We start from the raw sequence: 71,573 nt of genomic DNA, 5'->3' as shown, positions 1-71,573 counted from the left end.
TCAGCAATGCTTAGAATGGTAGGTCTAATCAACAGGTCACAGATTGCTCTGTCCAAACTTGATGTGTTTTTATTTTTATTTTTCAAGGAATCAGCAGTCTTCTGTTAAGAAAGGTTTTGCTAGGACAGAAAATGAGGATGTCTGCAAACTTAAGCTGAGCTACTAACCGCAAGTAGAATAAGTATATTTTGGGGATCTGAAAAGGAGAAGAAGGTGATTTATTATTAATTTTCCATATTTTTAGGGGAGACAAACTTCATAATAACCCCAAATTATCAGTAGCTTTTCTCTTCATAGCTTAATTTACAATATAGAATCAGTAAATATGAAAGATGAGTCAAATGATTTTTCCCACCTAACCATTCCATAGCATCAGGATTATTTCAAGTCTCAAAACAGCATATAATTCTCAAAAATTCTTTCGTTTATACTGAGGAAGATATTGGGACCGAGTAAAATTTGGAAATAAGGGTGGACAGTATCTTCTCTCTTAATATTAGTTAATGAAAATGTGTACTGCTGCCTCTTATTTTAGAACTATGAAATAATAAAGTAATAAAGGAAAAATTTACAGTATATGTTGATTGCATGAGAAGGTACATAATTCAAAGTAATGTTCAGTTGGCTTGTTCACTTATCTTTGCATGAAATAGCAAAAGCTTTATTTGTTCACAGTGCAGTAGTGAGTGACATTATCTATGAAGATACATCATCCTTTCTCAAATTCTGCAGTGTCTCATGCGACCATTTCCTCATTCTCAGTAGCTTTACACTGTGATAATTTATTCTTACAGAGCTATGTTTGTTTATTTATGTATAGTCAAAGTCATGCATATACATATTTATAAGCCCAGGGATATGCATCAAGAATTATTTGTGTCAATAACCATTGTAGTGAATAGTAATTTTCCTTTTTTAAATTTATAAAATAATTTCATCAAAATAGTTTTTTTACTTGTCTGCTAGTCCTTTGTATGTACATATTAAATATATTTTCTGTGGCTCTCACATGCATATGAATGTGGGGAATGAACTCAAACCCATCTGCGCATAACGATGGTGCCTATCCCCTGATCTATAGTGGGCTGGAGATAGCTCAATATCCTTTGTTTATGGCTAGAGTCCACTAATGAGTGAGTACATACCATATTCCTCTTTTTGTGTCTGGGTTATCTCACTCAGTAAAGTGTTTTCTATTTCCATCCATTTGCATGAAAAATTCAAGATGTCATTGTTTTTTACCACTGAGCAGAACTCTAATGTGAATATGTGCCACATTTTCTTTATCCATTCCTCCACTGAGGGGCACCTAGGTTGTTTTTAGGTTCTGACTATTACAAATAGTGCTGCTATGAACATAGTTGAACAAATGCTTTTGTAGTATGATTAGGCATCTCTTTTGTATATTGCCAAGAGTGGTATTGCTGGATCCTGAGGTAGGTTGCCTCCCAATTTCCTGAGAAACTGCCACACTGATTTCCACAGTGGCTGCACAAGTTTGCATTCCCACCAACAATGGATGAGTGTTCCCCTTACTCTACATTCTCTCCAGCATGTGTTATCATTGGTGTTTTTGATTTTAGCCATTCTAACAAGTGTAAGATGGTATCTCAAAGTTGTTTTGATTTGCATTTCCCTGATTGCTAAGGAAGTTGAACATAACCTTAAGTATCTTTTTGCCATTTGAACTTCTTCTGCTGAGAATTCTCTGTTTAGATTAGTACCCCATTTTTATTTGGGTTATTCAGAATTTTAATGTCTAGTTTCTTGTGTTCTTTATGTATTTTCGAGATCAGGCCTTTGTCTGATGTGGGGTTAGTGAAGATCTTCCCCCAGTCAGTCGGTTGCCTTTTTGTCATAATGACAGTGTCCTTTGCTTTACAGAAACTTCTCAGTTTTAGGAGGTCCCATTTATTCATTGTTGCTCTTACTGTCTGTGTTGCTGGGGTTATACCTAGAACTCCTACAGCTGATAAATAACTTCAGTGATGTGGCAGGATACAAGATCAATTCAAAAAAATCAGTAGTCTTCTATACACAAAGGATAAAGAAGCAGAGAAGGAAATCAGAGAAGCATCACCTTTCACGATAGCCATAAATAGCATAAAGTATCTTGGGTTAACACTAACCAAGGAAGTGAAAGATCTATTTGACAAGAACTTTAAGTCTTTTAGGAAAGAAATTGAAGAGGGTACCAGAAAATGAAAGGATCTCTCATGATCTTGGATTGGGAGGATCAACTTATTAAAAATGGTAATGCTACCAAAGGCAATCTATAGATTCAATGCAATCCCCATCAAAATCCCAACAAAATTCTTCACAGATCTTGAGAGAACAATAATCAACTTTATATGGAAAAACAAAAAACCCAGTATAGCCAAAACAATACTATACAATAAAAGTACTTCCGGAGGCATTGCCATCCCTGACTGCAAACTCTATTACAGAGCTACAATAATGAAAACAGCTTGGTATTGGCACAAAACAGATATGTTGACCAATGGAATTAAATCGAAGACCGAGACATTAATCCACAAACTTATGAGCACCTGATTTTTGACAAAGGAGCTAAAATTATAGAATGGAAGAAAGAAAGCATCTTTACCAAATGGTGTTGGCATAACTGGATGTCAATTTGTAGAAGAATCAAAATAGATCCATATCTATCACCATGCACAAAAGTCAAGTTCAAATGGGTTAAAGACCTCAGTATTAATCTGTCCACATTGAACCTGATAGAAGAGAAAGTGGGAAGTAGTCTATAACACATGGGCACAGGAGAGCACTTCCTAGGTAGAACTCCAGTAGGAATTGTCATTTTGATTTCTATAGCAGTTGTACAATTTTTGACTCCTACCAGTAATGTAAGAGTGTTCCCCTTGCCCCGCATCCTCTCCAGCATGAACAATTATGTACATTATTGATCTTAGTCATTCTAATAGGTGGAAGATGCAATTGCAAAGTAGTTTTGATTTGCATTTCTCTGTTGGCTAAGAGTGTTGAAAATTTCTTTAAGTAGTTCACAGTCATTTGAGATTCCTCTATCGGTAATTCTGTTTAGATCTGTACCCATTTTTAAATTGGAGTATTTTATTTGTTGATGTCTAGTTTCTTGAGTTCTTTATATATTTAGGGTATTAGCCCCTTTTCAGATGTAGAGATGATGAAAATCTTTTTCAATTCTGTAGGCTGCCATTTTGTCATATTGACAGTGATCTTTGTTTTACAAAAGCTTTCCAGTTTCACAAGGTCCCATTTATTAGTTGTCGATTTTAGTTTCGTCAGTATTTGTGTACTGTTTAGAAAATTGTTTCCTGTGACAATGCATTCAATAGTTTTTCACACTTTCTCCTCCATCAGGTTCAATATTTTTGGTTTAATGTTGAGGTCTTTAATCCACTTGGACATGAGTTTTGTGCAGAGTGATGAATATGAATTTATTTGCATAGATCGATATCACTCTTTTTTTATTAAATTATAAAAGTTTCCATTTCAGCCCCTCCTCCCAACATCCTCCCACTCCCCCCACTCCTTCTCCTCCTCCCTCTCCATCCACTAGAGCAGTCAGGGTTTCCTGCCCTGTGGGAAGTTCAAGTTCCTCCCTCCTCCCTCCAGGTCCAGGGAAGGTGAGAGTCCAAACAGACTGGAGCGCCAAAATCCAGTATATGCAGAGGAAGCAAGTCCCAGTGTCATTGTCAATGGCTTTTCAAAAAGGCTCCGGGCCAGCCACATTCAGAGAATCTGGTTGGATCACGTCCTCGTTCAGTCCCAGTCCAACAGGCCTTGGTGAACTCCCATTATATCAGTCCCCTTGTATCAGTGGGTGCTCGCATCCCTCGCAGTCCTGATTACTTTTTTTATTTTCTTCATCCTTCTGCTCCTCATTTGGACCGTGGAGTGCTCAGTTCGGTGGTCCAATATGGGTCTCCATCTGTATCGCCGTCCAACGTCGGATGAAGGTTTCCTCTGCCCTTGCCTTCTTTGCTCACGTTCTCTTTCCTTCTGCCTCTCATTTGGACCTAGGGAGCTAGGTCCAGTGTTCCAACGTGGTTCTCCGCCTCCATCTCCATCCATCGCCAGATGAGGGTTCTATGGTGACATGCAAAATATTCATCAGTATGGTTGTGGGCCAAGGCCGGTTCAGGCACCCTCTTCTCTGTCCAGAGAACCATCTGGGGATCTCTCCTTGGACCGGGGATTCCCTTTATAATCAAGTCTCTTGTAAACCCTAAAATGATTCCCTTAGTTGAGGTATATACTTGCCTGATCCCATATCCATCCTTCCTCCCTCCCCCCATCCCAGTCCCCCGATCTTTCCCCAATCCTCCCCTACTCCCTTCTCTCTAACCCTCTCCCTTTCCGACAACCCTCCCACCCCCCCATGCACCCGAGGTTACCTGGGACTCTTGTCTATTTCCTACCTCCTGGCGGATAGCTAAATAATCTTCATCAGGTTCATCTTCTTATTTAGCTTCTCTAGGATCACGAATAATAGGCTCAAAGATCTTTAATTATGGTTAGAATCCACTTATGAGTGAATACATACCGTGTTCCTCTTTTTGGGTCTGGCTTACCTCACTCAGTAAAGCGTTTTCTATTTCCATCCATTTGCATGCAAAATTCAAGATGTCATTGTTTTTTACTGCTGAGTAAAACTCTAATGTGTATATGTTCCACACCTTTTTTAACCATTCTTCTATTGAGGGGCACCTAGGCTGTTTCCAGGTTCTGGCTATTACAAATAGTGCTGCTATGAACATAGTAGAACAAATGCTTTTGATATCAGTCTTAAATGAACTCAAAGTATGTTATTAATTCTGGCTGTGTGAGGTCAAGCAGAAGTTCTAGTCCCTTAGGATTTAAGAGATATTTTCATAATGTTGCATTATCACTACCAAACTAATAAAATTGCAAGATTTTCATACTGACAACCTGAGCACAAACAGTGATTCTAAGTTTTACATTATGAAATATTTACTCTAGCACCCATCACCTCCTTTAAGGTAATTTAATTTGTTTTCAGGTATCTATTTCCTTCCAAACTATGTAAACTAGGTGCTTATTTATTAACCTTAGCACTCAAAATGTGAGAAAATCAATGATGAGAAAGATTAATGTATTGAAGGTGACTCAACTAACAAACATCAGAATGTTATTTGGAACTGTATTCATAACACTAAACAGAATACTGTTCCCATAACTGGTGGTTTATTTCTAGAGTGTTTCTGTGCAACTGAATCATAAAATAATTGCTACTTCTATCCCCAAACACTATTGATACCTGAAAAAATATTTTTGCATCATCTTTCCTCTCCTATTATATTATTTTGTTAGGAAAGCCAAAACAAAGCAAAACAAAACAAAGCAAACACTACTAACTGAGATCAGTCCAAGATCAAGTTTTAGCAAAACTGGGTTATTTGAAGGACATAGCGAAGTAACAAACTTTCTACATTATTGAGATACACTTAAAATTGTGGAAAACTTATAAGTGCTTTCATACTTATCACAAATATTCACATAAAATAGTAAAATTAATGTAGAATCTATTGTGACATTAAAAACATATAGTGTAATTTTTGTGGTGATAAATTAATGTGACGAAGAACAGAGATAGGGTAAGAAGGTAAATACATGAGAACCAAAGTTAAATACATAAGAAGAAGGAGTGGAGAAAAGTGTTATGTGGGGGGATATAAAAGATCAATTGATTCTAAAAAATAAAAAATAAAGCAAGGATCCACTTCACAACAACACAAAAGCTTTAGATAAATGGATGAATAAAATGGAAAGAAATATAAAATACATGAATATTTTGAAAGAAAATAAAATTTTAAAAAGTAACTAAATAAAACCCATCAAAATAAAGTCTAAATAAATCAGAGTAAAACTACATGGGAAATAAAAGTATAATAAAATAAAGTATAAAGAATACCCAACTATAGGACAAAATGATAAAAGAGTAGAAAATTATATGAAGGTGAAAAGTAAATGATGAAGTTTTTAAAAATATGTACTAGTAGATGTGTCAGAGTAAGAAGAAGAAAGATGTAGAAGCACTAAGGGCAAAAGAGAGAGAGAGAGAGAGAGAGAGAGAGAGATTTTTAAAAATGAAGTGTTGACTTTGGAAATAGGACTTGGAGGATTTGAGATGGGTCTGACCCAAAAATCTCCTCCATGAGGATTCACCTTCATAGTATCAGAAGATGATTGATGTAGGAGGGTCATATACAAACTTTTATGGAAGAAAAAACAATTAATAGTTCTCTCCAGCTGTGATGAGGATGAACTATAACAATGACCAGCACATTAATATATCTGCAATAATGTTGTAGTGACACTCATTTCTTGGACAAACAGCTGTCTTGTTCACCTCAAGCCCTCCTTAACAGGCGAAAATCAGGCCTGGTAGTGGTAGCCAACTATATACATAGCTAGTGAGTTCATAGATTCTATAGAAGAATTTATTGCTTTCACTTTCCTAAACTAGTAAAACTATTAATTAAGTACTAAACATTCATCTTTATGCCCACATATAAGTGTAACTCTTACTCCTCACCAAAAAAGTGTCTTTTGTAGCAGACGAGAAGCATTAATGAAATCTACAACTAGATAAATTGCAGTGAACAACTCATTATGAAGTACCCAACTCCGGCTGATGCAACTGCAGCATAATACCTGTACCCAAGGCTCAGGGAACTGCAAGGAAAAGGGGGCAGAAAGATTTTAAGAGGGAGAGGTGGCTGGAGGGGTGGGTGGGAGGAGGGAGAGACCTGTGGCTGGAATGTAAAGTGAAATTAAAATAAATACATAAAAAATTTAAAAAAGAGCCAGATGATCAGGAAGTCTGCTCTGAGACTGTGCTTTCTAGCTTCCACAAGGAAGTTTTACCCTTGAAATTAAAGAAACAAAAAACAAAAAGCATGGCTTTCTGAACAATACTTAAATAGTTCCAATAGTTGACTTCCCAATGTCAATGGATGGGGAAATTTCACAGGGTCCCACCTCTTGTGAAAAGCTATCCATAATAAATTACTGATGATAAAAGGAGGATTAGTCTTCCCTTAATTGGTTATCCAACAGGAGTTTTCTACCTAAAAACACACAGCTAAGTAACTCTGAACGGACTCAGCAGATTCCTATTCTATGTTAACTTATTTATTTGCATATTCAATGACACAGACTACAGAAGAGGAGGCTGTGAATTTTGAAGTGGAAGTTTGAATATGGGAGTAAGTAGGGAGGTAAGTGAGGCAGAAATTTATATAATTATATTTTAATTAAACCATTGACAAGTGGCCAAAAGGAACTGTTTAGTTGAGAATTTGTTCTAGGGCATGCTAGCGTCACGGTTAAAGCATAGCCCTTATGGAAATTATGGAAAGTTCTGGATGTTCTTTAAAACTCTACAGTTGAAGACTACTAGAAAGGACAAAAAGAGTGTTGGATCAGATTTTTCTTAATCCTCAAATATTATGAATTCTAAAACTTAAGATCTAACACCCACATATAAAAGAAAACATTCAATGTATGTCTGTTTGGGTCTGTTTTACCTCATTCAAGATGATTTTTTCTAACTCTTATGAGTATAATAATTTCATTTTTCTTAACAGCTGAAATATTCTATTATGAAAATGTACCACATTTGCATTATTTAGTCATAGGCTGTTTCCAATATCTGACTATAATAAATAATGCAGCAATGAGCATGAATGAGCAAGCATCTCTGGTAGTAAGATGTAGTCTTGGTTGTATTCCCAAGTGACAGTACCAGTTCGCACTATCACTAACAATGACTCCATCCTGACCAGGATCTGTTATCATTTGTTCTTTTGACCTTAGGCATTTTGACTGTGATAAGACAAAAAAATCTCAAAGTAGTTTTTATTTGTATTTCCTTGATGGCCAAGTACGGTATATATACACTGTGTTTTGAAAGGATGGCCACTTTTAAAATCCTACTAATTCATGAGGATGGGATGCCTTCACAAATCTGGAGTCTTTAATTTCTTGTTTCAGTATTATAAAGTTTAATTTCAAGCCTTTTTCATTTGCCTAACTATAGTTTACCTGAGATTTTATTTTTTAAGCTATTGTGGAAGGTACTGTTTCCTCAATTTCTTTCTCAGTATATTTGTCCTTTGTATACTTAAATTCTCTGCAGAGGTTAGGTAGCATGTAAGGGATCAGGGGGAGAAGGGACCCTTTTATGGAAAAGGAAATAGAATATAATGTTATAAAGTATTGAAGAAGAAAGTATAATAGAATGGCTAAATGGGGACAGGGATGGCGGGGCCGGCTAAAGGGGTATGGGGAGGGACAACTAGCACCAAAGGCCTTTTGATAACTATGAAAATCTACTACTTTAGAAGATTCTTAAAATATATAAAATTAATTTAAATGAAATGGAGGAGTTAAATCTCCAGCTGGGTAAAATTCAAATACCTTGAATTGTATACATTTTGTTGAATTGTTGGCTAACAGGGTACGATAGACTACCTGAAAACATCACAGGCTAGTGCCACAACTATTAGTTACTCTCCATAACCAAATGTAAGATCCTGGTGCTGAAGATACCACTTATTTATGTTATTGAACATAGAAAAGTTGAATTGGTGCCTAACTTGAAACTTTAACTCTACCAACTATCATTCATAGCGCTAGAAGGTTCTATACTTGCTAATGGAGGAGAAAAGTAATCTCCACTGTCATCTAGCTACAAATCCTGCATCTTAAAACAGTAGCCTGCCTGTAAGATATTGAATTACAATTGTAGTGCAAGTATCATGGGAGTAATTAGCCATTTTTGGCTTGGATTTGAGGCCCACCTGATGAGTTAGATCCCACACCTGACCCTGTTGATGAGGCTAAGAACCTGAGAATAGATAGAATATGAACCCTAAGGGAAAATCTACTACTATTATTTTGCCAAATGATCATAGCAAAGGAAGGAATCCAAAGGACACATTGCTATACCCTTAGATCAATGCATCACTCAGCCCTCATCAGAGAAGCTTCTTTTTGCAATAGACTGCAATTGACATAGAGACCTACAACTCTAATGTGCAGAAAATGAGAGGTCATAGAACATTCAGTTCTAAATGAGATGTCTTTATCAAACTTTTGTTTTCAGGGCTCAGAGATCAATTCAGAAGAGGAGTCAGAAAGATTGTTAGAGCTAGCAGTCATCCATAATACCAAAGAACTAGCATTTCCCTGACGTAACAGAATTGATGCACTTGTGTACTCACAGAGACTGTGACTGTTTCAACAATCTCAAGCTAGACAACTCCCAGCAGGAAGAAGGGAAAGTGGTCAAAAGTTTCATCCTTAACAAAGAAGCAACTTGCAATTGATACCTGCTAGGTGAGGGGAAAATCTTTTTTTCCCCCCAATGGAGTGACACCAGGTATATCAACCACACTCCAGGACAGGCTTCAAGCTCAGGAGTAGCTGACCAACACAAATCAGAATCCATGATTTTAGTGTGCTTTCTTTGTTATAGTAATATTTTTGTCCATTTTTTGTAGTGTGTGTGTGTGTGTGTGTGTGTGTGTGTGTGTATGAGAGAGAGAGAGAGAGAGAGAGAGAGAGAGAGAGAAAGAGAGAGAGAGAGAGAGAGAGAGACAAAAACATGAAATTTGGTAGGTGGAAAGGTTGAGAGGTTCTTGGAGGACTTGGAGGGAAGGGAAAGAATATAATAAAAATACATTGTCTAAAATATTTTTAAATACGATGAAAATTGAGATTTTCAGTTATTTGCACAGGAAGAGTGTCAGTTGAATTTGTAGACTCTTACTTTTCCTATGACTTAAGCTTGTATTGAGTGCTTTTGTACAAGTATCTGATGCCCAACCGAGATACTCATTTTACAAGTTTCCTATATTGTACACCTATGGCCTCTTGCTGCCCCACTCAGCTTTGATGTCTTCAGGCTTAACAGATTTTCCTAACCTCTTCAGTCTCTCCAATTTGTGCACCCTGTAGTTTGTCGTCATTTCATTGAGGAATGACTTCAAGTTCTGTTCAGAGTTGGAGAAGCAACCACAACAATGAGATCTGCACTCATTGCTCAGAGTGGATTCAGAGGAAGAGTGGATCTGTGAATGTAAAATATTCCACTGGAACGTAGGTGTTCTGTACAGCAGTGAACTGTAGGTGGATGTATCCAGAGACTTACTCACTCTGTCTCTTCATGTTCAGGGCTAAAAAAAATACCAAAGCAATTTCAAGCAGGGTTATATTTCCCTGGGAACTTAATTGTATGATCTGAGGCTCCTGCAATACAAATGGCAATTTTTGGCATGTAAGTGTCTGACTCTGGCAGTCTCTGAAACTGTGTCCCTGGGCCATCTCTCACTATAGCAAGTTATATTCAAGCCCCCCAACTTGTAGTTATTCCCTATTCTTAGATCTCCAGTGTATCTCAGGTTTAAACATTCATCTCTTGTGATGGTACCTGGGCACTGCTCTGCATGTCACATAGAATGACAAAATTGATTCTTTGCTTCTGCTGACCCATCTGTTGGAAGAATTACTATGTGATTAAATATCTAGCCAGATTTGAGACTTGTGGATTCTGTGGACTTGTTCTGGGGGAAAGACTTTCAGGTTCTTTTCACAAGGGCCATCTCTCTTACCTTTTAGAAGAGGTTTAGGTGTCTCAGTACTGGCAGGAAGCTACATGTTTATGGTTATCTAGGTTTGGTATATCTTACATCTTTTGTCATCTTTACCCATCTTTTATCTAGAAATTTTAACTGTTCTAACATATTCTTTGTGAACATCAAAATCTCTTTCTATTTTTCCCATTGGGATAGCTTCCATTTTTTCTTAATTTAATTCTTCTCTTTAATGGAGTCACATAAAGTCAGATTCTAGTTCACTTTCTTACTGAAAGACTGTGAAGTTACTCATACAAGTAAGGTTTATGCACTTTGATGTTTTATTCTTTCTCAGTGGTGTCTAGTTTGAGAGATCATTTCAGCATTTCTTTTAAAACAGTTTTTTTAAATAAATGGCTGATGTGTAAAATGTATAAAAATCGTATATAAAAATATGATGTGGGATGTCCTTTTGTATATGTGTTGCTTTTATTGGTTGGTGAATAAAGCTGTTTTGGTCAATGACTTAGCAGAGTAAAACCAGACTGGAAATCCAAAGATGTATATACAGAGAAAGAAGGCAGAGACAGCTAGATACCACATAGCTGCAAAACATCTTTATTTATCCACCAATGAAAGCAACACATATACAGAAGGACATTTCATATCATTTTCCTTTGCATGAGAATATTTTTCACCTTCTTTTTATTCATAAAATATAGATTTGCCAGGTGCAGTATCATTGGTTGGAATGTTTTATTTTAGTCATGATAGATCTGCCATTGAGTTTCAACTCAAGTGTCTTAATTACTTTTCCCTATCTTTTGTTTATAATGTCTCTCCTTCATACTATATTTTTGGTATTAAAGGAGGATGAAGTAGCAGGAACTCTCTCATTTTTATCTTTTTTCCATATGCTTTTCCTCCATATACTAAAACCTGTTTTATACACACACACACACACACACACACACACACACACACACACACACACACGGATGCATACATATATATTGACATATATAACCTCGCTCTTCTGGAAAGCAGATGGGTGCCAGGATATCTTCTCGTGTTTTCTACATGTAAGACAAATACTGCTAAGAGATCTAGCACTATCTTGCTTGACAATATTAGTGATAATTTTGATTTTGTTATTTAATTTTATAACTTTACCTTCTTTTGTTTTAAGCCAGATTTCTATTGGTAATTGATGTTTTTCTTATTTTACACATTTGTTTTGCTTATTAGAACAAAGGCAAAACTCAGATCCAGAGACATGTGTTTTACCATTTAACTGAAATAAGTATTACTTTTTTATTTATCACTGTGAACACTGTGAAAAACTAGGTAATAGTACTGTATATTTTGACATATTTTACAATAAAATTATCAAATGTTAATGCTTTATGAACCCGGAAAAATGTACTATTTTATTAATTCTGAGAATTTTATATGGATAGAATTTATTTAGATCATATCTGCCACCACTCTTCCTCTTTTTTTTTCTTTGCTGGCTGCTGTCTCTTTTTTACTTACTTACTTACTTACTTACTTACTTATTTATTAGAAATTTCCACCTTCTCCCCACCTCCCATTTTCCTCCCACACTCCCTACTCCCCCTCCCCCTCCCTCTCCAGTCAGGGTTCCCTACCCCATGGGAAGTCCAAGGTCCTTCCTCCTCCATCCAGGTCTAGGAAGGTGAGCATCCAAACAAACCAGGCTTCCACAAAGCTAGTCCATGCAGTAGAATAAAAACCCAACCACTCTTCCTCTTAACTCTTCCAAGATCCCTATCCCTTTCAAACTTTGTCTTTTTTTTTTTCAAAATAACCCACATATTCCAATTTGTGCTCCCTATACACCTCTTGGTGTGTGTCATCCACTGTTGAGTGATAAACTTATCAGGGGCCAGATCCTTAAAGAAAACTGACTCTCCCTTCCCCAGAAGCCATCATCTGTCAATGACTACTCCCCATGTCTATATTTAAATATTGCCTGGTTTGATCTTATGCAAGTCTTGTGAAGCAACCACAGCTGCTCTGAATTCAGGAGTACAATGGTTCTGTCATGTTCAAAAGACATGGCTTTGATCTGGCCCTTCTCCTTTGATCTGGCCCTTCTCATCCTCTGGTTCTTACATTTTTACAATTATCCCTTAGGCTGGGGATGTATGATATGAATATCTCATTGGTGACTTATCATTTCACCTCTGTCACCACAAAAACAACTTCTCTGATGAGATCCAAGAAAGACCTGCACTAACGTATGGGTATGGAGATACAGACTTTGAGGGCATTTTGATATTAAGCCCATTTAGAAATATGATTGTAGTTCATTTTGCTAGGTAGTTTCTATATATTATTAAAATAAAATATCCTAATTTATGTGCCCTATGAGATATCTGTCTCCCCAATAACTACCCTATTTCAGGAACTGCATACTAGAAACAAGTGGTAGAATCTCATTTATCCATAATTCTAATAACTCACCTCTTTAAAGCATGTTTACAATAGGATGCTCTAAAGTTTATCGTAAGGAACATAAGGTAAGTATCTTTGACTAATCCCTGGAAATTTGAATGAACAGTTTAGAAATTTCTGTTTCTGGCTGAAGGATGTAGAATTTTATTTTCTTACACTTGCTGTGGTTTTCTAAGGCTTTACACTATATCTATCTTCACCCCTATTCAATCTACTATATTCCACATCAAGTTTTATTCATCAACAAACAAGAAGAGATTGAGGCAACACATTTCATTTTTGAGCTATAGCACTTAATCTTGCCCCATTTTGAAAAAAAACTTTGTTTTTATATGTAGTGTAACAGATATCTCTATACTCATAGATTAGTATAATTCTCAAATCCTATCAAAGAAGGTAGTTTTTTTCCTTCTTTTACTTTCGTGCGGTGGACTGAGGTCAGTTCAGGTTTCCTTGAAAAAATTAAATTTATAGGTATTTAACTCCAAATGCAAAAATTACTAATGTGTCTTTTCATGGAAATGTGTATAATATCTAGTGATTTTGTGTTTGAGGCTATAATATATGATAAAAAGATTTGAAGATTTTAGTTTTGAACTTTTTTTCAAAATCAATATCCACATTTTCTGCATTATGTACAGGAATTTCTAATGCATTTTTACAGTTTTTATTTTGAATCTTCTAATTTTAAATTGAGTGATATGGGGTAAAACATGTGTGATAAACACAGAAAAAAATCGCAGGAGTAATTAGAGTAGATTCCACTATACAAAGAATGGGAATTTGGGACACATGGATTGGTTACTTTTCTTTAAAGAAGATTGTCTTCCACTTTGGGGATAACAATTCAGCAATTATATGACCAAAACATGTATTTTAGTTTTTTCTATTCTATTCTTGGTGAAGGATTTAAAAATGTTGACCAGTGTTGCATGGCTATTGTCTTATAGAAAGAGTAAGTGAACTCCCCAGTTATACCCAGTTATACCCAGTTATACCCAGGGGAGGGCTCCTGAGATTTCTAACATGATACACCACTGCCTCAAAAGCACAGGAAACCTGATTCTGTGACATGGATCTTACTTATATTTAAAGGTTTTATTTAAGTGTTTTCAAATGATATCTCAGAATTATACTTATACTGTATTGGCACTTCAAATAATAATTCTTTTCTATGGATTCTCTTTAGATAATATTTTTTTCTTTTAATTATTTATTGAATGTAGAGATGAGCATTTGTGGCCAAATAAAATAGATGCATATTATATAGGAACAAGAAAGTTACTATGTACAATCAATTGTCTCTCAGTCTTACCTTAAAATAAATGGAACACATAAAATATTAGTTCCAATGTCAAATAGATCCCAGAACACAGAACAAGTAGTCTAGAATTGAACAGGTTTTCATAACTGATATGGTGCTACTAAAGCATGAAGTTTTGACTATAGAAGTTAATACTCTATTGGTCAGGGATACTTTACTATTTCCTTTAATTTTAAGTTTTTAAATGTATTATAGTGCTATCAAAGTGCTAGGAAATGGTCACCTTCTTTGTGCAGTCATGCCACAGAGCAGAACCATTCCTAGATTTTTTCATTCTTTACCTGGTTTAGGACTAGTAATAATTCAAACTTTTGCTTTTATTAAAAAAAAACAGTACTTTTTAGGTTAATCTTGTGTGCTGCCACATTACTAAAGGTGTATATCAGCTGTAGGAGTTCCCTGGTAGACTGGGGTCACTTATGTACACTATCATATCATCTGCAAATAGCGAAAGTTTGACTTCTTCCTTTCCAATTTGTATCTCCTTGATCTCTTTTTGTTGTTCTATTGCTCTAGCTAGAACTTTGAGTACTATATTAAATAGATATGGAGAGAGTGAACAGACTTGTCTTGTTCCTGATTTTAGTAGAATCACTTTGAGTTTCTCTCCATTTAATTTGATGCTGGCTGTTGGTTTGTTGTATATTGCCTTTATTATGTTTAGCTATATTCCTTGTATTTCTGATCTCTCCAAGACCTTTATCATGAATGGGTGTTGGATTTTCTCGAAAGCTTTTTCAGTTTCTAAAGAGATGATCATGTGTTTTTTTTTCTTTTAGTTTGTTTACATGGTGGGTTATAGTGACAGATTTTTGTATGTTGAATCATTCCTGCATCTTTAGGGTGAAGCCAACTTGATCATGGTGGATGATTATTTTGATGTGTTTGTGGATTTGGCATGCCAATATTTTATTGAGTATTTTTGTGTCAATGTTTATGAGGAAGATTGGTTTGTAATTGTCTTTCTTAGTTGAGACCTTGTGTGGTTTGGGTATTAGGATAACTGTCGCCGGGTAAAAAGAGTTTGGCAGTGTTCCTCTTGTTTCTATTTTGTGAAACAGTTTAAGGAGTATTGGTATTAGCTCTTCTTTCAAGTTCTGGTACAATTCTGTGCTGACACCATCTGGTCCTGGGTTGGTTTTTGTTGGGAGGCTTGTCTATTTCCTTAGGATCTAAAAATTTACCACATGCAAGGAAGGCCTCAGGAACGGGAAATAGTTAAGATCTCCTGGGTAACCTGGGAGGGGGTAAACGGGAAGAGATGGGGATGGTAACATGAGGAATAGAGATGGCCAGATTGGGGGACAGACAGAGAGGGAGAGTAATAAAAGAGATATTGTGATAGAGGGAGCCATTATAGGGTTAGGGGAAAACCTGGTGCTAGGCAAACTCCTAGAAATCCACAAGGATGACCCCAACTAAGACTCCTAGCAATAGTAGAGAGGATGCTTATACTGGCCTTGCCCTATAATCAGATTAGCGACCACTCTAAATCCTATCGTAAAATCTGTTTTCAGTAATTGATGGAAGCAGATGCAGTGATCCACAGCCAAGCACTGGACTGAGCTGCGGATGTTCAGTTAAAGAGAGGGAGGAGAGATTGTATGAACAGAGGTGTGCGTTGAGATCATGATCAGGAAAACCACAGAGACAGCCAACCTGAGCTAGCACGGTTGCTCACTCACTCTGGACTGACACCTGGGGAACCTGCATAGGACCTAACCAGGCTCTCTGAATGTGGGTGATGGTTATGTGTCCTGATCAGGGTTGGGGATGACAGTTGGACCAGGACTTATCCTGGTGCATGAACTGACTTTTTGGAGCCCATTTCCTATGGTGGGTTATCTTGCCTAGCCTGATTCAGGGGGAGGGGTTTGGTCATGCCTCAACTTGGTATCCCAGATTTTGGTGACTCCCCAAGGTAAGCCTTACCCTTTCTGAGAAGTGCATGGGGGATGGGATGGGTGAAAGTGGGAAGGCAGAAGAAGGGGAGGGGGGAACTGAGGTTGGAATGTAAAATGAAGGAAAAAAACTTAATTTAAAAACTTATCTTAAGACCTCACAAATAAAAAAAAAATTCTATTAAAAAACAGTGAAATGTAATACCTTCTAACTGAAAATGATTTGAAGCCAATGTGTCTCCCCCAATTTAAGCCCATCCCCTTGTTTCTAAGAGTCTCATTTGTTTATCTGGTAGATGAGAACAGAAACAAGATCGTAATGTTGTATGACTGGGTTTTATGAATGACATTGAAAATTAGCATAATTTCTTTTTATTTGTGGCTATATATTTGCCACAAACCAAGTCATATGATTACAAGTGACTTCAAGGCAAGCTGAGAAATATATTTTAGCTGTGTGTCTAGGTATAGAAGAGAAGCATCTGGTGAATGACTCATCAAGTTCTACTTCACTTACTTCCTCAACAAAATTAAAATATTCCCCGGGGATTCTTTAAACATTTGAGTACTGTGTTTGATTATAAAGAGTTTTCTGTTGTTATTGTTGTTGCTGTTGTTTTTTGTCAAATATTTTCTGCATAAGTAAGGAGGCCATATAACTTATTGCTGAAACTAGAACACTTTAGTTATGGCGTATTCTATTAAGATGGGAAAAATGGAAATAATAAACACTGTCCTGGAGGAACTTGGACATGTGCCTATCCAATATATTGGCAGACAATTACCATTTGAGATGAAATGATGGATATTTGTACACGCGAAATGGCATTTTGTGCAATATTCAGCATTTAGCGAACCAATAAACACATGTAGGTTTGAATGAAGTATGAAATATTATGCAAGTATAATTGTTCCATTTAAAGATAATCTCCTATCATTCTTTTTTAATGTGACGCATGTGGTAATGTGCAGATAAAAGAGATTAGCTTCATAAGCTGTTGTCCTTTAGCTACTTAATACTGGCTCAGCCGGTTTTCAAGACTGTCCTGAACACAGTTAATGATTAACTAAAAGTAGTAAAGCATATATATCACTATGATTTTCACCACCAGTAAATGTATTCACAGTGATATTCCATGTGTTTTCCTAAAGCTAATATCTCCTGATTCTCAGTTTCAAAATAAATAGATGGTACAAAATTCAAATTACAGTTTCCAAGAAATATATGGTGTAAAATTCAAATTACATTTTCAACTTTTCTGGTGTGGGAGAATTGTTTGGATTCTGTCAATCATGTTTTAAATAAAACGCTGATTGGCCAGGCAGGAGGTGTAGGCGGGAAAACCAGACAGGAAGTGGAAATGATGCAAAGAGAGCAGGAGAATTCTGGGGAGGAGGAAGTTGATTCCCCCCACTCCTGCCCAGATCACCGAAGCAGCAGGATGTGAGCTGCCCCACTGAAAAAGGTACTGAGCCACATGGCTAACATAGATCAGAAAAATGGGTTAATCAAGATGTGAGAGTTATCCAGTAAGAAGCCTGACCTAACAGGCCAATCAGTTCTATAATTTACAGAGATCTGTGTGTGATTTTTCTCTGGGACTAAACAGCTGGGGGGCTGGGCAGGACAGAAATCCAAACAAGCCAGCCCCTTTCATGTTATACTTTTCAAAATGAAGAAGGATAAATTGGAGTAAATTCCGAGAATGATGGTAAAAGAAATTTATAATTTTGATATGAAAACTTAGGTGAAAAATCTAGGAATATTTAGATTGAAAAAAATAAAGTATAATCAGGATAAATACAAACAAATATTTAAAGTGAGACAGCAGTAGACTTTTTTCAGGGTTAAGCCAGCATCAATGTATAGAGGTGAAAAGAAGGTATATTTGTGATTTGTATCTTAAAGAAGGAAGACTTAACACTGACAAAACACTGTGTTGTCTCTGGAAAAAGTATGTTTATGAATGGATTAGACAATATTTGTGAAGCTATTATACCAGGTTTGAGGAAGTTTTGTAGTCCTTCCAAATTGGAAAGTGATTATGCCATTTTTACTATAATTCTAAAGGTACAGAACATATGCCATACGTAATTTCTCATTCATCCAGTAAGAATATATTACCTATGAGATTCTGCTGAGTCATGTCACTGATACTTAATTCCACACTTTTAAATGACCCCAATGCATATTTCATACAATCTGTCATCTCTATTTTTATATTAGCAATAATTTGAAATAATATTTAGATAAGTTAGTATGAGTTCTAGAGAAATATACAGTAAGATATATGTACACAGTTTTTATGATATGTATCACTAGGAAAACTTATTTCTTCTTTCACTCCACAAGCATCAACCTGTCATGCCAAACATATATTCCTTGACTGACACAGAAATGAAACCATTTCCTGGGACCTGACACTTGTAGAAAACCTATCAAATTATACAAGAGAAGCTTTGCTCTCTGAAGTGGGTTTTATCATGTAATGACTCCGATAAGGTAGATGATATTTTATTAAATTATAGATTCCTCCTGGCACATTAAAAAGTATGTCTGTCAGAGTTAAGATTACCATTTGATGAAGCAAAGAACGATCTGTCCAGTCTTATCAATAATGAGTTTTTCTCTACAGCTCGGTGCACAGTCTTCCTATTCCAGGACTTGATTGAAAGACGTGTGCAATAAACCCAACTTGATGTAAGATTTTAGCAATTAAAATGAATGTGTTTGTACATTTCATATCCCTATTTCAAGGCTCATTTCTCAAAAGTCTGGGATATCAGTAAGAAAGGGGATGAGTCTGTGATAGAATCAGCAGGCAATAACCTGTTCAGTTAACAGCAGGGTCGCTGAGAAGTACTTTTTGTAGAGTTTCACTGCATAGACTTAGTACAATCCTGTTTCAAAGAAAACATTGTTAGTAAAACTTTCACATGAAACAATTTGTCATTACTGCTTATTTCCTTTTAGTGGTTGTTTTTATTTTCACTCTGGTTACTAAATCTAATTCAATGCTCCATTCTTAGGACGTATAATTTTTGCATTTCCATTTGAAGTTATTTTATTTAAACACTCCATTTTTAGAATTCCTCTATCTCTACTAGGGAACATAAGCAACTTTGCTGTTGTCATGCTCATAAATGCATTATGTGTTATTTTTAAAATTTTTATTCATTGGCGTTTTCATAGGTGTACACAATGCATCTTAATCATGTTATCTGCCCTCCTTCCATTTACCCCTTGCCCCTCTCTCCATTACAACTCCCTTCCTGATTCAAGTCTGGGTTTTTGAAAAGAAAAATAAGCTACTGAGCTCAATGTATGCTGTTAATATATGTGGCACTGTGAGATTATCCTTTAGGATATGAGACTTCCTACCAATGACTACCCTCAGAGGAGGATAAATCTCTGTATGTAGGGTACCATCAAATGCCAATAGCTCTTCAGCTAGGGTTACAGCATGGAAACATCTCCTTTCACCATCATGGAATTTTTAATTAGCTTAACCAGATGACCATGGTTTACTGTGAGTTTATCTTTGCAATGAACATGTCAGAATATACATATTCTGCATGGGGCAACCAATACATGACAGTCACTAAGATGATGGAAAAACAATGCTTCTTGTGCACTGACCTCCCTCCCACCTCCCCAGTTTGAATTCCTTTCCAACTTTTCCATTTACCACTTCCTATCATCTGTATCTTGGTATTTCCTTCACAATGCCTCCCCTCTTCCTCACCATTGGTCCCTTTATATTTTTCTGGTTTCTTTCGTGTTTTATATTCACATTTGACCATTTGGGAATAGGAGCCATTGATGAGAAAGAACATGCCATGTCTTATCTACCTCAGTTTGGGTTACCTCACTCAATACAATATTTTCTTGGTTCATCCATTTACCTGCAAATTTTATTTTTCCATAAAGCTGAATGTCATTCAATTGTGTACATATATAACACTTTAACTATTATTTCATCTGTTGAAGAACATTTAGGTTTATTTCCATTTCCTGACTGCTGTGAATATGGCAGCGATGAACATTGTTGTTTAAGTAACTGGTGAAAAGGAAGTCAAGTCTTTGTGAACATTCCAAGGAATGATATAGTTGGGATATATGATGGATTTACTTTTTTGAGTATTTTCTATATTGCTTTCCAGAGTGTTTGTACCAATTGCGTTTCTGCCAACAGGCAATGAGAATTTCTCTTTATTTTTTTTATTTTTTATTTTGTTTGTTTTTTTTTCAAGACAAGGTTTCTTTGTAGCTTTGATGCCTATTCTGGAACTAGCTCTTGTAGACCAGACTGGCCTCGAACTCACAGAGACCTGCCTGCCTCTGCCTCCTGAGTGCTGGGATTAAAGGCATGAACCACCACTGCCCAACTGAGACTTTCTCTTTATAACATCCACAATATTTATTGTTAGTTACATTCTTTCCCAATCCTTCTCTGAGCCTTGGGGAATAGAATCAATGTAGATGTTTCATCTGGTTGATCACTCACAGTCATTCTGAGTATTTTGAACTGTTATGACTCTGTACAATAACCACTACCCATTGAAACCAGAAGCTTCTCCAACTAAAGTTGAGAGAAAAAAATCTATGGATGAAATGATAAATATTTAGAATGTAGCTTGATAACTGTAACAGTTTGGAAAGGAAAAACCACATCAAAACATTCCCTTCTCAGCCTATGACTTACCTAGCCTTGAGATTCATTGTGTTTACAGTACCAGGCATAAACTCCTTCCTGTGTACCATGCCTCAAATCCAATCAAGAGACCTGTTGACTACCCCTATAAATAGTTTGTCACTATTTCCCTAGTGGGTGCCATCTTAACTGATAAGTTGGTTTTGCTTTATAGAGAGTCTAGTGCTTGATAAGATGGTCAAAGCTTTTTCTTCCCCATAGACAGCATATCGCTTTCTAGCTCTATGAAAGCTAGATATCAGGGATATTGTTCAGTTATTCTGACATTTTTCTATGTCCTGCCTCCAAAGTAAAAGATGTGTTAGCAAAAAGAACTTACCATCTAGCTGGGGGGCACTGAGACAAATCATAATGGCCTATGTTGGTTGATTCGTGTGCCTCCGGGATCTCTCTGCCCAGGAACTCACAGACAGGCCTGACACTGCCATTTTTGTTTAATAATCTATGTCTTTTGGGAGCAGCACTGTCCATCCATGTGGGATACATCTCTTCAAACTTCCTCTCTGCTACTGTTACTTTTTTTATTAGCTTCTTAAAACAGTAGTTTCATAATTCTTCTTTGTATATCCTTAATCTTGGTTAAGCCATCCCTGATACCTCCTTTCTTTTGACCTATTGCTCATTTTTCTTTTTAAACATTTAGCTCCAAGTCCCCATTTCTTTTGGGAACATCAGTAAGTTGTTATTTTGAGATTTTTTTGATGTATGTATTATTTAGTGCCATAAGCTTTCCTTTTAGTGTTGCATTCTATGTGTCCCATAGATTTTGATATTTATTTTTCACTTTAATTAAATTCTGAGAATTTAATTTTTTTAATATCTTCAGTGACTCAATTAACACTGAATCATGTATTTATCAGTTTCCATGAGTTTGTATTCTTTGTATAGTTTTTAATTTTACTGATATCTAGATGTATTCCATTGTGATCAGATAGAATGTGACCTGCTATTTTAATTTTCCTGTCTTTCTAGAGACTTGCTTTGTGCCCACTTTAAAGAAAGTTTCATGGGCTGCTGGAGAGAATATGTACTCTTTATGATTAGTTTCTGTACAGATGACCTATCTATTAGTGAGTAGGGTGTTAACAACACCCACTATCACTGTGTTTTGTACAATGTATAACTTTAGATCTAGTAGCATTACTTTTATGAAGTTAGGTATACCTACATTTGGTGCATATATGTTTTTGTAATATGGTCTTGGTGCAGTTGTAGGACATACATCTGGTCCCAGCATTCAGGAGTCAGAGGCAGGTGGATCTCTGAATTCGAGACCAGCCTGGTTTATAAAACAAGTTCCAGGACAACCAAAGTTACATAGAGAAACCCTGTCTTGAAAAACAAACAAAAAAGCTATAGCTATTGCTGCTTGTTTTTTTTTTTTTTGGCTTCATTTGTTTGGAATAACTTTTTTGGTCCTTTTACCAATAGGGTGATACCTACTTTTGGTGGTAAGTTACGTTTATTGGGGGCAGCAAAAAGATTGTTTTCTAATCTTTTCTAATCCAATCCAGTCTGTGTCTATTTATTGGGAAACAAACTTTTAGTATTAAGAGGTACTAATGGATTATGCATAATGATTCCTGTCATTTTGTTGTTTTCCTGGAGTTTGTTGAGAGGATCTGTGAGATTTTGAATGTATTTGGCACCCATAATCTCATATGGAGGGGCATTATTAGTAGGCATGGTTTTGTTGGAGTGGATATGGCCTTGTTGGAGAAAGTGTGTCACTGTGGGGTCAGGCTTTAAGCTTTCCTGTGCTCATGATATCACCCAGTGTCTCAAACCATTTCCTGTTGCCTGTAAGATGTAGTGTTCTCAGCTACTTTGCCAGCACTGTGTCTGCTGCCTTCTGCTACATTCCTGTTGTGATGACAATGTACTGAAGTGTAAGCCACCACTCCAGTTAAATGTTTTCCTTTATAAGAGTTGTCATGGTCATGGTGTCTCGTCATAGTAATAGAAATCCCAATTAAGACATATGTATTAGAGTGCCTATTGATATTTCCACTGTTCTGGTCTTGTTCGTGTATCTATTTCTCAGGGAGACTATTTCACAGCAGATTTCATGCTGTTATGGCTATTACAGTTTTTTTCTCCTCCTCCTTTTCTTCCTCTATGACGATCTCCAATCCATAGTTTTGGTATCTGTGTTTTTGATGTATCTATTGGACCTTGGTTTCCCATGACCAACTGATATCTGCATTGTATCCATCTGTATTCATCTGTAATGGTCTCCATTTGCAATAAAATAATGAAAATTTGATAAGGAGTGGCAGCTACACTGATCTGTGAGTATAAGGAAAAGGTTTAGAATGTAGTTAGAAATTACGTTAATCTAGCAAAACTATTAGTAGTTGATTCTGTTTTAAAGATCCAAGACTATATCAGCACCAGGAATTTGGTTATGTTTCTAGTATCATAAATTACTTCTCTCCTGTTGTGTGGCCTTAAGTCTAATTAGAGAGTCCCTGTTTAATGCCAACATATAAAATATGCTTATTGCACCTTATGGATATATTGAAAGGCATATACTTGTGGTTCAGAGGTGTTTCAACTGGGTAGACTATTAACTGTTTCCTTTGTTTGACAGTTTGCATAGGTTTTTCTGCTACTATGGAAGTTAGACGACAGCAAAGAGGATTTCATGTTAGATTGAACTCTAATTATGCAAGTTCTGTGTCCTAAGTATGTGGTGTCTTCAAAATTAGGGGCTAACCTTCAACCTTTGAGAGGCAATCAAAGGCTACACTAGTATTCTATATTATTTTAGGAGTCTTTTTTTTCTTTTTGGTTTTTGAGACAGGGTTTCTCTGTAACTCTGGAGCCTGTTATGGAACTAGCTCTTGTAGACCAGGATGGCCTTGAACTCACAGAGATCTGCCTGCTTTTGCCTACCAAGTGCTGGGATAAAAGGCGTGCACAACCACTTGAGAAGCTTGGACTAGTGTGATCAGGCATTCTAAAGGATGCCTCTTATTTTGTTTTGTTTTGTTTTAATCCATTTCACTTGTGTGGAGCTGTAACAACCTGGTACAATTGTTTTTGTTAACCTATGGATATTGTGCAGACAACATTGTCAGCCCAACTAGCATAACTTCCACATATTTATAGAATAATTTTAGGTAAATAAAAAATAATATATTGGTGTTATTTTTTCCACATTATTCCTTCCCCTTCTGTATTGATGTCCTGTGGCGAGCGTTCCATGCCACAGGGTCTGCATCACCACCCAACCAGTATGAACCGTGACTCCATACCTTCCACCAGCTCTATAATGTCCTAGGGGTTAAAACACAAGACACACACACACATACAGAGTTCGAGTCATTCTCAGGGAGAAGAATGCCCGTTTATTCAAACTTAATCCAGGGTTAAATACTTTGACCCCAGAAGTGGAGAACCTCCTCCCAGCCAGGTGTGAGATCACGTGTTGAGCGCCTGGCTCTGAGTGGCAGGAGCTTCCAGGCAGGGGGTACTGAGCTGGGAACCCTGACTGACAGATAGAAGGAGATTCAGGGCCTGTGAGAACCCTCCTTAGCAGGTGAAATTACCATATCAAGATGGAAACAAGGTTCTGAACTAATCCCCTCCAGCTAGCAGACTCAAGCAGAGGAAACTAAGCTGGTTAGTGTAAACATTTCTTGCATCCTGTGCTTTGGCCTCCAGTAGCAGGGAAGACAAGGCATTATAATGTCCCTTCTTTCTCCCTACTTTTTCCCTACCTCCACACGGTTCCGCTCATATTTTCTCACTTCCTATCACCTGCACTCTGCCATTTACCACTAAACCTTTCAAGCTCCCCTGTTAGACCAACTATGGTCTCTATATAATTTCTTGGTTCCTGTGGTTATTCCGTGATGAATGCTTACAACTAAATATTTGGTTCTAGAAACTTCAGATATGAAAGAGCATGTTTATCTTTGTGAAAGAGCATGTTAATGTTTGTGAAAGAATTTGTCTTTCTGGGTCTGTGTTATCTCAATCAAATTGCATGTTCTAGGATTATCCATTTCATTGCCCTTTACAGCTGGATAGTATTCTATTCATTGTATGCATCACATTTTCATTATCCATTCATTTGTTGAAAGACTATTTGTTTCCCTTTTCTGCCCATGGTGAATAGGTTGGCAATGCGCATTGTTGAACAAGTATCTGTAAAGTAGGATATTGATTTGTCTTAGTTAAAGTTTTTATTTCTGTGATAGAACACCATTACCAAAAGCACCTTGGGAAAGAGTTTATTTCAGTTAATAATTTTGTATCATACTCCATCACAGTGATATTAGAGCAGAGACTCAATAATGATTGGAATCTGGAGTCAAAAGCTAAATCAGACCATGGAGGAGTGCTGCTTACTGACTTGCTCCCCATGGCATGCTCAGTTTGTTTTCTTATAAAATTCAGAATCACCATATCAGGGGTGGCATCATACACCATGAATTGGGTCCATTCTCATCCATCAATAATCAAGAAAATGCCCTGCAGAATAGTATGTTGTGGACATTTTTCTAATTGAGGTTCTTTCTTCCAAAATGACTTTAGCCTTTGTGAAGTTTACATAAAAACTAACCACAACTACTGATCCCTTGTTAACTTAATACTAAACACATTATTGTTAAATCATGAACTTTCCCTTCTTCTTCATCCCCAAGAGCTCATATAAATATTACAATAAAAAGTACATTGCAACTTCGAAGCCCTCTAGACTTCCAAACTTTCAGCAATTAGTAGTCCAGTGACTTTTTGAAGTTATTTTAAAATCACTACAAATGACCAATGTCTCTTTGCAAAGCCTTTCTAAAATAGCCAAAGTGGGTTACTAAAAATTCAAATAAATTACATAATTTCTTGATGTAAGAGGGAAGAATCAGAGTACAGTCAAAATCAGACCAAAGCAAACTCAAAATTCAACCGTATAAACATTTCAGTGCTTGTCATCTGAGCACATTCATCCTCTGATTTCCAAAGGGTCTTTGCAGTGACACTTCTCCGGCTTTGTCATCCACAGTAGTTGCAGTTTGTCCTCTGGGTTCAGGTTGGCTTTACTCCATAGAAGCTATTGATCATGGTACTCATGTCTCCAAACTGCTGGGTTCTCTATTGCAACTAGGATGAATCTTCACAAATAGCCTCTCCTAGGCTAACTTTGGAGACTCTGACCCTTTCATATGGTGCCAAACCTCAGTGCTCTGCATGACCAAAAGATGCACATGCCTTCAGAAAAATTATGACCTGGGAAACACATTATCAAGTTTGAGTGTCAGCACAAGATACAGCTTTCACCTACTCTGAAGAAAAGCTTCTGTGTAATGACCCTGAAGAAACACTCCTAGACGATTTTTACCTCAATGATGCTGGTCTCCTCTTAACCACAGCTGATTTTCAGTCTCAGTTAACCAGTATTAATTGTCCCAGAAAAGCAGAATTTAATGCTGATGATTCTTAATTCAAAATATCAACAGCCTAGATTGAGTTATGAAGGACCTCTCTAAGCTTTCATATGAAACTTCTCAAGTCAGGTCTTGAATCTCTCGTCACCCTTGTCTTCCAAGCTCACAAAGAACAGCACATTTATCTCTGAGCATCCAACTGATTTTATAGCCCACAGTTCAAATCATACCACAATCCTCCCTAAAATATATGACCAAGTGAATCCCAACAATACCATCTGGTACCAATAATTCCTGTATTAGTTAAGTTTCTATTGCAGTGATGAAAGAAACATCATGACCAAAAGTAACTTGAGAAGGAAAGAGTTCACTTCAGCTTACAGCTCCATTCCACAGTCCATCACTGAAAATGGTCAGATAGAAACTCAAATAGGACAGAATCCTGAAAGCAGGAACTGGTGCAGACACTGTGAAAGAGTGCTACTTATTGGCTTGTTATCACTAGGTTGCTCAGATTGTGTATTTTACAAGGATCACTAGTCCAAGGGTAGAATTACCCACGGGAAGGTGGGCCCTCCCATATTAATAAATCATCAGGAAAATGTCCTACAGAGTTAACTATGGCAATGACAGAGTTACTAATTCTATGGAGGCATTTTATTCAATGCACAGTCCTTCTTTCCAAAGGACCCTATTGTGGCATGAATAATAAAACCCAGTCAAATATTGAGTTTCAACCCCAAAACCAGAAAGCAAAGCAGTCAAGCCACTAGAGAAGTTTTACCTCTACCAAGGTTGGGTAATGTCAGGAAAAGCAGACTAAACAACATAAGCCTCTCTTTCCTCTCATTTTATATTCCCGCTAGTGCTGGGATTAAAGCTGTATAACTCCCTAGTACTGGGATTAAAGGCATGATCCACCACCATCTGGCTTGTTTTCTGCATTGATCTTGTGTAGCTGAGGGTGGCCTTGAACTCACAGAGATCTATCTTCCTCTGTGTTTCAAGTTCTGGGATTAAAAGTGTGTACCACCACTGTCTAACCTCTAGTTGCTTAGTTTTGTGATTCTGATATTCAGACAAGCTTATTTATTAAAACATAAATATCACTATACCCTATCTTGAATCAAGTTGGCATAAGAACTCTCCAACATGCAAGTACCTTGGGAAAAGTATGTAGAAAATTCTTTTTAGTTTTGTTTTTTTTTTAATGAATTCTCCATACTGATTTCCAGAGTGGCTGCACCAGTTTCTGTTCCTACCAACTGTGAATGAGGTTCCTTCTTCCCCCACAATATTACCAGCATTTCCTATGACTTCTTTTGTTGATCTTAGTCATTCTGACTGGGGTAAGATGAAATTCCAAAGTTGTAATTCTAATACAGTTGTTTACTCAGGGGTCCCCAAAATATTAAACTGGAAACCATAATATATACATAGAAGATCTAGCTCATTTATAATTAGGTTATTTGTTTCCTTGGCTCTTTGTTGAGTTCTTCGAAAATTCTGTATATTAATCCCCTGTCAGATATACAGCTGTCAAATATTCTCTTCCAGTTTGTGGAACTACTTGAGAGGGAATGAATACATTTTTTTTCACTTTAAAATATACATGAGCTCTAGTGATCCATTGTCAGAATGTTATGGTTTGGACATAGAAAATAGTAAATACGTTAAAACTTTTCTTCCAAAGTCTTCTGAGGATAAACTATAACCTATTAGGTCAATGTTTTATCACAGCAACAGAGTAGCAAACTAAGACAATGAAATTATATATTAATAAGCTATTCAGAACTGTGCCTTATGTAGAGAAATTAGATCACTTTGTGTGTATTTTGATGTAATAATTCATTACTAGGCCATCTCTACTTTTATGTTATTCCTGGCTATCATGAGGTGAAAAGCTTTGTTCCACCATGCACTATAAGACAATTTAGACTTTCCTCAGGCTCCAAATGCTGGCCTTTTCAAGAAACTGTGGGTTCAATCCTCAGAATACATCAGCCAAAATCAATTATTCATCTTTCATATTTCTCTACTGAGGTATTTTGTCACAGTGATGATAATTTGGCTATAACAGATGAATTTCAGGCATAAATCAAATGTATGAATACATTACTTGAATAATTTATTAATATTGTTTTGTGTTTTAACATATAGTCTACTCAGAAGAATGTTTCTTGTGAAGAAAAAAAAGATTTTGTACACTGTTCCTAGAATAATGAATAGTCTAAATTCTATTAGGTCAGATTGATGAGAGCATTAGTAAATATTTTACATTTAGTTTTGTTCCAGATTTATAACATTTATTGAAAGTGGAATGTTGAAACACTCAATATAATTTTTAAATTGTATATTTCTGTTTAGTTCTAGCTATAAAATAAATTTACTCACATTGGCATTATTTATTAAGTAATTATATGTTTTTATCTTCTTGATGAATGACAAAATACCAATTTTTAAAATTACAACACTGTTTGTCCTATTAGATCAGGCTTCTTATTAACTAACTCTTACATCTTAAATTAACCCATTTGTATAATTTTTTTTATTTTAACACGAGGTTTGTGGTTTGTTACCTCTTGATTCTTTGGTGGTTTACATGGCATCTGTCTGATTTCTCCTTTTTTCTCCATGTATTCAGTTTAGTTTTCCCACCTAGCTATATTATGCCCTGCCATAGGTCAAAGCAGTTTCTTTATTAACTAATGGTAATAAAACATATTCATTGGTATATGTAATTTTACTATGTCAGTGTTTTTTTAACATAACTTTTTCTTCTTTAAAGCTTATTTACAACTTCAGGGTTTCTATGGTAGCTCTTATGCATAGTAAATCTTTTCCCACCATTCCACTGCCAACCTATATGTGTCTTTAAATCTAATTTACATAACTTGTAGATATCATGTTTCAGTCTATGGAATTTTGCCAATTATTGCTGTGGATTAAAGCATTTAATTCATTTGTGTTTATGACAAGTAGGGATTATAATGTTCCCCTTAAACAATTTGCATGCTAATCTCTGCTGTGGGAACTCCTTCAGCCAATAGCCTTTAAGATGCTGGCCCACTTTGGGCTTGCTCTCATGTACTATAAATACAGATGAAAAAGCATGTGCACGGTCCTCTTGGCTGCTGGATTCGGTTCCAGTTCCCAGAACACACAGAGGACTATGGATCCCTACTGTTTCTGTAAGTTTATCCCACCAAAAATAAACCTTTGTTATATACTCCATTCCAGACTATTGTGGAACCCTTTTGTACTCCAACATATTAGCGTCCACGTCTCCTGAGTCCAGGTCATTGCTGGCTGTCCAGACCCTGCCCAGACCCTCACAGCGTCTTCCCACCACACGCAGCTGAACTATCCCTCTGGGCAGCTGTGCAAGGTTTGGCTCGGATGGCCCACCACAGAGACTTGGCAATTTCTCCCGGGCTGTGCCCATGTGGCTTGGTCCCACCTGCTAAGTGGTTGAGTTACTATCACCGAAAGCATCAGGCTGAGCACCGACTCCCGGAGCAGGAGCGTTAGCCCTGTATCTGGAACACAGGCTTGTTTTCCCAGTTCAGATCTGCGAATGCCTGGCCAGAGCTCTGTCCAGTAACCTTATGGCTCGTGACTACCTGCAAACTCTGGACTCCTTATTATTCTGTCGAACTCAAATGTTCCCTGTATGCTGGTGTGGTGCTCTTAGGTAATTAACTAAATTTGATAGTAATCCTAAGTCTCAGGTGATTGAGGTACTGATCTAGGACCAGCCTTACTGCGGCAGCTGCCACACCTGGCTGGCCTATCAGGATTGTTTCACATACAATTTTCTGAAAAATATAATGGAGGTCATTTAATTTGATCAATAAATAAATAAATTAAAAAAATGTAGACAAACCCCAAGATAATTGCAGGCAATATCACCATCTAGAAACATTTTTGAAACATTTTTGTTTCTACTGTGGATGGAATTCTGCAAGAGCTATATGACCTACTTGATATATGTATGTATGTATGTATATATATATATACAAATATATATATATATATATGTATATATATATATATTGACCATGGTGGCTAATATCTTTATTCTTCATATTATATCCTTAAAGAAATGGTTTGATAACAGAGTCATTAAGTGAGAAACTTTTAGGAAGGACACGGTCTTCAGCTGGAAGGATTCATAATATTGCAAATGATAACCTCAATTTGACAGGCAAAATTCAATCCATGTCAGTTGGGTTATGAAAAAATAACGACATCTTGAGTTTTGCAGGAAAATGGATGGAACTAAAAAAAACATTATTTTTAGTGAGGCAACCCAGACACAGGGAGACAATTATCACATGTACTCACTCATAAGTGGTTTTTAAATATAAAGCAAAGAAAACAAGCCCACAAATCACAACCCCAGAGCATTTAGACAACAATGAGGACACTAAGAGAGACATACATAGATCTAATCTACATGGGAAGTAGAAAAAGACAAGATCTGAGTAAATTGGGAGCATGGGGACCTTGGGGGTGGGTTGAAGGAGGGAGGGGAGAGGCAGGGAGGGGAGCAGAGAAAAATGTAGAGCTCAATAACAATCAATAAAAAAGGTACAGCGAGATTATCTTAAAGGATTCATTTTATTAACACTGACAATCAAAATCTGTTAAAAAGTTATGATAAGCTAGCAAATAAAACATCCCTCCAGGAAGGCAATCTACTTGCCATCTGCCTTGAGAAGATATCATTAATGGAAAAATTAAAACCTTAGAATCACATGTGCAGAATGAGAACCAAAAATTAATTAATTTGATGAAGTAACTCACGATTCTGGTGACATGAGACACAATTGCTCCTGGTAGCACTGATCTATTCCCAAGAGAATGCTGGACACCAAAGATTCTCCACTTGGAGCTTGTTTTCTTCTTGGTAAAACCGGTCTTTAGGCAAAGAACTGCCCCTGCCTTGACTAATGATAAAATGCATGGTGTCCAGACTGGACAAGCAGGATACAATCAAAAAGACTGCCAAGCCTTTCTAAGACAAGGTAAGATGTTTTTTTTTCAAATTTTCCTGCCTCTGAAAATTACTCAGAGGTCTGTCAGTTACTCTAGGCCTTAATCGAAGTTGGTTGCTCCAATCTTGCAAATGAGATCTTGGGTTATTGCCCAGGTAGCTGGTTGAGTCTGTTATTTCTTGCACCTTTTAGAAGTTGCTTGATTGCACTTCTTGTTTACTCAAATAATGTTTTCCTTCTCAGGTCTTTGATAGGTTTGAAGACTAGGTAGTCATAGTTATTTTACAATCATGACTTAGCCAAGTCATTTTTAATACAAGACTGAGACTCCTTAGATAGGATGACTATTAAAAACTTAACATATGTTTCTTGTTTGATATTGTTCATACTGGTTGTAATTCTAATTTTATGTATGTTTTTGCCTCTTCTTTTCCCTGGATGAGACTTGAAATTTGTTCTTATTGTATATAGATTGATATTAGGTTTAGAACTCTTCTATTTAGACAAAATGGGGAGGTACTTTGGTAACTCCTTCAGACAATAGCCTTTAAGATAATGGACGATTGCTGAGCGGTGGTGGCACATGCCTCTATCCCAGCACTCGGGAGGCAGAGGCAGGCAGATCTCTGGGAGTTCGAGGCCAGCCTAGTCTACGAGAGCTAGTTCTGGAACAGGCACCAAACCTACAGAGAAACGTTGTCTCAAAAAACAAAACAAAACAAAACAAAAAAAGATAATGGACCACATTGGGTGTGATCTCATGTATCATAAATGCAGATGAAAAGCACGTGTGAGTATCTTGGCTGTTGGATTCAGTTCCAGTTTCCAATGTATGCAGAGGACTATGAATTGCTACTCATTCTATGAGTCCCCCGCCAAAATAAACAAACCTTTGTTATACTATAGTCTGGGCTATTGTTGAACTCTTTTATATGCCAACAAATCTCTAAACCCTGTAAATACTAATGTACATGTTGTGGTGATTGGCATGTTAGTATTGGATACTCAGTAGACTGTAGAATCATCAATGAGACAAGTCTCTGGATGTGCTTGATAAATTATCTATTAGGTAAACCACTGGATGGTGTAGGAGGTCTTTCTGTATTTGTGTAGCTTTCATTAGTTATTAAAGAAACTGACTTGGCATAGTTGATAGGGTGTATCTCAGGTAGGTGGGGAAGACAGAACAGAATTCTGCGAAGAAGAGCAGAGTGGCAGATGCCATGGTTCTCCTGCCCGAGAAAGATGCTGGTTAGACTCTTGCTCGTAAGCCACAGTCAAGTGGCGATACACATTATTGGAGATGGGTTAAACTAATATGTGAGAGTTAGCCAATAAGAGACTAGAGATAATGGGCCAGGCAGTGTTTAAATGAATACAGTTTCTGTGTTTTTATTTCGGGCATAAGCGAGCTGTGTGGCCAGGACAAACAAAGGGCCTGTGCTCCCTACAACAGATTGGTGCCTCAACATGGAGTTGACTAACTCCATGTAAAACCTGAGATGGTTTGAAAAGTAATTCTAGACACACAGAAAAAAAACAGAGTAACACAACTTTTTAACGTTTTGCTGTCTGCTGGCAGCTTGCCACAAAGAAATTTTCCTGATTCAGCAGCAGGAAAAAACTGGCAGTTTTAAAATGCTGGCTTTCTGGGCTGTGTCGCCAGTGCAACTTCTGTCTCTTATAGAAGATGGGGTTTGTGAGTAAAGAGCTACTGTGTGCCTGGAAGGAGGGGGACATTGCACACTGCAGCTCAGAGGCACAAGTGACTCAGAGGCACAAGCAGCTCTGCCATGCTAGTGATACAATGTGCACAGCTCAGAGGCACAAGCGGCTTCAGCATGTTAGACTCGGCGGGGCAAGCAGGCAGTACCCCACCAGCATCTGGACATGCTTTTGAGGGATTATCTAGATTGCATTATATGAAGACATTCCCTTTTCCCTGACCATGGATGGTATCATTCTACGGACTGGAGTTTTAAGTTGAATAAAAAGTCAAAATAGAGGGGAACACTAGCATTCATATCTCTCTGCCTCCAGACTGTAGATACAGTATGACAAGAACTTTAAATTTTTGCTACCACACCTTCCCAGTCATGACTAACTATATCTCATGGAACTCAAAATAGAAAATTTATCTGATCATTAGATGTTATTAGAGATAACCGCTTTGAAAATTTTTTTTTCAGTAGGCCTATTTGGATCACCTAATGCTATAGAAATGGAAAATACTTCATGATGCTAGTCAGTCTGAAAAATACATGGGTACAGAAGAAAGGTAAAAAATAAATGTTCTTATTGGTTTTGAAAATTCCAATATGGTACCATTAGTTAAAGTGTGTGATTAACAAATAGAAAGTATGTAGACCCTGGGAATGGTAGTATCCTCAAAAGAATACATAATCAATTGTCCATTATCTTTTTTATTGAGACATGATCTCACTATGTAACCCTGACTGGCCTGAAACTAGCTATATAGACTAGCCTGGCCTCAAACTCACAGAACTTCTGTCTCCTAAGTGCTGGAATTAAAGGCATATGCCACTATACCTGGCCTTTATATTTTTGCTTTAACTTAGTGAGAATCATATTAAATCTGTAGCTTACTAGATTAATAAGATAATAAATGTGGCCTTGTTGCAAGATATTTTAATCACACTGTGAACTCTGAGATTATTATTTACTGCAAAATTCTTTTTTTAGTTGTGGCATTTTTCAGTCCTATTACACCCCTTTTAAAAATTAAATAAAATCAGCCATAGATCAAGAGGCAGGGCAAGCAACCAGTTGGAAAATGTGAAAGAAATTGACATTTTTTTAGATAAGTACCATATACCAAAGTTGAACCAAGAACAGGTGAACAATCTAAATAGACCTGGTAGTCGCGAAGAATTAGAAGATGTTATCAAAAACCTCCCGACCAAAAAAAGCCCAGGACCAGATGGTTTCAATGCAGAATTCTACCAGAACTTCCAGGAAGAGCTAATACCTATACTCCTTAATGTATTTCACAATATAGAAACAGAAGAGTCATTGCCAAACTCTTTTTATGAAGCTACAGTTACTCTGATACCAAAACTACACAAAGACACAACCAAGAAATAGAATTACAGGCCAATCTTACTCATGAACATCGATGCGAAAATTCTCAATAAAATACTGGCAAACCGAATCCAAGAACACATTAGAAAAATCATCCATTATGATCAAGTAGGCTCCACCCCAGAGATGCAGGGCTGGTTCAACATATGCAAATCTATCAATGTAATCCATCATATAAATAAACTGAAAGAAAAAAAACATATAATCATTTCATTGGATACTGAAAAAGCATTTGACAAAATTCAACACTCCTTTATGATAAAGGTGTTGTAGCGATTGGGGATACAAGGATCATACCTAAATATAATAAAAGCTATTTACAGCAAGCCGTCAGCTAACATCAAATTGAATGGAGAGAAACTCAAAGCCGTTCCACTAAAATCAGGAACACGACAAGGCTGTCCACTCTCTCCATACCTCTTCAATATAGTGCTTGAAGTTCTAGCAATAGCAATAAGACAACATAAGGAGATCAAAGGGATTCGAATTGGAAAGGATTAAGTTAAACTTTCGTTATTTGCAGATGATATGATAGTGTACATAAGCGACCCCAAAAACTCTACCAAAGAACTCCTTCAGTTGATAAACACCTTTAGTAATGTGGCAGGATACAAGATCAACTCCAAAAAATCGGTTGCCCTCCTATACACAAAGGATAAAGAAGCAGAGAGGGAAATCAGAGAAACATCACCTTTCACGATAGCCACAAATAGCATAAAATGTCTTAGGGTAACTCTAACCAAGGAAGTGAAAGACCTATTTGACAAGAACTTTAAGTCTTTGAAGAAAGAAATTGAGGAGGATACCAGAAAATGGAGAGATCTTTCTTGCTCTTACATTGGGAGAATCAACATAGTAAAAATGGCAATTCTACCAAAAGCAATCTATAGATTCAATGCAATCCCCATCAAAATCCCATCAAACTTCTTCGCAGAGCTTGAGAGAACAATAATCAACTTTATATGGCAAAACAAAAAAGCCAGGATAGCCAAAACAATCTTATACATTAAAGGAACTTCTGGAGGCATTACCATCCCTGACTTCAAACTCTATTACAGAGCTACAGTATTGAAAACAGCTAGATATTGGCATAAGAACAGAGAAGTCGACCTATGGAATCAAGTAGAAGACCCGGATATTAACCCACAAACCTATGAACACCTGGTTTTCGACAAGGGAGCTAAAGGTATACAATGGAAGAAGGAAAGCATCTTTAACAAGTGGTTCTGGCATAACTGGATGTCAACCTGTAGCAGAATGAAAGCAGATCCATATCTATCACCATGCACAAAACTCAAGTCCAAATGGATTAAAGACCTCAACATTAATCTGACCACTTTGAACCTGATAGAAGAGAAAGTGGGAAGTAGTCTACAAGAAATAGGCACAGGAGACCACATCCTAAGTAGAATCCCAGTAGCACAGACAATAAGAGAATCGGTGAATAAACGGGACCTACTGAAACTGAGAAGCTTCTGTAAAGCTAAGGATACTGTCTGTAAAACAAAAAGGCTACCTTCTGACTGGGAGAAGATCTTCACCAACCCCTCATCAGACAAAGGTCTGATCTCCAAAATATACAAAGAACTCAAGAAACTAGACACTAAAACTTTAATTAACGCAATTAAAAAATGGGGTACTGATCTGAACAGAGAATTCACAGCAGATGAACTTCGAATGGCCAAAAGACACTTAAGGTCATGCTCAACCTCCTTAGTGATCAGGGAAATGCAAATCAAAACAACTTTGAGATATCATCTTACACCTGTCAGAATAGGTAAACTCAAAACCACCAAGGATAGCCTATGCTGGAGAGGATGTGGAGTGAGGGGAACACTCATCCATTGTTGGTGGGAATGCAAACTTGTGCAGTCACTGTGGAAATCAGTATGGCACTTTCTCGGGAAACTGGGAGTCAACCTCCCTCAGGACCCAGCAATTCCACTCTTGGGAATATACCCAAGAGATGCCCTATCATACTACAAAAGCATTTGTTCAACTATGTTCATAGCTGCACTATTTGTAATTGCCAGAGCCTGGAAACAACCTAGGTGCCCCTCAATAGAAGAATGGTTAAAGAATGTGTGGAACATAAATACATTAGAGTTTTACTCAGCGGTAAAAAACAATGACATCTTGAATTTTTCATGCAAATGGATGGAAATAGAAAACGCTTCACTGAGTGAGGTAACCCAGACCCAAAAATAGGAATATGGTATGTACTCACTCATAAGTGGATTCTAGCCTTAATTAAAGGTCTTTGAGCCTATAATTCGTGATCCTAGAGAAGCTAAATAAGAAGATGAACCTGAAGAAAATCATATAGTTATCCTCCTGGATATTGGAAGTAGACAAGATTGCCAGGCAAACTTGGGTGCACGGGGGGGGGGGGCGCGGAGGGGTGGAAGTAAGGGGAGAGGGCTAGAGAGAAAGGAGAGGGGGAGGATTGGGGATAGCTTGGAGGAATGGGATGGGGGGAGGGAGGAAGGATGGTTATGGGAGCAGGGAGGTATATATCTCAACTAAGGGAGCCATTTTAGGGTTTGCATGAGACTTGTTTCTGGAGGGGTTCCCAGGCCCAAGGAGAGGTCCCCAGATTGTTCCCTGGGCAGCAGAGGAGAGGGTGACTGAATTGTCTTGGTCCATAACCATACTGATGAACATTTTGCATATCACCATAGAACCTTCATCTGGCGATGGATGGAGATAGAGACACACATTGGAACACAGGACTTAAATCCCTAGGTCCAAATGAGATGCAGATGGAGGGAGAACGTGAGCAAGGAAGGCAGGATCAGAGGGAACCTTCATCCAATGATGGATGGAGATAGAGACAGAGACCCACATTGGAGCACTGGACTGAGCCCCCAAGGTCCAAATGAGGAGCAGAAGGAGGGAGAACATGAACAAGGATGTCATGACTACGAGGGGTGCGTTCACCCACTGATACATGGGGACTGATCTAATGAGAACTCACCAAGGCCAGCTGGACTGGGACTGAACGAGCATGTGATCAAACCGGATTCTCTGAATGTGGCTGACATGAGGGTTGCCCGAGAAGCCATTGACAATGGCACTGGATCTTGTTTCGTGTGCATGTACTGGCTTTTTGGGATCCTAGTCTGTTTGGATGCTCACCTTCCTAGACCTGGAGGGAGGGGGGAGGACCTTGAACTTCCCACAGGGCAGTTCAAGGAAACCCTGACTGCTCTTAGGACTGGAGAGGGAGGAAGAGAGGGAGTGGGGGGAATGGGAGGGTATTGGGAGGAGGGGAGAAAGTGGAAATTTTTATAAATAAATATATAAGTAAATAAAAAAAGAAAGTAAGCAGAATTGGGAAACTATCGCTTTTGATTCTCTCTGACTTCATTATCCATAGTAGGGAGGAAATGAACCTAGATAATGAATAGGAAAACTGTATTATCTGGTATTGTTACTTTTGTAACAAGTGTTACTTTTGTTGACTACATTTTTCCTCTGTATTCTCCCACCTTGTCTCACTTAAATAAACCATGAAAGCAATAAGTAAAAAAAAGAATGCAAATATATCCATATTTATCACCCCAAATTCAAGTCCAAATTGATGAAAGACCTAAACATAAGTCCATCTACACTGAACCTCATAGAAAAGAAAATGGTAAGTTCCCTCAAATGCATTGGTACAGGTGACCACTTCCTAAATATAACACCAGTAGCACAGACACTGAGAGCAGCAATTAATAAATGGGACCTTGAGACACAGAATGTGACTGCACAGAGTGGACCAACAGGTGAGTGACCAGCTCCCCCAGCTGAATAGCCCAGTCTCTAGGACCTAGTCCCTGGGGCAAATCCTGGATCACTCTCCCACCTGCCTCAACTGCACTAGCTAGTCTTTTGGCAAGCCTCCTGCAGGCAGGCTGCTCCAGTACCCCTTAATCTACAAGAAATCTACCCCTGTAATCTACAAATCTCACTAATCCCCAAAACCACCAATCCATCAGGACCTCAGCACTCACTGAGAAATAGACAGAGTGCACAGAGTAATCCAAGAGCAGCTCCCTGAGACACAGACAACAATTACAAGGATTAAACCAAGAGGCCAAAACACTGTCTACAACAATTGGAGGAAAAGGTGGGTAGGTTCTAATGCAAGGACACATTCAACAACCTAAACAGCAATATGGCAACACCAGAACCTAGTGGTCCTGCAATAGGAAGACCTGAATATCCTAACCAAAAAGAAACAGACAAAAGCTATCTTAAATATAGCTTTATGAAGATGATAGAAATCCTCAAAAAAGAAATGAAAAATTCCCTTAAAGAAATAGAGGAAGATAAAAAAGCAGACTGAGAAAAGAGTAGGACTGAGCCAGTGACCTGGGCCTGAGTGGGCCTGGGACAGTGAACTTTATGAGAGCAGGAGTGGATCCAGACCAGGGTCATTTGCCCAAGAAGGACTGGGCCAGTGACCTAAGCCAGAGCAGGCTTGAGGCAACAAACTCCATGGGAACAGGATGAGCCAGCTACCTAGGCTGGAACAGTGAGCTCCACAGAAATGGGAGTGAATCCAGACCAGGGACATTTGCGGAGACAGGACTGAGCCAGCAACCTGGGACAGAGCAGACATGGGACAGTGAACTTCATCGGAGCAGGTACAGGGGAGCAACCACTGAGAAAGTGGGCCAGAGCCAGAGACCGTGTGAATCCAGCTGTGAATCTGGGACCTTTGAGGGAGTAGACCTGAGCCAGGACCCGTATGTTCTAGGTCTCCAGAGCTCCTTTTGGTCAATTGCTGCCTCATCTTTTAGAGGGATCTGAAACCTCTCTCCCAAAAGGAAACAAATTGGAAAGTTTGCTGGCTTGTCAACTCTGAAGGCAAGTCTAGTTAAGATGTCTTCCAGTATGACACATAGAAGAGGTCATACCCAACTGTGAATCTAATATCCAGGATCCATGTGACATGTTATTGAATTCCTCTGGCTGTTAAAGTGTATGAATGTATGGTGGCCATCCGTGAATTTTTTTATTGTGTTTCTCTTTGCATATGTGTGTGTGTGTGCATGTGTCAGTAAGTCTTTCTATGTGTTTCTATCAGCTTTGTTTGCCTGTGTTGACTGATGGATTTCTCTGGTGTGAGACCCTCCCTGAACCCAGATTGAGACCTGTAGTCCCTCTTGTTGGAGACCCAAATCTTTTTGGCTCTGCCATATATCCCAGAGAAAGCCAAAAAGCCTCATCCTCTCCCAATCCAGAAGCAGAAGTTCTTGCTTGCTTCATTGTTTGGTTCCTGCTCACAGTCAGCTTTAGTCCCTGTGTGAAGGAGAAGATGAATCAGGTCTCTCATCCAGGTTCTTGGGCCATCTATGTGGAATGCACACAATGAGGCAGATATAGTTCCCCCAAGTGAACATTTCTTCTGCTCCACTTGGTGCCTCTTCTAAGTAGCCCAAGGTAAGGGTAAATGTTTCCCTGGGCTGAGCCCAAAGGAAAATGGAAAGTTCCACTCCTTTCTATTTTGTGATGTATGTCTTCTTTTTAACTAATGATGCATAAAACTCACCATTCTTTGAAAAACAAACAAAGCAAAAAGCAGAAAAATGCCCCCTCACCTGGACAGGGGAATCATGGCCAGACAACACAGCCTGGACAGAATGGATTTTCCCTTCTGTCCATCACTGACCAAGGAGACTTTAAGCAACTTTAGTTAGGTCCATTTTAAAAGATTAAAGACAGTTACTAAAATGATTTCTTTTGTCACACATTTGACCCCAGATATTAAAATAAAGTTATGAAAGCTTAGGTTTTAAAGTATAAATAGGTCCCACTATCTGGAGATTTCTTTGAAAATGTTTATCCGACAGAAGACTGATGGGAACAAGACCTCTTTCAAAAACTGAAAGCCACTGTCACCTTCTCTGATGATAAGATGCAGTTAGACTTATATAGACCCAGAAAAATTTCCATGTCTTACCCTCTGTCAGAAGAATATCTCCTAGCTGAAAGTCCTGCCTCTAATCAAAAAATACAGTTGGGCAATCTCTCAGATTGCTGACAAATATTCCTGGGGTATGGGCAGAAACAAACACCCAGGACTGCTCTGACACCAAGTTCCTTTAATTATTCAACTAACCAGTTCAGTTATCCCTATTTAGATTAAACAATATCCAACAATCCTGAAAACCAAAAGGGAAATTGCAATCTGTGTTGCCTGACTTAAAGAAACAGGCATGCTGGTGCCCTGCCAGTCACCCTGGAATACACCTCTCCTGCCTGTAATGAAACCCAGGACCTCTGATTCTCAAGCGTTTGATACTTCCAGAAAAACAGGTATACACAGTCTTGTACTTGAAAGATGCATTCTTCAGCCTCCCTTGGCAGTGGTGAGTCTGCACATCTTTGTCTTTAAATGAACAGACCCAATAGGCCATACTCCTGGATCAGGCTGCCCAAGGATTTAAAAACACTCAATGCAAAATTTCTGCCCTTCTGTCAAAGCTTTCCTGGGAAAACATTATAAAATGTTCCCTGCTGGACTACTGACGGACTTATAGACCTTGGGCTAAAGAATGTTGCCCAAGAAAGTCCAACTTTGTAAAAGGCTCCCTAGCTTGGCTACATGCTGAAGGGAGGACCAAACAGCCGGTTTCAGAGCAGAGTTGTTATCACCCTTCAGATCCCAGTTCCAAAGGCTAAGAGTTCCTAGGCACAACTGGTTATTGCTGCCTCAGAGTTTATGGAAACAGCAAGGAATCCATACACCAGCACACAGTGGGGATACTAATCCCATAATCTGGATTGAGGCTAAACAAAAGGCGCTTGACACTTTAAAAACAGCTGGATTTGGCTCAAGCCCTAGAACTTTCAGAGATATCTTAAAGCCTTTTTATCTGTTCATGAAACAAAAAATAAAAGGGATTATAACTCAAACTTTAGGGCCATGGATTCTCCCTGTGACATACCTGTCCCAATGATTGTACCTTGCAGTCACAGATGACTCTTCTGTTAGTTTAATGAAAGAAAGCAAACAAGTTAACCCTTTAAGATCTGATACTCACAGCACCCCATAGCACGATTGTGGCCTTGTTCCAAGGAGTACCAGAATGCTGGCTGTCTAATTACTATGTGACCCAGTACCAGGCTCTACTCCTGGCCCACCCTTGAGTCTGGTTGAGAAAGTACCATCATCAACCGTGCTGCCATGCCTAATGACACAGATGCTCATCCATGATTGTCACATGATGAAAGCAGGTTTATGGGAGCTTCATTAGTTACTTTAATCAAAATGATTTGGGCCCAATCCAGGTGCCTCAGCCCAGAGAGCAGAGTTTAATGGTCTGACCCATACTCTCCGATGGGGAAAAGGAAAGTTCACCAGTGTATACATGGACCATCAGTTGATAGATTTTACTATACTAATAGGCATGTCCACAGTATGATCTATAGACAAAGAAGGCTTCTCACTACTGGGAAAGGGGAACATTAAAATATCTTGGCTCTCCAGCCAAGCATAGTTGCACACACATTTAATACCAGCACTTGGGAGGCAGAGGCAGGCAGAAGTCTGTGAGTTTAAGGACAGCCTGATGTACAATATGAGCTACAGGACAGGTAGGGCTGTTCCACAGAGAAAACCACTCTCCAACTCCCCCCCCCCCAAAAAAAATTAGCCCTCCTTGATGCTATTTGGCTTTCCGTACAAATTGTTATCCTCCTTCATTGCTGGTCTTCTGATCTGGCAACCTCATAAATGGTACTAAGACCAGTGGGGCCTATTGATATTCTGTTGACATACCATGACCTGGTGAGACTCCATGGTAAACAAGAAATGAACAGCACAAATCCACAGGTTGATTGATAACACCAGAGGGAAAGATCGTTATCCCAGAAGCAAGTGCAGGACTCTGGTATCTAACCTTCACCAGGCTACTCATCAGGGGTCCACAAAACTTTCTGAGTTGCTAAGACTAAGGCATATACACTTAGATTCGACAGCTTAGTGCAATATGTCTCAGCCAGATGTCAGGCTTATGCTCAAGTGAATCTAAATTAGAGAACCCTTATCCAGGAAGGCTCCAAATGAGAGATCAACACCTCAGTGGTTCTGGAAAAACTGACTTCACAGAGATCTGGCCTACTGGGGGATGTAAAAAAGACGTGCTGGTTTTTATGCACAGCCTTTCCAGGTGAATGCACATGTTTAGCATCCAGGCTGAAACTCTTCAAATGGTAGCTAAAAAAGGTCCCCCCATAGTCCCCTGATTTAGCCTTCCCCTAGCAATGGAGTCAAATAATGGTCCTACTTTCATAGCCAAAACCTTTCCATTAGTAGTTAAAGGTTTAGACATAGTTTGAATTCTTCATTGCATATATAGGCCTCAGAGTTCTGGCCAGGTGAAAACAGTAAACTGGACATTAAAAGAAACTTTCACGAAACTCTCAATAGAATCCAGCAAATAATGGATAGTCCTCCTTCCTTTGTTTGGCTTCAGTCCACTGTACCCTATGAAGTAAAGTATTTAGCCCCTATGAGATTGTTTGGATGATCTCCCCAACTGCTTCCCAGGTTCAGGGACCAGCAGTTGGAAGAACTCTGTAACCATTCTTTTCTCAAGTAACTGCTGGCCCTACAGTCCTCCATACTAGCTATTCATTGATAGATCCAGCTTACCTCTGGATAAGCTTACCTATAACCCACTTCCTCTTATTCAAGTACAGTGATACTCTCTGGATCAATCAAACAGCCAAGGAGGTAGTGAAACTAACCTATAAAAGACCCTGCAAGAGTGAGTAACTCTTTCCACTCCTACAGTTGCAAAGGTAACTGACATGACACCATGGATCTACTGCTCCAAAGTCAAAAAATAGAACCCACTTTTGGTAGATGCTTTTGGACTATGGACCTATTGAAGTTAAGGTTTCATTGGGCCTCAGACCTTTCCACTCTCTGCCCCTCTGTCTCCTTCTAAGTCTTATGTTTTGAAATATGAGTATGAACTATGGGTATGAATCATGGTTCAATCTCCCACTGCCTTCAGGCCTGAACTAGAAAATGAGGAAGACAGATACAGGGAAAGTATTTGTAAATGTGACTAGAGACCAGCAACCCATATTCTATACTGACTTTTACTTGCTGATGCCTACCTGAAATATCTAGCAGCATTGGATAAAAGAAATACATGGGAATTTATCTTTTGAGATAATATACAGAGTTTACCAATTCTATGCATGCCTTGTGGCTAGGGCCCAGTCACCAGAAACAAGCAAGTTTTCTTACAAAAGTTGGGACTGTAAAACTGGGGCTCTTAAGAAAACTACTTTTAAAATATTTTGGCTTTTAGAAATAGGAAAAACCTAGAGAATTAAACTGTATGTCACGGAAAGGGCCACACTGAGGGCAGTTAATCATTCCCAGCTAAAAATTCATCCAAGATTGCTGGTTATGTTTAGATATCTGGCCCCAGTACTACATAGGTTCTGTAGAAATTCCTACTGCTAGTAGCCTTTAAGTTACCCGCCCACTTGGGCGTGGCCTCTTATACTATATATGTCGATGTAAAGCACGCATCCTACCTCTTTTTCAACTGCAGAATTCAGCTGCTGTTCCCCATTCTAGCAGAGGATTGTGACCTGTGAGCCTACCCCTAAATAAATAATTCTTTATTATACTCAATTTTGAGCTAGTGTGGTATTTCTTTAAGCATCCGTCTTCACATAGGGATAGGAACTAACCAGAGTGTTAGCACATTGACTGATGGGGGTAGCCCAAATTAACATTATAAATGGCTAAAACTTGTATAATATCCTAATTTTTAATCTAGGGACTTTCAGATCCCAGCTATTCTGCATGATGGGTTGATTCATCTGGATAGCAACAGTATTTCTGAGCCCCTGAGACCACTTGTTGGCCATGGACCAATTATTTGACTGAATGTTCCTTTTCTGATGTTTTACAAACCATGTAGACAGGTTGATTAGGACCTAAAAGTAATAAAACTATCTGTATTTGGGAAAAACTTATTGATTCTATGCTAATTGATCAGGGGTAATTATTAAAAAAATCTTGTTGGTATTGGAAAAAATCTTCATTAGAAAGAGAAAGAAGAAAGAAAGAAAGAAAGAAAGAAGGAAGGAAGGAAGGAAGGAAGGAAGGAAGAAAGAAAGAAAGAAAGAAAGGAAGGAAGAAAGAAAGAAAGAAAGAAAGAAAGAAAGATCAGATAATTGACATCAGCCCTTATTCTCTTGGTCTCATGGTCCCCCTGGCTAACTACCCTATCTACATTGACTAGGGTTTTAATTCCCATTCTGGTAGGATTGACAGCAGCCCATGTGTCTTAAACTATATGGCCAATAATGTATCAGTTCAATAAAATTAATGGTCCTTAGGACCAGCTACACCTCTTTAGAGCAGGATGAGTACACGATTCAACTCATTCACTAAGACGACTGGGGGATATAACAGAATTCCAGACCTAAAATGTTTTCAGAGTCATGAGCACTGTCCTGACCAACCATTTAAAAGAATTTTATCAATATCGGTACTGGAATTTCTTTGGGAATCATTGTCAGCCCAAGTGATTTAATATCCACACATACACACACACACACACACACACAAAACAAAATAAAAATTTATATGTATACATATATGTAAATACATGCATGTATATTCATGTATATTATACAATATGATTTATAACATATAATCATATATTATATTTGATTGTAATATATAGTATATTTTAGGTTATATTATGTTTTACATGTTATGTGTGATTATAATGTATATGAGTATATGTTGTACAACTTATAATCATATAATATGTGTTATATAGTATGTGTGTATATAATAGATTTATAGCCAAATTTGAAGCAAGCTTTAATTAAAAATAGGCCAAGTGTATGGGCTCTGTCCAGGCCCATCCCTGGATTTTCAGAAGATGACCCTGAATCACGTTTTCCAATGGATTAAGTATGTCCCATCAGGTTTGATCAGATTTAGAAACATAGATCCTGACAAACTTCTGACCTATATCCAATCAAGGGCAAGAGTACATCCTGATGTATTTCCATTATGTGAACCCCCTGCCTATATGTGATCAAGCACATCCCATACAGATGGGTCAAGCAAAGTTGTTTAGGGGAGTGAAAACATGTGGCTTATTGTCTTCCATAATTTCACAAAATATCTAATGCTTCCAGATCACAGGCATTTTTTCAATGGATATCTAAGGCATAGTTATTAAAACTTAAAATGTAACTTTTGCTCTCACATTTCCCCCTTGAGTTGCATCCCTGAGTCAAATCCTTACCTCTGTGATGGGTTCCTGTTTATATTGGGATCTAATAGCCATCAGTTTAATGTTACCCAGACAAGAATTATCAACTAGTTAAGACAACAATGATGCAAGAGTCAACAGCAGTTAGAAGAATCAGGAGAGCCAAAGGCCTTGTGACGGCTGACATCAGAATTATTATCTATAATAAACCTGGAAATGAGAATGGGGAATAGCTATTTACTTCATCTCAGGTCCCCTTTTCTCAAGGGTTATTTTGAGTGCAGCCAGATTATTTCTAATGATTCCTGAGTGGTTTATATAGAAACAACAATTTTATATTATAGCTATATAATAATCTCTCTCTCTGTTGCATAGAGCAGGTTGAGTACCTTACCATACTATAGAAGCGTTCCAGCAAATGAATCTTCCTCTTGATAGATCTGAGTCTACTTGGTTAAAACAGGTATCTTTTCTAGTATGCCAATATGCACTATAGGTAGCTATTTTCTTCCCTACGCCAAGGAGTTTCATTTTGATCTAACATTCCAACCTCTTGGGGGATAAGGAATAACATACTCTTTTCTGTAACTACTTCCTCCTGAAACTAGGATGTTGTTGTCAGGGCCCAGGAAGCTGGAATATTAGTCAAGGGCAAGGAGGGAATTCAGGTAATGGAACATTCATCAGAAGCATCTGGTTCACTGACCCAGCTGAAAAGACAGAGAACATTCACATTAGCTAGACTGGTCCACAGAGCTTTCAGCAAATCAAGGACTCAAAGTCATTTGGTAGTAGTCAGTAGCTGATGTTAGGATGTGTGTGTCAGCCAAGTAGAAATCTACTGAAACAGGTATAGACTAGGGGCAGAAGTTAAAATTTGGGAACTTAAATGAAAATATTACATTTGGAACCTTCAGGCCCATAGTTCTAGTAGTTGGGGGAGGGGAGGAGTTCCAAGACCAGGAGAGAGATCCCATCCTCAGTAATAAACAGATGGGAAAACTTAGGCTGTACTTGTCTGGAATTCTTTTGATCTGTGAAAGTAGATCCAAGTCTTCTGACTCCCAAGATTCTCTGAAGCTTATATGATTTTTTAATTTACAAAATGACATAAAAGTTTTAGATATAATAGCATTACCAATCTGTACTGAAATCCATATTGTAGAAAAAGCAGGTAACAGGAGTCTGTAAAACAGTTGGAGTTGACCCACACCTTTGAGTCCTAGCAAAAGATATATAGTTAGTTTTAAAAGCATGAAGATTTTTCCTCTGTCCAGAGAGGGAAATGTAGTTTGAACAAAGACGTTTTTAGCACATTGAGAAGCACCTTTAAGTCTATACTTAGAATACAGCCAAAAGAAACCTAAAATCTCGAGTTTATGACTGAGCAGTAAGTAGTCAGTGATAAACAAACTTATCAGAACTCCCGTGATCAATTTTAAAACTGAACTTCTGAAATCTTCATGTAATGATAGCATAGGAGGGAAAAGAAATCTGAAACTTTTCACATCTTCTCATACCTTAAACCACTTACTTATACCTTTACGGATTCAATTTATGCCTTAAATAATTTTCTGAGACCCTTAGTGCCAAAGTGACAACAGCACCCAACTGAAGATCAGCCCCAGGCAGCTGAGGGTGTACACTGACAGCAGCAGCATGAAGTTATGGCCACTGCTGCATTTACCCACCAGCTCCCAAGAGTCAAAAGGGACCAGGAGCTGTGAGGACACACTGGTGCAAACAGCTGTGGCCTCACCCTGCAGGCCAGGCCCAAGCTCCTACTGTTCAGACCACCCACTGAAGTCCCAGCCAGCCAGCAGAAGCAGAAGACATCCTGGATGGCTCCAGTGTGCTCAGACACCCAGGGTGATCCAGGCCTCCGTCACCCTGCTGAGGTGAATGTGGCACTCCCAAAGATGACAGGTTCCTCTACCCCACCTGTCAGCACCCCTCTAAGAGGGAGAGCTGGTGACCAACAGTCAACAGGGGTAGAAAATTGTATTAAACCTTTATGTCTACTGATTACCAGGGAACTTCTGTGGTCCTTAGGCAACAGCGGTATGCCCACACATGGCCTTCAGGAGTCAAGTTTGGTTCTGCCTCCTGGGGATTCAGTCTTTATATGGAGACACCAGGGAAACCAAAACAGAAAAAATAAATGAGCCTTCCTAACCGAACGGGCATACAAGCGTAACAGACGACACATAAAAGAAGGAAAGGATGGGCTTACCTGCCAAAGGACTGAGGGCATCTTCCCTGAAAATATGCCATCTTGGGGGTACTGTGCAGCACTGCGAGTGAGAAGAGGAAGATGACTAGAACCTGTTCTGAGCAAAACACAAAAATTACAGCAACAATAGGGAAAAAAGGACTCTGATTAGGAGAGATCAAAACCTACTGGAAGTCCCTGTTCCAGGTGTCAGATATTGTCAGATATTGCCCTAATGGCTTCCTCGTGGGAGGGGGTGAGAAGGTGCAGTCAATGCCTCAGACACCTTCTGGGAGTCAGAAGGCTTACAACAGTCTCATAATTTATTGAACAATGGGGAAAAACTTACATACTCTCCCAGCACCCAGGACTTTTGATCCATTGACAGTTGACCTCTCATGCTCATCTCTCATTGGTTAGGCACAATCAGAACCTCTGACAGCACCTGTTGGTAGGCACTCCGGAAACACAATTAACTTTTATTTCTTAATTGTCATTAATGATTTACAATAACTTAATAGCTTTCATAAGACTAGTATTTGCTGGGGTAGAGCATTGCCCTTGACAAGTTAATAGGTACCACAGTCAAATGTTAATGGGTGACCACAAGTTTCTTTTGCTAGAGATAAGAAGAAGGGCTCTCTTTATATCAAGCAGGAACTTTATCCAAGTCTCAGAGGAAATGGGGGCTTTTGTCTAAATGCCTAACCTTGGGAAAATGACTTTATAGCTTTATCTTTGTTACATTTGGGTCTTAAAATTACAATTTCTCATTGGAATCTTCTTATATTATCAAAATAAAACTATTAACTTAAAAGCAGTCCACAGAGAGACTGGGAACTTTCCTGATCCTTTTAGAGTACACCATTACAGAATTTAACAGTTTCTTATATGACTCAATTTATCAAAATAGGTTAAGGAAAGAGATAGTTATATGGTTGCCCAAAAGCTGTTTCTCATGAACTCTTCATGGCATTAAAGCTAATAACACCTGGGTGACACTTATGTTACAAAATTTGGCTGCCAGCACAAGTACAAGGTACATTCTTGCAAATGAAAACATTGAGACACAGCTTTAATATCTTATTCAAAAAGCATCATTTTTAAATCCTATCACTCATAAACCTTGCTTTCTTACCAGGCCAGAAATTATCATAAAAAAATCTATTCTAAATCCCAAATGACTTGGAGACCTATTGTTTCCTGCTTGGTAGGAATACTCCATGTGGTCACCTTTAATCAATATGGCAATAAAGTCACATGACATCCATCTTCCCCAACTGTAACAATGATGACTCCAAGTTATGTGGCTGCTAAAGATGGCAGCAAGCCATGTGTTGCTTATATCCCAAAATGGAATCATGTCACATGGTTCCTTTAAGAGTACCTATGCACAGGTTTTAACTATCAATCCCCAGTATTACTAGTTTTAAGTTAACTTTTTTCATAGATTGCGGGGCGCCATCCCGTCCAGCAGGAATGAACCCCACCAAAAACGAGAATTCCTTCTCTGGTCACATCTTTATTTGGAGCATTCCCTTGAGGAAAATTGGGGGAAGGGACGATAGAGCAGGGACGAGAGAAAGCTTAGAGAGAGGAAGTAGGGTCCCGAGGCATCTGCTTTTAAACGGTGGAGCGGCTTGAACGCTGTCCTGATTGGTTAATGCCATTCTGCTGGTCTGAGCATGTGCAAGCAAGGGTGCAGGCAGGGGTGCTCAGCCCCACATGGCTACCTCCAAACTGCAGGACCACCTGTGCCTCCAGGTGGCTCCCAACAATAGATTTTATAGATTTTCTAACAATACCCAATAAATTTACAAACTTCAGATACAGAGTGTTCATAAAAACTAATTTTAATTTTTTGACTGTTCTGCTTTGTTCTTTTCCCTGTCACTCTGTCAGGTGGCTCAGACTGACATAGGATATAAAGGAAACTTTCAAATAATCATGTCTGTGTCTAGATAAGGGAGAGTCATAATCCAACTCTAGAGCCAGCTTCCCAATAAAATAGAACATAAAACAATGTTAAAGTTATCCACATCAAAAGACATCTGGATTCCTGTTAACCTGAATACAGGGACCATAAAACCAACCATGACAGCAGTGGTGACTGGTGGCAGTAAAGACAGCAAAAATACCTGCTCCATTCCTGTCTCAGCTCCATGCTTGCAACAAAATTCACAGATACACCAGAAAATACAGACAGAAAATATTTTTCAATCAAACATGAAGACACAACTTTCTCAAGAAATAGACAAAGTTTTCCAACAAGACAAACAAAACTTTCCTCAGGAAACAAACTATACTTTCCAACTGAAACTGGAATCAGACAGGTGGGCAAGGGCTCACTGTATGTGCCGGGGTCCCATCAAACACCCTCCATGCCCCAGATAGAGAATGTACAAAATAGGAGGCCTCTGGAGATCTTGCTGCTTTTCTCAGCTTGGCAGTTCATTAGGGTAATCTGAGAACTGGAAGCAGCCTCAGAGCCTTGGAAGGTCTCAAGGCATGTGCCTCCTGCAGTGGCCTCTCAGCTGTAAAGTTCCCGACTAAAGGTCCATCATTAGAATTTGCATATATGGTGTATATCTTGCTGGAGGCCTCCAGAAAATGTTACTGTTCAAGAATAAGAGCACTACCATAATTTAAAGTCAAATTAGAATCAAGTTTTAATTAAATACTGACCAGGTGAATGGAATCTGGCCAGGTCCATTTCTGGGTTTCCAGAAGATACCTCTGAATCATATTTTCCAGTGATTTAAGTATGTCCCATCAGGTCCTATCAGAGGACAGCTTACATCCTGATGTATATATGACCTATATCTTATCAAGGGAAAGTGAAGACGGAGACTGCTCTTTTATTTCCAGGCCATCCAGACCTGAATAATCATATGGCTTCAAGTTTGACTATTATAAATGACTATCTGTCATGGGAGAAGTGTCTGTATTCTGTCAATCATGTTTTAATTAAATGCTGATTGGCTAGGCAGGAAGTATAGATGGGTCAACCAGACAAGAAGTAGAGGTGGGGCGATGAGAACAGGAGTGTTCTGGGAAGCAGGAAGCTCCCTCCGCAGTTCTGCCCAGACTACCAAAGAAGCAAGATGTGAACTGCCCCGCTGAGAAAGGTACCGAGCCATGTGGCTAACATAAATAAGAATAATGGGTTAATATAAGCTACAAGAGTTAATAAGTAGCCTGAGCTAATGGGCCAATCAGTTTTATGACTTATGGAGATTTCTGTGTGATTTTCTTTGGGGGTTGCTGGCTGTGGCAAACTGGGCAGGACATAAATCTCAACAAGCAGGCCCCTTCATGTTGCAACTATCTATTAGCTTGCAATTTTAAATAATACATTACATTTTTAAGTGAGCTGTATAAGCATAATATCTTAAAGAAGTGTAGAAATATACATGTAACAAAATTGACCTTAAATTTGTATCAATAAACCAAAGTCCATACCAATATAAAGTATTCATTTCTATATCATATCTTCCCCCTTTTTAAAGAACGTATTTTCTATGACCATTAACCACCCAATATCAACCCCCTTTGAATGAAAGCAAACATTTATAAACAATCATTTTGGGAATTCACATGTTGTTTTCTCCAAACTGTTTCCTGCTATTTGTTGGACAAAGTACTTTTAGGGTTCATAGAGACCTTTCCTAGGTTCTTGCTCAATCAAACTACATTAGCCTGGAAGGAATCCACAGGTTTCCATTCTTTGTGGAAACAAAAATCCTCTTTTTCAAAGTAACACATCCTTAGAATCAAATTTTGAACTCAAGGTACCTTTAAAATATATGTTGACTTAGCTTAGCAGCCCCCACAATCAAATTTCCTCTGTAGTTAGCTCATTGACGGTCAAAAAATTAAAAGAAAACAAAATAGTATACATAATCCAGACTCTGTGTATTTTCCAACTTTATGTAGCTTTTTTAACTCTTTTACTTTTTTAATATTTCATTTATTTTTACTCCTTTAATCTATGACTGTCTGTAGTCTTTTTTTTCTCTCTCTCTTCTAAGCCCACGTACATTTATACAATACTGTGACCTATCTAGAAGTCTTTTCCATCTGAATATATCTTATTGTGTATCTGTAATCATTTTCTGACCAGGAGAGATTTTCTTTCTCTTTTTAAATGCTAGGACCAATGCTGAAACTTTGCCCGAACCCCATTCAATTTGATGGAGGTACGGTCACCACCAGCTCCATGATCCATGCTCACAACCTCTAACTCCAGGAACGCAGAGGGTCTATGTTACCAGTAAGCAACTAGTAGCATTCTGTTCACAAACTCCACTTAAGTACTCTATAGCAGGATCTTTTGACAGATCCAGAGCCGTTTGTTTCACCAAAAAGTATGAACCAGAAAACCATCTCTTAAAGAAACTTTGCCTCTGCTTGCAGCCAGAAAACAGAGGCAATCTGAAAAAAATGTAGCTGCCAAGAAGCTCCAATTGACTCCTGTTTTTTTTCAATCAAGACACCCTTTTATAGGCTTTCTTAGGCTTTATGTGGATATTCTTGCCAAACGTTTGAGTACCATTTGCAGATGGAGACTGCTCTTTTGTTTCCTGTCCTTCCATACCTGAATAATTGCACAAAAACTATATTAATTACAACACTGTTTGGCTTATGGCTTAACCATATTTATAACTAACTGTTACATCTTAAATTAACCCATTTCTATAATCTGAGTATGTCCATATGTCTGTGACTTACTTGTTAGGTCCCAGCATCTTTCTCCTTCAACAGTTACTTAGCATCTGCCTGACTGCCTTTTTTCTCCCTGCATTCAGTTTAATCTTCCTACCTAGCTATATCCTGCCCTGCTACTGGTTGAAAAAGCTTCTTTTTAACCAATGATAATAAAAACATAAAAACATATTCATAGCATACAGAGGGAATATCACATCAGGCAAGAGTACATCATGACATATTTCCTGCATGTGAATCTTCCAATCACTTCTGAACCTCCTACTTGCATGTGACCTAGCACACCTGGTACAGATCGGTCAAAGAACTTTGTTGAAAGGAGTGAAAATGTGTGGCTTATTCTATAAACAACAGCCTCCAATATTTGGGTAAGGGATTTGCAGATCAGATCTCATGAGATTTCATGGATCTCTAAAGCATAGCAATTAAAATTTAAAATGTAGCTTTGGTTCTCATGTTATATACCCGCAGCTGAGGATTTGAAATTAGGAACTGACATGAGAGACAACAAGCATTTTTCTTTCTGGGTCTGGTTTACATCACTTAATATAATATTTTCTAAGTCCAACTATTTAAAAAATTTCATGATTCCCTTTTTCTTTACAAACAAATAGTATTCCATTGTGTATATGTGCCATATTTTCATCACCCACTCATCCATTGGAGGATACTTAAGTTGCTTCTTTTTCTTGGCTATTGTAAAGTAGCAATGAATATTGAGAAGCGTAACTTCTTACTACACTCTAAATCTTACACTTACACCCACAGATAAGTGTAGTTACATCCACTCATCAAATAAGCTTCTTGCTACAGCAAACAAAGACTGTAAAAGAAAACCATAACTAGACACAATGCAGGGATTAATTGATCTTGGAGATACCAGCCCCTCTGGACATTTCTACTTCACAACTCTTATACCTGTACCTCAGGGAGAATCATAGAAGAGGATATGGAAAGATTGTAGGAGCCTGAATACTAGGAAATCTGCTGCATAACAGTCTTATCCATAAGTGACTTCATAAACAAGACAAGAACAATGACAATACCAATTGACGTTCTAAACTGAATGGGAAAATTTTTGTAGAGCTCATCCCTAGCAAAAGAATTACAGGCAACTAATGACTGCTGGAAGAAGGGTGACCAGCCTAGAAATTATATACAAACAAAGAACAAAAATGGACTCAGAATGTTTTAGACACACACAAATGTACATATACACACACATACACAAAGATAAAGAGGCTATCAGATTCGGGAGGTGTAGACATAGGAGAGTTCAGGAAGAAAAGGGAAGGTGTAAAGTGATATAATTCTTTTCAATTAAAATATATAAAAAATTATTGTTTACTATTTTTCTAATTTATAATATAAAATTTGATAAGCCAACATCATATAGTGTTAAAAAATTCCCTGACAGTTTGCTGTTTACCAATTATTCTCAGCCTTTCAGGAAGTCAATCAAGAGCATTTCTCCTCTCCAGGTTCCTTTCTGATGCTTTCAGGAATCTGTGTTGTATACGATACAGTATTACTAATAATATTGCATCTGAGAAATTGACAGAATATTTTAAGATATTTCTATTTATAGAGATTGAAATGATTTATGTCAAGATTCACCTTTCACAAATAAATAAACTATGCAGAAAGAAAGGGAGGTATGTATCCAAGTCAATACAAACAATCACTGACAGAAATCAGACTAGCTAGAACCAGTACAGATTGAATCGGAGTCCACTTTGCTTTTATACTGCCCCCTTCAGATTTTCCTTGATTGAATCTTCAGAGCTGTCAGTTGTCATTTGCTAACAGTTACTTCCATTCTAAGGTTCTCCGTGACAATGAATTATAGCTAAACTCTCTTTTAGACCATCAGCTCGATTCTTGGTGGTCACACGTCTGACTCTAAGACAATGTGGAAGGTGACCTCTAGTATGCAAAATCAATTCCTCTGCCCCCAAGGTAAACCTCTGAATGGTTGTCCCTACTTTTCAATTATCAAGGTACTATGCAATCCTAACTTGACAAATGGACATTTTAAAGTTTAAATGTGATTGATGGTTTTCATTGCTTAAGTAAACATAGCTTTGCTTCAAGTAGTGAACTGTAAAGTGAAAGTCTAGGAAAAAATGATAAATATATTAGTGTCAAAATTTATAGTTTTACTAATGGATATTCATATAATACTACTAAATCTACCAAATATGTGGCATTGGTATGCATGATACTTTTCTGTGCTGTAGGAATTTTACCAATCTGAAACTTAAATCTCCAAGAAAATTTGCTATATTTATATAAGTATTGGAGTGAACATGCTTTCTGTCTCTCATCATCCTATTAACAGTGTGAAGTCACAAACATAATTGCAAAACATGTAATGTTAAAACTATAGGCCCAAATAAGTCAATAATGTCATTTTTGTACATATTAAATATTTGATATATACATGCTTTGTCTCCTTCCCCTTCTGTCTCTATTGTACCCACTTGCCCCATTTTTTCCTTCCTCCCTTTAAGTTTCTGCCTCATATGAAACTTTATACTTTTATGTTCTACACACACATATATACATATATTATATAAATCTAGATTCAGCATTCATAAAAAGTATATGATGTCTATTTTTCACAACCATGTCTTTTTTTCCTCCATTATTATTAGATGTATGTTCCATCGATTACTACTTTCTTTAGAACTTTTATTAAAAATATAACAGGAACTTCTCTCCATTAACCTATTTGTGTACTTTATTACACACACACACACACACACACACTACTATAAACTTTCTTTTTCAAAGGTACTTTTTCTGAGAAGTTGTATTTTGTTTTTCAATTGATTCAATTAATGTTTGCATTTCTTCTTTGCTTTCTTCAACGAACTATTATCCATTCAATAGTGTATGAATTGGGGTTCTTTAGAGGAACAGAAATGACAGAATGAATATATGTTGTTGTGGGTAACCCATCAGAAATAACCACTCACACACATTTAGAGCCAATTGAAAATCTGAGATCACATTCAAGTATTTGAGAACCTAGGTGTGGTGCCTAGTGTGTAGAAACTACGACCTAGCATGTTGCATCTTGCTTGACAGCTTCAGGGAACTTTGCAGAAGTAAGTAGTTTGAAACAAACCGTTTAACAGAAGCTAAGATAAGCAATTAGTTGGAGGGGGTCCTACACAAACAAGCAGTTTAACAAAGGCTAGGTTAGGTAGGACATCATGATCTTGGGTTCCTAGAATAGAGTTGGGTAGTTTTCCACGGGATTCTCCATCAAGGAGAACAGATTCTAGTTAAACCTGAAATGGTCTAAGCATGATTAATAAGTGGAGGCTCTTCTGTATTGTCTTGCACTGACATAAGTGTGTGTGTGTGTGTACATGTGTGTGTGTGTGTGTGTGTGTGTGTATATATATAAATGAAAAAACTATCAAATCTGCTTACACTGAAATAGTAATGTAAGCGAGGGCAGAGTGAAACCACTGGACTAGACCATCCATGGGTAGTAAGGAAGATTTATTGTAAGTATGAATTGCCATGTGGCTTTTTCTCCAGTGATAGAAAATAGAGACATTTGGGTAAGTGCAAAGCTGCCAGGGCTACCTCTTAGGAGGCAGAGAGGACAGCGAATTGGTGACTGACTTTCCTATCTCCTGGGAGAAGAAAGAAGCCTAAAGGAAACGGGGTGGAGGTGGCAAAATGTAACAGTTGTAGCAGTGTGGAGGAGGTAGCAGGTCATCTGGAAAAGCCTGGTGGCTTTGATATGCATTAGAGATAAATGTTAGTAGGGAACCAGACTCCCCATTTGTCTGATGTAATGGGAGACAGCTAGCCCAGACAGAAAGTGAAGAATGCCCAATGCCCAGCGTAGGCTTTTATCTCTCCATCAGCAATACTTCTATTCATCTTGTCAGAGTTCAGCCTGAGCTGAGCCCACACTGTCATTCTGGGACATAGTCAGTGGCACTGCCTTTGTGTGTAGAGCAGGGAGTGGCCAAATAAGTAACAGTAACTATCTCATACCTGACTGACTGAGTACCAAGCAGTTGCTCCATCCTTGAGGCTGGGAATCTCAGCAATAGGAGCAGTCCACAATGGCCGTCTCATACAGAGATGCCAAGAATCTGGTAGTTGCTCAATTCACAGAGCTAGGTGCCTCAGCATTCCCAATCTGCTATGGAAAATTAGATAGTTCCTCAAGAACCAATGGTCCTCCATCAATGACTGAAGCCTTAAAATGCTGGTTTTATATCAGCAAAGGAATTAGCAGCAGCAGCAGCAGCAGCAGCAGCAGCAGGGTAAATTTACTATATGGCAATAGGGAAGGCCAAGAAAATAAAAGGTAAATAAGTCTTCCTTCTACCATGCCCCCTTTTATCTGGACTTTTATCAGAAGTTGAAGTCCACATTCAGAATAGGTCTTCCCACTGTCAATTAAGGCCATCAGGACAATCTGCAGCTGCAGTTCCGTATTCTATTGATCCTAATTCATGACAAATTCACATTAAAACCCATCAATTATACTCTCCAAGTACATTTGCAGTTTCTATTGTTGCTTTTGCTGCTGATGTCTAACAGGGTTCAATAAGACACAAATAATCACTTCAATTTGTCTGTGTTCCTTAAAGCTTATATTAGCTATTTTGAAAGAATCTCAGAGCTCTTTCATTTTTGGTCATAGCTCCCAAAATAACAACATGCAAAATGAGCTGGGACCTCTCCCATAAATCACTAATTAGAAAAATGCTGTACTGGCTTGCCTACAGTCTGATGTAGGTAAAATGAAGGCAAAATGCATCTTATAGATGTATTTTCTTACTTGAGGTTCCTTCCTCTCAGATGGCTTTAACTTTGTCAAGTTGACACAAAACTATCATCACCCCACATCTAGTTTCTTTACATTTGAAATGCAACCATGTTTACTTCAACCCTTTAGTTCACATAGTTAGGTAGCAACACTTTATTTCAGCTTTTTATTTATGGGTTTGTTGTGCGATGATTAATGATGAATATTAGCATACACACTGTAATATGCCAATTGGATTCTTAAGCCAGTTTACAAAAGCTTCTTTAAGCCACATGGATGAATCAAAGAATTTCAAAACTTTCCATAACAACCTGTCCTTTGATTCAAATCTCAATATATTTCATTTATGCAAGCAACGTTTATTTGTCCCGATCAGCGGGAAACGAATGGAGATCCTGAACCCTGGAGGGAAAAGGAATGAAAGGGACAAGAGACACAAGCAATGGACAGCAAGTCTGTATTCTGATCAAGCTGTCAATTTATTTTTTTCTGAGGAGTATTATATAACAAAAAGGCCGGAGGGAGGGTAGGATGCTGGAATGTCAGGGATGGAGGCATCCCCTAGCTGATAGGAAGAGATAAGGAGATACTGAAGGTCTGTAAATATTTACTAACAAGGGAAATGCTAATGTAACTCACAGGGAGATAAGGGTCATCCTAGGCCTGGAACTTGCCCTACAGAGGCTTCTGATAGCTTACTTAATTTGTGACTAAGATGACTTGACTATAACCGAACTTCAGGTCTTTGCTCCTGGCATATATTGTTGATAGCAGTCATTAAATGTTTGCCAAATTGATCATTTCAACCTAGTTGATTACTTTATTGCTTAGCTCAAAGACCTCATTGTTCCATGATGTTTGAGAGGAAATAGGGCTATCTTTAAGGCCAACTTCAGAAAATTTTTAGTGGTAACTAGCAAGTTCCTTCACATTCAGTTTTTTATACCTAGAAGTAGGGATAGTATATGTATTAAGTAATAAGTTAAACCCTTTAATAACTATACTTAGCCCAGTACCAAGTGTATTGTAGGATTTTGTTAAATAAAGATGACGATTCCAGGGTAAGTTGATTCAAAAACTGACTGAACATAAACATACCCTTTGTTTAAAAAAAAAAAAACTGTATTGAGAGAAAGGATATCAAGATTTCTGGAGCCGTGGTTAGCATTTGACACAATTAGAATTAAATACTACATTATATTAGAAACAAGATGAATGGAGCCTTAAAGACAGAGAAGAGGGTCGAAGAGTATTGTAGCTGTAGAAGGGCATAAAGGGGAGACAGAGAAGGCTACTTCAAGGGGGAAGAGAGGAAACGCCCAATGTGTATGCCCAGGAAGGCACAAAGAGAGATGGAACAGGTGTCTCCCAAGGGGAGGAAACATAGGAAAGTGCCATAGTCATCTTAGGTGTGACTTCTGGAAGGACGGCAGCTCTACGGTGATGTGAAAAAAGTCTTAGTAAGGAACTGAGCTGAGGTGGATAAAATGTCCTGGTGACAGGAATTTTATTTTGAGTCATCCCCAAACAGAATGTGAGACTTGTCCAAAAAAATTTCCCAGTCATAGGGAGGTGTCCCTTCTCATGTGACTGGAGGTACAGTAGGGTTAGAGGAGCTTCCTGAAACACCAGTGTGGCCTTTTGTTATAAAAGCAAAAAAAAGTACTCTGACTTGAGAACATTTACCCAGTGGACATGGAGAGATAAATGGTTAGATCAGGTAAAGGCTGAAACACCTGGAGAGGTAGATTTGAGGAGGGTTTTCAGGAAAAGGGAGAGTTTCAATAGAGGGAAAGTGTTTTAATATAGAGAATGCCCAAAATTCTCAGAAAGTCAGATGGTTAGAGTAGACCTGGCTACCAGCTTCTCCCAACATCCTCAGGTGTAGAGGTGGAGCAGCTGAAACTAGACTCTAGAATTCAGAGACAAATATGGTGTGTGGCAGAAGCCAGTAGGAATAAATCATTCATAGATACCTTAGGAGAGTCAGATCTGCAACTTGGCTCAGAAAGGCCTTGGAAGGGAACTCATATGCTAATCACAAGGTTTTGGTACCAGATAAATGGAAAAAATAACTAAAAAGAGGGCATGACTGCTTCTAGGTATTATGGTAGGGGAGAATGTTTATTGTTGATAAAAGAGAGATCATAGCCAGAGGCAGAAACATCTGAGATAGTCCACAGTGAACATGACCTCGAGCCTGGCCACATGAGGAGAACATGGAGGAGAGATGGAGAGCCAGAGAGCAAGCGGCAAGGAAGGCAAGAAGTAGACCAAAGGTCCAGGTAACCAAAATGGGTGAGTTTTATAGGAAAAAGCAGTGGAGGTGCACAATCCAGTCCCTGGACTGGGGGAAATTTAGGGTAGGGACAGAGTATGCCAGCCATATCCAGTAACAGGAAAGGACAGAGTGATGCTGGGAGAAACCGGTAGCCAGGTCTAGTTAGATATGTTAAATAGACACCTCAGGTAGCCATTTGTTTGAGACCTAGTAGTAATAACCATATATAAGAAGCATCCAAGTGAGTACCAGATTAATTCGTCTGTTCTATTACTCAAATATGTGGCATATGCAGAGTAATGGGTCTTCTTTTGGTGGGTAAACTAGACCAGTGATCACAGCTCATAACATCTGGGAATCCATGGAAGCTTAGTGGCAAACAACTCCTAAAGAATAATCTATTCCAGACAGGGAGGTTTTTATTTGTTAGCCTATAGTATCTAGTAGGGACACTATCTTCTAATTATGGGGTAATTCCATTTAAGTTAATTTTATATAAGTGTATGTAAATATCTTAAGAAGCTTCTACAATTTTGGGTTTCTATATGACTCTTTTGAAATTTTCTTATTGTTAGTTATCCTGTTTTAACATTCCCTCTTATATCCTACCTTTCATCTTTCATCTCATTATTTTTCTGTTCTATCATTCCCCTTTATCCCTTTATTTCTCTGACTGGACAAGGTATAGATCTATGAATACAAGAAAATATCATTAGAAATCATTTTAGTTTTTTCTTTGTTTGTTGTTTTGCTAGTGGTGTTCGATTCTGCCCTAGGTATCCAGTTCCTGGCCATCCAAGCAGTGTAGGGCATGAGCTCACTCTAGTGTCAGGAGCCTCAAACTGGACCAGTGATTGGTTTACTGCTCCCAAAAGTTCTTAGCCACCATTGCCTCAACACATCCTGCCAGAAGGACAGAATGTAGGTGGAGGGATTTGTAACTGTGTTGGTGCCCAGGTTTTTCTTTTTATAGCCAACAGAATACCTTCCCACACCAAAGAGGCTAGAACATAGGGTGAAGACTCCATGCAGGCACCAGCACAACCTCTCTATGTTTAGTGAGTTGTGTAAATGTTGTCCTCAGTAATGGGACTCCCATTGTCAGTTTTCAGTGAGCAACTCTCTGTCTAAGCATAAGCCTGATTTGTTGAGGGATCTCCATGGGACCTCTCAGTCAACAACACAACCAAATGTAACCATCACCACAAGCCTTGCCTTGCCATAAAGATAGCCAGTTCAGACTCCATAACCTCTATTATTATGAGTTTTCACTACACCCTCATAGATTCTTGGAAGTTTCCATTAGACTAGTTTTCCACTTTTCCCCCATGTGCCCCACAGCTCCACATGTCTCTCCCCTTTAATTCTTTACATCGCTGATTTCTTTCTCCCTTCCCTTCACCCTTTCCCAAAGACCCTTGATAGTTTCCTGAACTCTGTGGCTATTCCAAATGGAGCACACATATCTGAAGATTCAAAGCCAATAATGACAAATGAGAAAAAGCATGTGATGTTTATCCTTCTGGTCTATGTTATCTACTCAGAGTGATTGTTTCTAGTCTCATCCACTAACCTGAAAATTTCATTTTTCTTAACAACTGAATGATATTCCATTTTATAAATATACCACATTTTCATTATTCATTTATTAGGCATTTAGAGTGTTTCCATTTCTTTTATTTTGGGAATACAGCAGCAATAAATACGGATGAGCAGGCATTTGTAAAGATGGATAAAGAGTACTTTGTTCCTCTGTTCAAAAGTTGTATATCTAGATCATGTCAAAGAGCTATATCCAGACTTTGAGGAACCTCCATACTTATTGCCACAGTAGCTAAACCAGTTTAACCTCCTATCAGCAGTGAATAAATTTTCTACTTTTGCCATATCCATGCCAGTACTTTTGCCATATCCATGCCAGCATCTGTCATTATTTGCTGGTTTTATCTCAGGCATTTTGACTAGGGTAAAATGAAATCTGAAAATAGTTTTAATTTGAATTTTCCTTATGACTAAGGATGTTGAACTTAAAAAAGGCATTTCTCAGTCATTCATTTGTCATTTGTTGAGAACTGTCTTTTTAGTTCCATGCTGAGTTTTTAAAGGGATTTTCCTTGATGTTAGGTTTTTGAGTTCTTAAAAATATTTTAAATAGATTTTTGGTGCTGGAGAATTGTCTGTCTTCTGTCAATCATGTTTTAAATAAATGCTTATTGGCCAGGCAGGAAGTATAGGTGGGTCAACAAGACAGGAAATAGAGGTGGGGTTATGAGAACAGGAGTATTCTGGGAAGCAGGAAGCTCCCTCTGTAGTTCTTCCCAGACCACCAAAGAAGCAAGATGTGAGCTGCCTCACTGAGAAAGGTACTGAGCCATGTGACTAACATAGATAAGAATAATGGGCTAATATAAGCTATAAGAGCTTATAAGTAGCCTGAGCTAATGGGTCAATCAGTTTTATAACTTATGGAGATCTCTGTGTGATTTTCTTTGGGGCTTGCTGGTTGTGGGGAACTGGGCAGAACATAAACCCAAACAAACAGGCCCCTTCATGTTACAGATTTTTAAAATAGAGTTTACTTTAAATACATTGTGTAATTTTGACAAGACCTTGAGCCAGCATTAATCCAGCCAGAAGCAATAGCAGGATTTAAAATGGCCTTTGGAATTTTATCTTTGAGTTTAGTCCCCAAAGGTATTGTACCAAAGAATAATATTCCCAAGACTTAGAGTATTAAAACCAATATGCCAGCAATTTTAATTCAAGGATGTAATTAATTTTTGTAATTCATAATTCAAGCAATGTCACAGCTGAAGAAAACATCTCTTGGATATTACAGAGTTGAATATATGCATATATGTACACACACACACACACACACACACACACACATATATATATATATATATATTACCTAAAGATGAGGTGAGTTCAAGCTACTTTTCTTGTAAAGGTTAAAGTACAGATAAATACACATAACATATAAAAATATATGTTTTCAGGACTGATTGACCATTTAATATTGGATATCCAACTGGGGTTCTCTTCCATGGAGAAGACTATTTCTCTTCTCTGAGCATTCCTTAGTTGCCTGTAGTTATATGTGTAGGGTTGAGTCCTCATGGGATTTTCCACATCCACATTAGCATGTATATTAGTGTCATCCTTCTTCAGCTCATGTTTAGGCAGTCATGTTGTTGAGTCTTTATGGGTGCAGCTTAGATATTCCAAGGAGACACAATCTCATGGTAAATCCCCTGTTATTTGAATTTTGCAATTTTTTACCCATATTTACAGAATGATCCTGGAGCCTTAGGTACAGGAGTTACATTATAGATTGCTTCCTTATTTCTACAATTCTGCATTTTTACCTTTGCATTATTATTCCATTTCTCTGAATGCAGTTTTGTCACATGTAAGATATACAAAATAATTGTATCATCTACTTAGAATTGTTGTAAGAATCAAATGAAATGTTGTTAGTGTTTAATGTTTATGCTTCAAAAAACCTGTGATCAGTAGAAATTATATGACTCAGTGTGTAAAGGTATGTATTGTTACTAAGCCTGACATCCTGAGTTTGATCCCCAGAACCCACATAGTGGAAGGAAAAAACCAAGTTCTGCACATTCTTCTCTGACTTCCACACAGTTTTGCAAGTTGCTTTCTGACTTCCACATTAATGCTTCATGAGAAAACTAAATTAATTGTTGGAATAAAATGGTCTTCAAAATGTATACCGAAACTTAACCTTTAAAAGTATTATTGTTAAGGCATGGGAATGCTGTGATATGATTAAGTAACAAATACTCTACCTTCATGTATGGTATTAGTGCCCCCATATCAAGATTTGAGGACCTTTATTTGTCCTAATTGTTTTTTCTTCCATGTGAGGATACAACAGAAAGCACCATACATGAACTGCGTTGAACCCCACTAGACACTGAACTTCGTTAGTACCATAATATGATACTCTCCAGTTTTCATAACCATGAAAATAAACCTATACTTCATTGGTTATCCAGTCTTACAATGTTATCCCCCTTTTGTGAAATCCACTTATATATAAGGGTCAAAATCTGGCATATAAAGTACTTGGATGAAACATATCTATGAGATTCCCTGTTTAATTCAGAGCAGAATATAAGTTCAAAAGTAGCTTCAACAAAAGCTTAAGTAAGACTGGAATTGCCTCTGAGTACTCCATATAATCAATGACTCATTGATGGAAAATTCACAAGCTCACTATAGAATTAACAATAAAAAATTCTTTTCTAGGAATTCAAGAATGGGGAGGTTTGGCCCCTTTAAAACTTGTAAATACTCTGCATGCTGAAGATGTGGTAATAGGTGAGGTGAGACAAGCTTATTGAAGGTAATTCCAAAAGGGCATTTCAAGACTGTTACTGTGGTAACCTATTTATCTCTTACCGTTAGATATAAACAAGTCTGACATGCTGCACTTTATGATAGAAATTTGAATACAATCTTGTAATAACATCCATTAATTTAGCTGCAATCACATCTTAATTAATAAGAGGAGTGACACGTGAATTTTCTTAATGTCTAACACAAATGATCATGCAGTCAGAACAGACAAGTTATTTTGAGGATAAAGAGATAAAATGTGCAAGCCACCTACAAATTTTGTGAAATGGTCAATTAGTTTCTCTGTAAAAGAACACCGTTTTGGAAGAGGGAAGGTAACAGGGAGAAAGAGACTATATTATTCACACACACATTGTTGCAAAATCGTGGTTGTTTTCCTCCACCCCACAAACACTTTGCACAGCTTTATATAGTTGGTGCCACAAAATATACCACGCAAACAACTGACACATTAGTTAAGAGGCCTTCCATTTTACTTTGACAGTTCATGATAATGGAATTTAATTGTGGAAAAAAGAGAATAATTTTAGCTGAATGTCATTTGGTTCATTCAAACTGGGAATCAGGGACATTTTTAACAAAGGTTTTGAAACTTCTTTTGAAATCAGGAAGCTGCTATGCACAGATAAGAGGAGAGGTTTGAGGATTCTCTATCAGAAATTTCAAGGTTTTTTCCATCTGCTTTTTCACATTAACTGGTAATTATCCAGAAAGGCACATAATAGTGAGGAAATGACAGAAGCCAACAAAGGTTTTCCTAAGATATGTAAATTGTCAGTGATCGGCAAGGTGCAACAGAAAGGCTTTCTACAGCACAATTATTTATGCCAGTTCAGTTTGCTTTTAGGTAGCAGTTACTGCCCGCTACAGAGCAGCTCCTTATCACCAGCTCTGCACATTAGCTTTCACGAGTCACTAAGAAAATGTGGCAAAAAGGTTGCTGAAAGAATGGTGCTTGTCCCTTATTTAGAGATGATTTTCTGAGAAATAGTATTTTGATGATGAGGCTGTCACATTAAGCAATAAAAATGTTCTTTAATTTTTCATATATATATATATACACATATATACAATGTGTGTATGTGTGTGGAGAGGATATATATACATTTGTGTGTATATAATATACATATGTACACACACATACACATATATATGTGACAATATGGATATGAATTACATGAGGATCTTACAGATAATCAAATTATGCATCCCAAGGATAACTTCCAATTATTTTCTATGAATTCCTTAATGTACACAGAACCTTTTCTGTCCAATAAAGTTTGAGTAGGGCTGACAAAAAGAACTACCCCATCAAATCTGTGACAGGTCCAAAGTTTGAACTTCTTTCTCCTCATACTATACTCTGCATAGTATATATTATTATTTGTCATATTATATTCATGTATGCAACATATATAAATATATCTTGTGTTTATGTTCACAGATGCCCAAAAATGGAGATTAATATTAGAAAAAATAGCTGCAGTGATGTTCATTACATCTATCATAGTTAGTGATTTTACTAAAAATGAACTAAAGGTTTTTACAGAAGAGTAAACTCACTGCATCTGAACAATGGGCCTATAAAATATTTATTACTGTTTCTACCACCAGATGAGAGAAGAGAATCAGAAAAGCTTCTTAACTGTTTAAACCTACATTGGAATATTAAAGTAGAGATTAGATATAGGGTATATTTAGCACCAGTCGTCTACTCCTTCATGAACTAAAAGACAGCAATTTTAAAATAAATTTTTGTTAAAGAAATACAAAGTGACAGTTATTTCCTAATTTTTCCCATGAATTTCTATTTTGGATCATCATTTTATTTCTTTCTTTGAATAGCCCTTTCATGTTCCCTCTAATTCCAGTATAAATCTACCTGTGGTTTTGTGTGGTTTTTTGACTCAATAACTTTATGACTAGGCTTCCAAAGGAACTCCTGAACTGGCATTATTGCTGAATCTCTATGCTATGATTTTATTGTAATGCATTGCTGTAATATTCCTCAGCCATATAAAATTAGTACATATAGAGAGATAAAAATTTATTTCATTCTCAATAAATTTCAAATTTATTTAATTACATTTTCCACAAGTACAGTATTGATGAGACTGAACTCATTCAATGTCCCTCCTATGAGGTACCCAAAATACATAACTATAAATCACTGGTTAAAGAAACGACTATGTGCTGATTTTTCAATATACATCCCTAAGACAATATTACTGTGAAAATGAACTTAATTGCATTTATTGCCCTTTGTTTTTTCAAATGTCTAGCTCTTAGGATATCAGAACTCTTTCTCAAAATGAGACATGAAAGATTTAAACCTCAGAATAATGTTTAATATCATCTAGTCTCTTAGGTACTTGTACGGGCCCAGAGAACTGAATCTGCTTCACCTTGACTGAAGGCCAGAGAGGTTAATCCTACTCTTGCTTTTTTAACATTATTGACAAGAGGTCTGACTTAAGGTATGGCTTCAAACAAGATATATTGACCTAAGGTATGGTTACTTGGTGTTTTGGGTATTAAGATGGCCCACAGAGGTGGATCCGTTCCATCTTGACCAAAAGTCAGAGAACTTAAGCTTATTCCTTCTCCTTTAGAGATATGACAGGATGCTTGATGCAGGGAATGGCTGCCTACAGAATGTTTGTTCTAAGGTGTGATCACTGCATGTCTTATCTAAACAACAGAATATTTGACTCAGAACATAGTTGCTTGATGCTTCAGTTACTGAAGCACGTAATTGCTCTGTCTGTTCTTTGTATCATGTTAAAGCAGCCTTTTGCCTTTCCCCCCTACCTTTTTGAATTGGGATATATAAGCACATGGAAAATAAATGCGGGCAAATTCACTGGGTTGGCCACCTAGTTCTATTCTGCACCTCTGTTCCTTTTCTTTCATATCTCTGTTCCTCCTGCCTAATATTTATTCTAATCCTTACACTCCTATCCTGAAATGTGTGAACTTTGTCAAGGCTGGACCCTGACAAATGGCTCCTCAACTTGGAGCTCACAACAGAAGAACCCTGACAGATGGTGTCCAGACATGTGGCCAGTGGTACAAGGAAGCACATGATGTTCACTGCAGATAAAGAAGACACTTCAGGTGTAGAAGTAATTAAATAATTAATGTGGAAAAGTTTTGATATTTAACAGGAGTAAAAAGAAGATATGTAATTGTAGATATGGGACAAGGATAGAGTAGACAATTGTCTTTACATTTACTTGAGTGTATTTTGATAGCCAGGGGAGCTAGGGTGGATCAGAAACAAATGCAGAGATTTTTAGTGTTTGTAGATAGTGTAAATATTCCTCCCCATCCCCTTGGAGAAGGTACGGTGTGGCCCTGCCTTTGCCACCAACAAGCTCCCGGTGCTGTGTCTCAGAGCCACAGCCTCTGCTACTGCTGAGTGGGCAGGAGAATGAAGGGAGTATGGGAATACCGTCCAGCAACATCTGCAGGTCAATGCAGTTGAGATGGTGGCCGCACAAGTGCACACATTGTAGCTGGAAACTTCTAAATTTACAATCATCCACCACCACCTCTACTAGCCTACAATGGTACGATTAAGGCCTCCACGATTTGCAACTGTAGCCGTAGTCAGTCTCCGGTCTATAAAGGAACTTCTGAGCCACTGAGAACACACTGCATGCTGTATGCTGCACATGCCAGAAGACATCTATTGGTAGAGGTCTCTGGTTCCAGGTAGGGTGGCTTAGTAGCAATGAATGCAACTAGCTGCCCTAGCTTAGCAGGCATTTGCATGTCCCCCTACCCTTGCCCCGCAAGTAAATTATTCAGGATCTTTGCAGAGCAACCTCAGGCAGTGCAGAGCTTGATCTCAGCTCTTCCACCCACACAGTTTTAACTCCTGAAATCAAGCTCTCCACACAGGGGATTATGGACCTATTCCGAAAGGCACTTTAGGATTATTATTGGGGAAAAGTAGCAGCACTATGGAAGGGATCGTTGTTGCTCCTGCAGTCATTGATACAAATTTTGAAGGAGAAATCAAGGTTATGACTCACTAAGAAAATGGAGTTAATGTGGTAAATACAGGCCAAACAGAGGCTTGCAAAATTAATTTTACTTCTTAATGTGCAAACTAGAAATCAAGTTAAAGGAGGTAAGATAAGAGGGAAGAGGTTGAATTTGTTTCGTCTGATGCCTATTTTCTACAAGATATAGGTTCACAGTGACCAGAATTCACTTTGTTTATCAATGAAAAAAAAATTCTGGTCTTTGGATACTGGTACAGATATTTCTGTTATAACTGTCAGTCAATGGCCATCAAGGTGGTCTAAAGTAAAGACTTTACTACACAGTTACAAGGGATTGGTCAAACTCAAATCCTGAACAAAGTAACTTTACCGGGAGATGGAGAGAGCCATGACGGAATTTTTCAGCCATACCTTGTTCCTCATTGCCTATAAACTTGTGGGGCTGAGACATTATGACCAGAATGGAAGTATATTTATATGCCCCCAGCACAGTTATTGCTAACCAAATGTTCCAGCAAGGGTTGTTACCCAATCAAGGGCTGGCCAAGAAGAATGAGGAAAGGATTGATCCTATCATACCTAGCAAAAGGCCTCCCAGGGCAGGATTAGGGTATTTTAGGAAAGTTCACTAAAAAGCCTGCACTCCATGCAGACCAATTATTTGGAAAAGCCACTATGGGTAAATCAGTGACCTCCAACAGAAGAAAAACTATAAGCTGTAAAGCAGTTAGTGTAGGAACAGCTGGATAATGGTCACATAACACCCTCAAATTCCCCCATGGAATTCTCCTATTTTGTGATTAAAAAGAAATCAGGAAAATGGAGATTGATATGAGATTTAAAAGAATTTAATCACCTTTTCCTCTGCTTCCCAAGGAACAATCTGGGGACCTCTCCTTGGACCCGGGAACTCCTCTAGAGTCAAGTCTCTTGCAAACGCTAAAATGTCTTCCTTAATTAAGATATTTACTTCCCTGCTCCCATATCCACCCATCCTCCATCCCACCCATCCCATTCCCCCAGGCTCTCCCGAATCCTCCCCTTCTCCCTTCTCTCTACCCATCTCCCCTTACATCCACGAGGGCAGAAGCCAGGAGCCAATGCAGTCCCAGGACACTGGTGAACCAGGACTAAGCCAACGACATGATCCAGAGTCAGCAATCTCCAACAGAACAGGTACAGGGGAATAACTACTGAGGGTTTCCTGCCCTGTAGGAAGTTCAAGTTCCTTCCCCCTCCCTCCAGGTCTAGGAAGGTGAACATCCAAACAGACTAGGATCCCAAAAAGCCAGTACATGCAGACAAAACAAGACCCAGTGCCATTGTCAATGGCTTCTCAGTCAGCCCCCTTGTCAGCCACATTCAGAGAATCCGGTTTGATCACATGCTCGTTCAGTCCCAGTCCAGCTGACCTTGATGAGTTCTCATTAGATCAGTCCCCATGTATCAGTGGGTGAACGCACCCCTCGTGGTCCTGACATCCTTGTTCATGTTCTTCCTCCTTCTGTTCCTCATTTGGACCTTGGGGGCTCAATACAGTGCTCCAGTGTGGGTCTCTGTCTCTATCTCCATCCATTGTCTGATGAAGGTTCCCTCTGATCCTGCCTTCCTTGCTCACGTTCTCCCTCCATCTGCTTCTCATTTGGACCTAGGGATTTGAGTCCAGTGTTCCAATGTGTGTCTCTGTCTCTATCTCTATCCATTGCCAGATGAAGGTTCTATGGTGATATGCAAAATGTTCATCAGTATGGTTATGGACCAAGACAATTCAGTCACCCTCTCCTCTGCTGCCCAGGGAACATTCTGGGGAACTCTCCTTGGGCCTGGGAACCCGTCGGGAAACAAGTCTCATGCAAACCCTAAAATGGCTCCCTTAGTTGAGATATATACCTTCCTGCTCCCATAACCATCTTTTCTCTCTCCCCCATCCCATTCCCCCAAGCTATTCCCAATCCTCCCCCTCTCCCTTCTCTCTAGCCCTCTCCTCTTATTTCCACCCCTCCGCCTCCCCACCCCCCGTGCACCCAAGTTTGCCTGGCAATCTTGTCTACTTCCAATATCCAGGAGGATAACTATATGATTTTCGTCAGGTTCACCTTCTTATTTAGCTTCTCTAGGATCACGAATTATAGGCTCAAAGACCTTTAATTAAGGCTAGAATCCACTTATGAGTGAGTACATACCATATTCCTATTTTTGGGTCTGGGTTACCTCACTCAGTGAAGCGTTTTCTATTTCCATCCATTTGCATGAAAAATTCAAGATGTCATTGTTTTTTACCGCTGAGTAAAACTCTAATGTATATATGTTCCACACCTTCTTTAACCATTCTTTTATTGAGGGGCACCTAGGTTGTTTCCAGGTTCTGGCTATTACAAATAGTGCAGCTATGAACATAGTTGAACAAATGCTTTTGTAGTATGATAGGGCATCTCTTGGGTATATTCCCAAGAGTGGAATTGCTGGGTCCTGAGGGAGGTTGACTCCCAGTTTCCCGAGAAACCGCCACACTGATTGCCACAGTGACTGCACAAGTTTGCATTCCCACCAAAAATGGATGAGTGTTCCGCTCACTCCACATCCTCTCCAGCATAGGCTTTCATTGCTCCCAAGGTCCAAATGAGGAGCAGAAGGAGGGAGAACATGAGCAAGGAAGTCAGAACCGCGAGGGGTGCATCCACCCACTGAGAAGGTCTCCTGTGCCTATGTCTTGTAGAGTACTTCCCACTTTCTCTTCTATCAGGTTTAAAGTGGTCAGATTAATGTTGAGGTCTTTAATCCATTTAGACTTGAGTTTTGTACATGGTGATAGATATGGATCTACTCTCAGTCTTCTACAGGTTGACATCCACTTATGCCAGCACCATTTGTTAAAGATGCTTTCCTTCTTCCATTGTATCCCTTTGGCTACTTTGTCGAAAATCAGGTGTTCATAGGTTTGTGGGTTAATATCCGGATCTTCTATTCGATTCCATTGTTCGACTTCTCTGTCCTTATGCCAATACCTAGCTGTTTTCAATACTGTAGCTGTGTAATAGAGTTTGAAGTCAGGGATGGTAATGCCTCCAGAAGTTCCTTTATTGTATAAGATTGTTTTGGTTATCCTGGGTTTTTTGTTTTTCCATATAAAGTTGATTATTGTTCTCTCAAGGTCTGTGAAGAAGTTTGATGGGATTTTGATGGGGATTGCATTGAATCTATAGATTGCTTTTGGTAGAATTGCCATTTTTACTATGTTGATTCTCCCAATTCAAGAGCAAGGGAGATCTTTCCATTTTCTGGTATCCTCCTCAATTTCTTTCTTCAAAGACTTAAAGTTCTTGTCAAATAGGTCTTTCACTTCCTTGGTTAGAGTTACCCTAAGACAT

The 71,573-nt window shown here is 38.3% G+C and overlaps 1 long non-coding RNA gene across 1 annotated transcript; it reads right to left on the bottom strand.

The window, feature by feature from the left end:
- Nucleotides 1-25,250: 25,250 nt before the first annotated feature.
- LOC146889165 (uncharacterized) lies at nt 25,251-48,298 on the bottom strand. Its single transcript, XR_015000381.2, has 2 exons — nt 48,012-48,298; nt 25,251-26,260 (listed from the first exon to the last, which is right to left on the bottom strand). It is a non-coding gene; the product is annotated as an uncharacterized LOC146889165 (long non-coding RNA).
- Between the last annotated feature and the right edge of the window lie 23,275 nt (nt 48,299-71,573).

The sequence above is a fragment of the Myodes glareolus genome, chromosome X (assembly GCF_982192425.1).
Source record: "Myodes glareolus chromosome X, mMyoGla1.1, whole genome shotgun sequence".
Lineage (NCBI taxonomy): Eukaryota > Metazoa > Chordata > Mammalia > Rodentia > Cricetidae > Myodes > Myodes glareolus.
Note: the sequence above shows the minus strand (reverse complement) of the source record. Positions and strands in the feature narration are given on the sequence as shown.